General features: G+C 61.4%; 5 protein-coding genes and 1 long non-coding RNA gene across 14 annotated transcripts in view; 3 read left to right on the top strand and 3 right to left on the bottom strand.

The window, feature by feature from the left end:
* LOC139046453 (uncharacterized) overlaps positions 1-2,881 on the bottom strand; it is a 4,881-nt gene extending 2,000 nt beyond the window's left edge. The window contains exon 1 of the long non-coding RNA XR_011506552.1: positions 1,906-2,881. This is a non-coding gene — a long non-coding RNA (uncharacterized lncRNA). The remainder of the gene's footprint in view (positions 1-1,905) is intronic.
* A 15,751-nt stretch (positions 2,882-18,632) lies between these two features.
* Positions 18,633-22,080, top strand: PTGDS (prostaglandin D2 synthase). The gene is made up of 7 exons (XM_014863765.3): positions 18,633-18,956; positions 19,749-19,888; positions 19,994-20,070; positions 20,738-20,863; positions 20,996-21,097; positions 21,570-21,595; positions 21,930-22,080. The coding sequence occupies exons 1-6, from the start codon at positions 18,843-18,845 to the stop codon at positions 21,593-21,595; spliced, it is 585 nt and encodes a 194-aa protein (XP_014719251.1). The 5' UTR covers positions 18,633-18,842; the 3' UTR covers positions 21,930-22,080.
* A 673-nt stretch (positions 22,081-22,753) lies between these two features.
* On the top strand, positions 22,754-25,748 carry LCNL1 (lipocalin like 1). 4 transcript variants are annotated; one of them, XM_070518264.1, is made up of 8 exons: positions 22,754-22,900; positions 23,273-23,371; positions 23,743-23,882; positions 24,383-24,456; positions 24,575-24,685; positions 24,954-25,055; positions 25,329-25,354; positions 25,620-25,748. In XM_070518264.1, the coding sequence occupies exons 2-7, from the start codon at positions 23,273-23,275 to the stop codon at positions 25,352-25,354; spliced, it is 552 nt and encodes a 183-aa protein (XP_070374365.1). In that variant the 5' UTR covers positions 22,754-22,900; the 3' UTR covers positions 25,620-25,748. The 4 variants fall into 4 exon arrangements, with proteins under 4 accessions (XP_070374365.1, XP_070374364.1, XP_014719248.1 ...); XM_070518263.1 differs by lacking the exon at positions 22,754-22,900 and having other exon boundaries at positions 23,130-23,371; XM_014863762.3 differs by lacking the exons at positions 22,754-22,900; positions 23,273-23,371 and having other exon boundaries at positions 23,431-23,882.
* A 10,837-nt stretch (positions 25,749-36,585) lies between these two features.
* PAXX (PAXX non-homologous end joining factor) lies at positions 36,586-38,128 on the top strand. Of its 6 annotated transcripts, none has more exons than XM_014863759.3 (7): positions 36,586-36,720; positions 36,795-36,855; positions 37,101-37,150; positions 37,225-37,415; positions 37,493-37,561; positions 37,731-37,815; positions 37,921-38,128. In XM_014863759.3, exons 1-7 carry the CDS (start codon positions 36,620-36,622, stop codon positions 37,937-37,939), a joined length of 576 nt encoding a protein of 191 aa, XP_014719245.3. In that variant the 5' UTR covers positions 36,586-36,619; the 3' UTR covers positions 37,940-38,128. The 6 variants fall into 6 exon arrangements, with proteins under 6 accessions (XP_014719245.3, XP_014719244.3, XP_014719243.3 ...); XM_014863758.3 differs by having other exon boundaries at positions 37,917-38,128; XM_014863757.3 differs by having other exon boundaries at positions 37,894-38,128.
* On the bottom strand, positions 38,121-40,863 carry CLIC3 (chloride intracellular channel 3). Its single transcript, XM_014863761.3, has 6 exons — positions 40,720-40,863; positions 39,792-39,901; positions 39,580-39,705; positions 39,339-39,445; positions 39,083-39,258; positions 38,121-39,002 (listed from the first exon to the last, which is right to left on the bottom strand). Exons 1-6 carry the CDS (start codon positions 40,753-40,755, stop codon positions 38,844-38,846), a joined length of 714 nt encoding a protein of 237 aa, XP_014719247.2. The 5' UTR covers positions 40,756-40,863; the 3' UTR covers positions 38,121-38,843.
* Positions 40,864-44,829: 3,966 nt separating this feature from the next.
* ABCA2 (ATP binding cassette subfamily A member 2) lies at positions 44,830-65,430 on the bottom strand. The gene is made up of 48 exons (XM_070518260.1): positions 65,242-65,430; positions 61,171-61,264; positions 60,000-60,111; positions 59,752-59,915; positions 59,328-59,455; positions 59,069-59,179; positions 58,544-58,762; positions 57,796-58,169; positions 57,360-57,519; positions 56,393-56,521; positions 56,132-56,299; positions 55,965-56,061; positions 55,530-55,703; positions 55,358-55,460; positions 55,175-55,289; positions 54,808-54,998; positions 54,560-54,710; positions 54,275-54,479; positions 53,992-54,156; positions 53,721-53,901; positions 53,387-53,599; positions 53,098-53,294; positions 52,830-53,012; positions 52,411-52,595; positions 51,923-52,043; positions 51,443-51,679; positions 51,155-51,361; positions 50,766-50,868; positions 50,344-50,663; positions 50,057-50,270; positions 49,860-49,965; positions 49,652-49,763; positions 49,513-49,573; positions 49,260-49,434; positions 48,973-49,088; positions 48,751-48,898; positions 48,467-48,590; positions 48,118-48,250; positions 47,859-47,976; positions 47,481-47,659; positions 47,262-47,403; positions 47,060-47,194; positions 46,837-46,940; positions 46,660-46,752; positions 46,448-46,550; positions 46,236-46,373; positions 45,957-46,163; positions 44,830-45,603 (listed from the first exon to the last, which is right to left on the bottom strand). The coding sequence occupies exons 1-48, from the start codon at positions 65,305-65,307 to the stop codon at positions 45,568-45,570; spliced, it is 7,317 nt and encodes a 2,438-aa protein (XP_070374361.1). The 5' UTR covers positions 65,308-65,430; the 3' UTR covers positions 44,830-45,567.
* Positions 65,431-65,741: the final 311 nt, after the last annotated feature.

Here is a 65,741-nt window from a genome sequence, read left to right as displayed (position 1 = left end):
GCTACAGTGAACCACAGGCAAATACAGAGAACAAAGGAAGCAGCTACTTTTATAGAGATAAAGGAGGAGAGGGCAGGGCTGCTCTAAAGGAAAGTCTACTGGGGAGAGGAACACATCAGGGAGGCAGTGGCTTCGCACTGGCTGAGCTGCAGTGGTTCTGATTGGCTGAGCTGAAGCATTTCTGATTGGCTGGACTGCAGCGTTTCTGATTGGCTGAGCTGTGGCATTTCTGATTGGTAGGGCTGCATCATTTGCAATTAGCTGGGCTGTGGCGTTTCTGATTGGCTGGGCTGCAGTGTTTCTGATTGGCTGGGCTGTGGTGTTTCTCATTGGCTAGGTTGTGGCATTTCTGACTGGCTGGGCCGCAGTGTTTCTGATTGGCTGGGCTGTTGCATTTCTTATTGGCTGGGCTGCAGTGTTTCTGATTGGCTGCGCTGCAGTGTTTCTGATTGGCTGGGCTGCAGTGTTGCTGATTGGCTGAGCTGCAGCATTTCTGATTGGCTCGGCTGTGGCATTTCTGATTGGCTGGGCTGCAGCGTTTCTGATTGGCTGGGCTGTTGCCGGGTGGGAGAGAACTCTTCCCTCAGAGGTAAAGTGGTTGTACTTCCGGTTTGGAGTGACTGAGGATGTGCTGGGGCCGGGGCTGCCCTGCAGGCCTCCCTGCACAGCGTAGTTAGGTTTCTTTAATTTCCACAGTACCAATAGACACCTGGCCCATTGCTGGGCTGTGTCATTTCCTTCTCAAATTCAGTCACCCTCCTGTTGAATATCTTGTTTCCAAAAAATGAAATCGTGGAGTTAATCTCCAACAACTTGTATATAAAACAATACTGGGAAGAAGGAAAAAGAATACACAAACGGCACATGTACAAGTACACACATATTACAAGCAAAGAGAAGATGCCAAGCTACTGCAGTCCCCATTCCTGTAACGTCACAGAGACACAGCTGACACACAGGCTTCCCTTCCTCCACTCACGCTGTTTCCTGCCCTCAGCTGGCTGAGGTCTTACCCGATAGAGCCACCACGTCTTGATTCCCACGGGCGCTGAGTCAACGGCCCTTCCGTTTGGGGCTGTAGTTTCCACCAGCCTTTGCTACAGGCATGGACGCCCTGAGTGGCCTTCCAGGAGTTCCTGCTTCCCCACAGCCCTCGCCCTCATTCTACACAGAAAACCACCCTCCCCTTGCTGACTGGGATCAGTCACTCAAGCCAGTAGAGGAATCCCTTTTTCCACTTGCCACTTCAGTGGCAGAACGGGTGGAAGCCACATTTTCCAATTCAGTTATCGTGTCCCCTGGTGGGGGCAGAGCTGAGAGTTGCCTGGACAGGAAGTGGGTCATTGGATATATTAGTGAGAGAGCCCCTCCCGCAGTGCCCCGTGGCTCCCAGCCCTCTGTCGCTGGCTCTGGGGGAGACAATATTCATATTCATGTACATGTTCTCGGATTGAAAACGTTCTCCATCGTGCCCCACTGTCACTGTAATTAGTCCTCAGAAAGCCAGCCCATGGCTCCGGGGACAGGCACTCGTGAGGATGGGGACTGCCATGCAGGTACTCACTCTGCGTGCTTCCCTTCTATGCAGAATTAGGAGATCAGAGCAAAGCCATGCAGAAGGCCGGGACATCAGTAAAATATCCTGTGGGTCCATGGTGGTGGACGTGCGCCCGCCCTGCACAGCCTGACTGTCAAATGCACGCAGGACCAGGAAAGGGCAGGGAGGCAGTGCCCAGACCAACTCGTCCCCCATGCCTCCCTCCATGCCCTGTGACCAAGCGTGCCGGGCCCTGAGCGTGTGGGGTCACGGGATTGGGGTTCTGGGGGGCACAGGCCAGACTGCAGGCTGAAGGTGGGGGTAGTGTCACAGAGGAGAGGCCCAGGCTGTGGGGATAGGGGACTCACCAAGAAGCCCTGGCCCCGCTCCTCTCCTCTTGGGCCCCACAGGGATGGGGACTGTGGGAAGACTGTGTGGAGTGCAGACCAGGCAGGGCTCGTCCTGGAACGTCGGCCCATGAGGAGTGGCAATGGGACCTGGGAGGGCTGCTGGCTGGAGCTGTGCAGCTGTCCCGCCAACGCCCAGCCCACGCTGAGGCCCTGTGGGCAGCCGTGTCAAGTGTCTTTATCCTGGCCCAAGAGCTCTGTCACCATCTGGGCCTGCTGGGCCCAGGACCAGTCCCCTGGGGCTTCCAGAGCTGACGGCCTGTTTTCTGGAGGAGCAGGGGTGGGAGCACGTGGGCTGGGGTGACTGGGGTACAGGAGGATCTGAGTGGTTGGCTTGTGGACAGGACCTGTGGGTGCAGAGCTGAGCTGGAGCCCTTCCCACCTCCGTCCCTGGCCTGTGCTCTTCCTCCTGGGTCTGGAGGCCTCATCCCCACTGTGGGCCCTGGGAAGGATCTCTTCCCATAGCCCCCACAGTGGGTAACTTGGGGCTGGTTGCCTGGGTCCCCAAAAGTCACCCCATGGCCCCCAAGCACACACACAATGAGGACACAGGGCCCCTGGGAGGATGGTGCCACATGTTTGGGGGACACACATGCTGCCTGGGGCCACCCAGTCACAGGGTGACTGAGGGGTGGAGATCTTTGAGGGAGGTCCCTCTGTTCATCTTTGGGAAGGACCAGGAGATCTGGCCTCCTGGTTTCCAGGCCTTTCCGTGTGTCTGAGACACCTCTGCTCGGAAGAGAGAGGAGCAGAAGCTGTGTTGGGGGGAACTTTGTGAAGCGGCAGCCCAGACCCCAGGTGGGGGCCACAGGGCAGGGTCCTGGGACATGGGCTGGGTAAGGCCTCCGTGGAAGGGACTCCCCCAAGCTGTCCACCTCTACGGCCCTCTGACCTGGCCAGGGAGCCAGGCAGAGGGGCTTAGACCCCAGCATGGAGGGCTCCCCCCAGTATGAGCCGACAGGTCCTTAAGAGCTAGAGGAAGGGGACAGATCCTGGGTGGGTGGAGAGACTTGCCACCAATCTAGCAGGCAGGGCCTTCCCTAGCCCAGCACCCCAGAGCACCCCGGAGCCATCATGCCTCTTCCTTCATTGCTGGTGGGGTCGCTGGAGAAGGCTTCGAGGCCAGGGTGTCCGGTGGCCAGAGCTCAGCCTTCACATCAGGGGTCAGGGTGTCCCGAGCCTGGCAGGGGCAGCTCTGCTGGACTGAGGGGCTTTGGGAAGGAGTCAGGAAGGGGTCTAGCCGAGTGTAAACTGCATCCAGAGCTGGTCCCAGGCCATCTGCAGCCATCTGGCCGCCCCAGGAGGGCAAAGGCCTGGGCCCCGCATGGCTTTTCCTCAGGGCCAGTGAGCTATGGCCAGCCACAGTTCCTGGCCACCCTGAACTGGCCCTTGGCAGGTCCACTGCGTTTGTCCAGCATTCCCCACCACCCATGGCCGACAGTGAGACAGGGGTGCACACGGGGGCTCCCCCTCAGGAGGCCATCCTGGGGACCACCCCTGGTGTCCTCTGGGCAGACTGGACACAGGACTGGGCTCGAGGGGAGGGGCTCAGAGAGGGAGATCGTGGGCTCTGGCCACCGCGGAGCCAGCCTGGGGACAGAGGCCTGGGCATCTGCAGGAGCACAAGGGAGGGTCTGACCCCTCACTTCCCTTCCTGGGCGGGAAAGCTGCAGTTTCGCAGCCGCTGGGAGGACGTGGAAGCGTTGTCTCCACTGTGCACTTGCACGCGTGCACACATGCACAGGGGCGTGCACCACCGTGCCTCTGTTCTGTGACACAGTGGCTTCTGTGTTTCTCTGGGAAGATCCCCACGGCGGGATGCTGGGGCCAGCATCGGGGAGGAATGCGCTGGAGGGAAGCTATTTTGTTTTGAAGGAAGTTATCTTATTTCTTATGTTCGTGGGATTAACCGGGAGTTGGGTTTTTTCCACCGTTATCAGTTGCCAGGACTCTGAGACCCTGGACAGCAGATGTCCCTGAAGCAACTGCGCACTTCAGCGGGCTCCCGCGGCTCGTCCCATGCTGGGGACCCGGGTGCACGGCACAAGCTGCCCTTCGGCTGTTGGCTGGGGGCTGGCGGAAGGCCCGGGGCTGGACGGGCAGGAAGACTCTGCCCTGGGAGGCGGCTCAGGTCGCCTGGTTCCAGGGCAGCCTCAGACCCCACGCTGGGGGGGCGGATACGACTGGCCTTGTCTGGGGTCCCCCCACACACCCACCTTCCCCTCCATCTCTGGGGCCTCCCTCAGTTGTGTACCTGGTCCCACCTCGCCATGCCAGTGAGACCCTCCAGAGCGGCATCTGCAGCTCCCTGTGCCCCCACCCCCACCCCGGCCTGGCGCCGCGGGGGGTGCAGTGGGCAGGGTGGCTCCAGGGCCCCGCCCGAGAGGCCCCCTGCTCCTAGAGCCATTGGGAACAGCTCAGAGCTGCGGGCTGCGGCTCACCGGAGGCGGGGAGGGGCCGGGGCAGCGCGGGCAGGTGGATGCGGCCCTTCTCCTCCCCACCCTCCAGTGTGGTTTTGCAGATAAACGTGCTCAGAAGCCTGACCCTGGCAGATCCGTTTCTTTGTGAGGATGGGAGGGGCACAGTGAAGCAAGGACACCCTCCCTTCCCCCCCCCGCCCCCGCCCCCGCCCCCGCCCCCGCCCCCGGGCTGGGGGAGGAGCCTCGTCATCCTTCAACAGGTTCCCGGATGACAGATGGAGGATGGGGATGGGGATGGCCTGACCAGCCTGATGGGGGAGACAGAGCCTGGGATGGAGGATGGAGGAGAGACGCGGGGACACCGCCGGGGAGCAGGCAAGGGAGACAGACGGCAGCTTCAGGGAGGAGGAGAAGAGGAGGGGCAGGAGGCAGGGAGAGAAAGGGCCCCCAGGCTCTGGAGGGGAAGCGGCTGAGGTGGGGGAGGCGGGGCTCCTCAGGAAGCCCCTGAGTGCCCCCAGACTCAGGCAGCCCTGCACAGTTCTCTGAAAAACAGAGCAGCCATGAGGCGAGCCACGTGTGTGTGCACATAGGTCGGTGTGGAGGTGTGAGCACGTGCATGCGCGCGTGCTCATGGGTGTGTGCATGAGGGTGTGTCCCCAGGAGGGGGGTTCGTGGGCCCCACCTAGGTAGGGATGGCAACTGACCTGACTTGGTTTCAAGCCGGGGAGAAAGGGCAGGTAGGACCAGTCCCTGCAGCCCCCCAGCAGAGATGAGGGTCTCCCTCTGCCTGGGCTCAGAGAGGTACCAGCTCCCAAAGGTGCTGCTGTCACCCTCACACAGAGGCCGTGACCTCAAAGCCATGGTCTGCATTCAGCTTGAAAGTGGTAGAGGACATGGTGGTCTTCCCGTCCGTCTTCCTGTGGGTGCTGCCCCCCAGGCTGAGGACGAACCACTGCCCCTGGAACCGCAGGGGGCTGAGGACGGGCAGGGCCTCCTCCCGCCCTGCCCTGGGTTCCCTGGGCTCAGGAGCCCCCTTCCTGGCAGCAGGGCCCCAGGCTGGACCTGCACTGACGACAGCCCCAGGAGCCGGAGGCTGGGAAGGCTGCCCTGGGTCTGGTGGGGATGAGTGACCTTGGCCACGGCTGGCCTTTCTAGGTGGGGCTCACCCTGCCACTGCAGAGACGGTCAGGTCAGTGCCCTCTGCCCACTGCCACCTGGGGTCCTTCTGGGAGCCTGACACAGACCCTCCCCAGGCCCCCACCTACCCTATCCTTCTCCAGGTCAGGCTGTGGTGGGAGACAGCCCAGGCACTTGTCATGGGCCGAGGTCAGAGTCTGCAGAGCCCCCAGCAAGGCCAGCCCCACCCACAGGGCGCCCAGGGACCCCATTCTCCCGCCTGTGAGGAGGCCCATGAGGCCGCTGCCTTGCAGACCTACTTAAAAGCCATCTGGCAGCTGCCCACCCAGCATGGGCAATTCATCTTCTGCCAAATCCAGGGAGGAACCCAGTGACCCACCCCCTTCACCACCTGGCCAGGCTCTGCCCCGTGTCCAGCCAGGCTCCTGCAGGACGGCCGCCCTGCAGGCCTGTGGCTCTTGGCTCACTGCCTAGTGCCTGTGCCACCTCTTCCCCAGCCCTTCCAGCCGGGGACCCTGGTCCACGGCCCAACTGAGCACAGCCCAGCCTGACCCCCAGGGGTCCTGTGGCTGAGCTGGCTGGAGCTCTAGGCCCACTCTGGGTCCCAGGCCTAGCCTGGGCAGTGAGGCCCCGGCTCCTGCCCACCTCCTGACTTGTCTGACCCCATCTCTGGTCCAGCCTCATTCGGGGCTGAGCAAGTGCCCTAACCTCCCTCCCCCATGGCCAGTCGGAGTCCCAGGCTCGACCATCCCCATGGCTCTAGGACAGCTGGGGGTGGTGACCGAGGTTCTCACACGGGCCTCTGTCTGGGAGTGGGCAGAGCCTGGATCCTGCCAGCCCACAAGCCCTGTTCTGGGCTGTAACCTCTGTGACCTCCCTTGACCTCTGACCCCGGTGGCCAGTCTACCCCTGGGCCCATGCCCCTCTGTGGCTCTGTGACCTCAGCGCCTCAGGTTCCCTCTGGCTTCCTCTCTGCAGCCAACTAAGAGTCTGGTTCCCTGGGTCTAGCCCATGACTCCAGGCACCGCCTCCAGGCACCCTTCCCAGAAGCCCCCTGAGAGGGCACCCCCTCGCCACGTCCTCGGTGCTGGCAGGATGGGGCCAAGCCGCGAACCTGAGGCGGACCTGAGTGACGCCCCCATAGAAGGGTCCATGAGCTGTGAGGCCCCTCACGGGCCCTGGCCACCACCTCTGGACTTTTACGTCAAAGGGAAATAAACTTGCATCTCATCTACGCCACAGTCATGCTGGGTTTTCTGCCAAATCCCAATAGAAGAACATTCTAGAAATCTCGGAGTAGTCCTCCTCAGATCTGCCCAGGTCCTCAAGAACAAGGGAAGTCTGAGAAACTGTCTCAGCCCAGAGGAGCCCAAGGAGACGGGACGGCTGCCATGGGGTCCTGGAGGGGATCCTGCGATGGGAAAGGGCCTCAGGGAAAACTAAGGAAATCTGATAAAGTGTGGACTTTTGCAGATAGTAACGTGTCAGCACTGGGTCACTAGTTGTCACAGATGTACGCAGCCTCGTGAGATGTTCAGAACATGAAACGGTGTGGGCTGTATGCAAACTCTGAACTATCTTCATGGTTTTCTGTAAATTGAAAAATATTCTAAAATTAAAACTTTAGTTTAAAAAATCTTATCATTTGAACACTTTGAATACGTGCAGGTTGTCGCGTGTCAGCTGTACCTGGGTGACCCCACTGGCACCGTGGTCACTCTGGGAAGGTCCCCTAGCCGACGCGCTCCTGCACTGGGACCTCATGGACGCTCCTGCTCGGGTCCAGGGTGCTGGTGCGTGGGAAATACCCCGTTTCTTCGTGGGTGTCGTCTCTGTTATCCTCCCGATGTCTGTGGACGTTCTTTCTTCGTTCCTGCATGTTGATTTGTGCTTTGTATCTTTTTGTCTTGAGAAAGCACCCAAACTTCAAACTATTTAATGGTCTTTTCCCAAAATTTGACGGTGGCTTGGATGTTCCTATTATACTTTTGTTTCTATTTGATGGATTCTTTGTCTGGGGGAGGGATGGCCCTTCAGAGCATCCAAATTGCCCCCTCCCAGCCCACCCTCCCATGGCTGCCTTAGACCCCAGGCTGGGTGCTCCAGGGTCAGAGGTCAGCCCTCCCCCCGTCCCCGCCCCCAGGGTTCTCCATAGTGCGCCCCGTGTGGCCAGCTGTATTAGTCCGAGTTCCCCAGAGAAATGGAACCAATAGGGTATGTAGAGATCTCTGTGTAAGAGAAATCGATTACAGGAATTGCCTCCTGTGGTCACGGAGGCCGAGAAGTCCCTCCCTTGGCCGCCTGCAAGCTGGAGAGCGGGGGTGCGATTCAGGCTGAGGGGGCGCCTGAGAGCCTGGGCCCCATGGAGTAGGTCCCCACCAGCGTCTGAAAGGCCAACAAGCAGGAGGAGGGGATGTCCCAGCTCAGGTGGGGAGGGCGGGTTTCCCCTTCCTCCACCTGTCATTGCCTTTGGGCCCTCGAGGGATCGGATGAGGCCACCCGCCTTGGGGAGGCCGACTGCCACTCGGTCCACCGGGACGCCCTCACGGACACACCAGAAATGAAGTTCTACCGGCCCTCGGGGCGCCCTCAGCCCCGTCAAGGCGCCACGTAACGCCAGCCATCACCTGGGCCGTGGGGGCACACCTCCCTCCCCGGCTCCCCTGGCCCTGGCTCTGGTGGGGGGGGGGGCACCAGGCAGGGCCCTGTCCTCAGAGGGCACAGGTGGTGCTCTTAGGAGCCTGGACGAAGCCTTAGCCACATAAGGGACCCGCGGGTAAAGGAGGAGGAGGTGGAGGAGCCAGTGGGAGAAAGCAAGGTCTCCACAGCCACTCCCACCATCAGCGTGTCCCCTGCCTGGGGCGTGGCCGAGCCCCTCAGCCTGAGGCTGCAGTCCCCACACCGGCCTGGTGGCCAGGGCCCAGGCTCCTGAGATACACCCGGGTTCCCGGGGAGCAGGCCTGGGTGTGGGTGTCCCAGGACGGGGACTCAGGGGTGAGTAGAGACTGAGTGTCTGTGAGAAGCTCTGATTCTGTTAACCCAGGCTAGCTCCAATGGGGTCACTCAGACCCAGATGAGGACAGTGCCCATCAGAAGCCTTAGGGGGCCCAGGGCCCCCCAGCCCAGAGGGAGGTGCCCAGACCCTCCGGCCTGCACCCACCCCACCTGCCCATCACACCTCCATGGACAGGTCCCGTGCTGAGGGCTGGTTCTGCACATCACGGTGGGGGATCTAGGGGTGTGGGTGCTCCCCGCCCTGAGTCCGGGCCACCAAGCCCTGAAACCGAAAACTCCCAAGTGCCCCCAGACCCCAAGAATTGCACTGCCAGGAGACAGCAGCCAGGCCAAGCTCTCTCTGGGGGACCCCTTGCCTGGTCAGCCTCACCCAGGGGCACCAGTCTCAGGACCAGGGCAGTAGGAATTTTGGGCATTGGGTGACGGGAGCAGGGGGAGGGGCCTCTATGGGTGGGGGGTGGGGGGCAGTGGACCACGTCGCATCCAGGAAAGAAGGTTGGCTGCCCAGGTCTGGAGAGGGGTGCAGAGGCTGCAGAACAAGGTGGTGGCAGCGGGTGGCCCTGGCCCAGACTGGACCTGGGGGTGGAGCAGAGTCAGTGCCTGGCCAGCCTCGGCACAGACTGTCCCTCCCTGCCCTCCTTCTCCACCGCCCACTCGCCTGCCCTGGGACCAGAGCACAGCTCAGCCCTCAACCAGGGGGCAGCCAGGCCAAGGCTGTGCCAGACCAGGACAGGAGGGGGTGGGGTGGAGGGCGGCCGCCAGCCGGGCACACAGTGGACCCTTGGCTCGGATGCCTGCTGCTCCACCCAGACCCGGGCAGGGAGCTCTTCTGGCAGGCTCCTGCTTCAGGAGACCCTGATGTCTCAGTCCGGGGTGCAGACCACTCAGGGATGGATGCAGCAGCAGGCAGGGGCACGTGGGAGTCAGGAGGCCAGGCCAGGGGGCCTCCTTGGGAGCTGGTGGTCTCAGCAGGTGCCTGTCCCCACCCCCTGCCTCCCTCCCTGCGCCCCTCGGGACCATGACCCAGAATGGAGCAGGGCAGGCAGAAGGACCCGCTGCCTGATCTTTGTGGGCCAAGTCCAAGGAGGGCCCCCAGCCTCCCCATCTCTCCCCACCTCTCCCCCTGACCCAGATGTGCCCAGGAGACACAGGGACAACTCTCACCCTTCTTGGGTTTAGGGAAAGATGAATCACGAGTCTTGGGGTGAGGGCTGGCAGGTGAACCCATTAACAGGGGCACCCGAAGCCAGCCTGTCACCCAGCCCCCTGTACCCACCACCTGCCAGCTGCTGCCCAGGCCTCCTCCACCCCAGAATGGAGCCCTGGGAACCCATGGGTGGGCGTCATCCTGTGGGGAACGCTGCAGACCAGGCCCAGGACTTCAGCCACCCTTGGCCCAAACTTGCCCTCACAAGGTCTGTCTCAGCACAGCCCCGAGGAAGAGAGGGCAAGGGGTGTCTGGGCAGGGAGGCCCCCCACCGGCCTGGATGGGGGAGGGAGGGTGCGCTCGGCCGGGCCCAGGCCCAACTCCAGCCCTGCTCGAGGCCACAGCGAGCACATTCCCTATGGCCCTGGAGAACCTGTGAGGTGGAAACGTCTCAGTCTGTCTGCACAGTTGGGGAAACAAGGCTCAGGAAGGCCAAGGTCACCTCACCCCTGTCAGCCCCAGGGCAGCCTCTGGCTCCTGCCAGGCATTAGTGCAGAGCCACTGCCCGGTGAGGGGTGCCTGGCTCTGTGATGCCTGGGGCAGGTGGGATGGGGGCTCCTGGGGCCTTGACAGCCCCAGCCCCCCGCGGTTTCAGGGGCAGTAGTGCATCACTGGCCTGTCAGGCAGCATCTTCAGGGAGGTCAAGTCCGATTCAGGATGTCTGTGACAATCTTCAAGGTCAGGGATACCATGACTGTGCCATCACGTCTGCCACTCAGGCAAGGCTGGGCACCTGGAGCCCCTGCCAGGCGGTAGGGCTGCCCAGGGAGGCCCAGGAGACCCCCAGCACAGACACTCAGGCAGGCGGACAGACATGCCAGACTGCCTGGTGCCCATGGCGCAGGGGCTGGGAGGATAGCCCCAGCCTGGAGCCCTGGGCCAGCACGTGCGGGGCCCCTGCTCCCTCCCCAGATGGTTCAGGGTGGGCTGGGGGCGGGGCAGCCAGAGCTTGGCTGGGGGACACTGGGGAGGAAGGTGCCCAGGCCCAGGCTGTGGCAGAGGGGTGGGTCCAGGTGATGCAAGGACTTCAGCTAGGACACCCTAACGTTCAGCATCCACCAGGCTGCCCCTGAGGGATGAGCTGCCTTGGAAAGTGTGTGGGAGCAGGATTCTTCTAGAAGGACCCCAAGCCTCCCTCCCCAAACCACCTACCTTCACCCCATCGCCAAAGCCCCCTCCCACCAGGGGCCTCCTCCCACCTCCCTCCACCCAACGTGTCCCCACAGGGCACCACCCTGCGAGCACTGAGTCCACACCCCGTCCCCAGGCGAGTCCTTCACCCCAGGAAGGGCCCAGAGCTGCCCCCCAGGTCACAGGGCAACCAGGAGAAGTCTTGGGGGCCCCCAGAGAGAGCATGATCAGCAGCCCCCTCCCCAGCAGCAGGAGGGGCTGGGAAGACGACGAGGTGGATGTGGTAGAGACGGATTGTGAGCAGGTCATCTGGCGTGGGGCCATGCTGCCCAGGGAGGAGCAGGTCGCGCACGCCCCGCAGAGGGGCTGGGTGGGGAGGGAGGGTCCTCCTGGGGCTCACCCCACTTCATGGCCACAGGGTGGAGGAAGGAGCTGGATTTTTACCTGAGGGAGAAATTTGTCAAATTTGCCCAGACCTTGGTAGACATCCACGACCACCTTGTCTTCCTGCCCAAAACTGGTCCTGGGAGGTCTGGGGTGGGTGGGGCAGGGGCACCAGAGCCTAAACTTGAGTGAGGAGGTGGGCCCAGGACCCCCCCGAGGGGCTGAGGTGTGGGGTCTCGGGTCCCCCTCCCTCGTCCTGGGCCACGGCCTCCCTTCACTCCCAGAGTGTTTCCCAGCATGCCCTGTGTTTTGTGCCTCTGACCCTTTGCAAGTGCACAACCACATGCACACACTGACAGGCGTGGGCACAGAACATGTGCAGATGTGCACACGCAGACATGCAGGGCTCACATGTGTGCACATACCCACTTACATGTGTGCACAGGGAGAAGTGCACACGGGTGCACACTCACAAGCACGTGCACGCTTGCACTCACCTCACGCTGCTGTGGCTGGTGCCTGGGTCTGCAGTGAGTCTGGGGGCCCTGGGGGCTTCCTGAGGAGACTGGGCGTGCAAACATGCCCTGGGGGCACACGCCTGCTAACCAGTTCTGTCTCCATGAGCAGTGTGACCTTGAGCCCTGAGGGGCTTGAGTGAGGCTGCTGGGGTGCTGTGGGCTTCCTGGGGCCCCTTGCTGGGATCCACCAAGGTGGGGAGGGACAGCCCGAGGCCCTGCCCTCCTCCCTTCTCCCTGCACCCCCAGGGCTCCTTCTCTCCCCTTCCTGCGGGGTCTGCCCCTCGCAGGTCTCCCCCTCCTTCTCTCTCGCTCCAGCCTGTCCCGGTTTCTGCCTCGGCCTTCCCAACTCTCAGATGGCCCATGTTGGCCCCTCTCCTGGTGCAGGTGGACACCCGCTCTTGAGCCCAGCCTGGCCCTTGGCTGACTCCGTCCTCACTGCCCATCAAGCCCTCGCTTATGCCCAGTCCCCGAGGCCACATCTGTCCTCATACCCCTCCCCCACCAGAAATAAACACTTGGTGCCAGGAGGAGCCAGCATGTCCGCCAGATGACCCGTGGGGTGGGCAGGCTAGGCCATGAGCGGCTCCTAGAGCGCCCGGGTTCCAGATCCAGGCAGGAGCCAGGACGTCCTCTCTGACTACATCTCTCCTCACTTAACCATCTGGTGCCCACCCGCTGAGGGCTGGCCCCTCTCCTGGCCTGTCCTGGGCTCTCAGGACCAACAGAGCTGGACCCGTCCTCACACATGGGCCATCTTTGACAGTGTCCAGCAGAGGCCGGCCACAGCCTGGGGAGCAGGGAGCATGAAGTGATCCCAGAGGGCCTCCCAGGGTGCCGGGACAGAGGCTGTGATCCCAGTACCCCCTGCCCAGCTCCCCGGGGCCAGCAGCCCCCCGCCCCTGCTAGGTGCCCACCCTGCTGCAGGCCCTGATCAGAGCTGTGGCCCCCATCCCCCGGGGTCACCTTGGGCCCCGAGTGAAAGGCAGAAACACCACCATCAGAGGCATGCTTAGGCCAAGAACCAAGGACCAAGGACCCTGGGCCCAGGCCCGAGTGGCGGCCTCGCTTCCTCCTGCCAGGACAGGAGATCCTGCAGACCCTGGCCAGCCTGACACGGCCGGTCATGGAGGAGAGCAAACTCCCAGAGTCAGGAGACTCCACTAGGCCCCTGGATGAGCAGCCCCTGCACAAAACTGCCTTTCAGACTTCAGGGTCTTTGTGGGGCTGGGTGCCTAGCCTGGCTGGTGGTGACCCAGGAGGGCCCACCCGTGGATGCCCCCAGGGGACATGGTACGCCTGGGTCCCGCCTTCCCAGAGACCTCCCACCCAGCCCTCCAACAGGTGAGGGGGCACACTTTAGCCCCACCACTCACTGCCAGGCTGGACCCTGCTGAAAGCCGTGTGCCCTGGTCGCCCTAATGCTGAGTGCCACGGCTGTGGCAGGCTGTGGCGTGCAGGAACATGGTGGGACTCAGGCCGCTGCCCCATGCAGCCCTGCCAGACCCCTCCCTCAGGCAGAAATGCTGCATTGCTGCTAGCCCCCTGCCCCTCCAGGAGCAGCCAGATGGCCCGGGCTCTGCCTGACCAAGAGTGGCCTCAGGTTGGCCAGAATCATCCTTGGGCCCCAATCAGGGTCTCGCAACAATGCCTCATCCTATCCTCAGTACCCTGCCCTCTCCTCCACCTCCTGGACCAGCCCGACCTCCAAGGCCCCTCTGGGAAAGAAGGCAGCCTGGTGGAGAGACGGCTGTTGCCAGGCGCCAACAGAGGCAAACCTGAAGCAGAGAGGGGCACGGGGGACAGAGACAGGGCCAGCACAGGGGGAAGAGTGGGCCCTGTGGGGTCTGGGCAGAAACTCAGAGAGAGCCTGGTGTGGGGACACCCTGAGTCAGGGGTGCCTCCTTGAAATGCAGAGCAGCTGTCCCATGGAGAGCCCTGGGTGGGGTGTGGAGAATTTCCAGACCTGGAAGAATGCTGACTGCTCCTCCTGCACCCGGCCCTGGCATCCTCATGCTGCGGAACCAGCACCCCCACCTCCACTTCAGGCCCTGGTGCCCCACCCGGGAGCACAGCCACGCTGCCCCCCGACTCTGCTTCAGCGGGGAGCTGATCACCAAGCAGCAGGTGGGTGGGGCCCATGAGGCCCCGGTGAGTCCCCCATCTGAGGCCAGCGAACAATCTGTCAGCCACAGGTCAGCAAGAGACCACCAGGCATCAGGAGACCCTCGACCCTGGAGGGGCAATCATCTCTGGGGGACACTGCATGGCAGCTGGGACCTGTCACTGCCCCCCAAGGATGAGATCAAGCAAAGCCCTAGGACCCGGGCTTGTCTCCAACCTGCCAGGCCAGAGGCGGGGGAGTGGCCTTGATGACTTCTCAAACAAGGCCAACTCCTTGCATCCCTGTGGCCCAAAGCGACTGGCATCCAGAATGACCCCAGCCCTCACCGGGCAGATGCTGTCCTCCCCTCACGCCCGGGCTCCAGGGTCCGGGGAACTGCAGCCTCAGCGATGCCTGGCTGCTGAGCAGCCACATCAGCAGCTCACATGCCCAGCTTGGGTCCCTGCCCAATGGGCCAGCGGGAGGCCCGGGCCAAGCTGCATCCAGAGCTGTCTGGTGCTGCGATGGGCCCGGAGAAGGGAAGGGGCTAACCTAAGGAGGGGACTCCTGGGTCAGCCTCTTGGGATCTCTCTCTGCGCCAGGGCCTGGCTGGGGCTCCTGAGGGCCAGTGTCTGGCTCACAGGCTCAGAGCAGGCGCCCCCTCCTCCTGGGTCAGGAACGTCCACTCTCAGCTACTCCACCTGCCTCGTCCTCTGAGAACCAGGAGGCAGCACATGGTCTGCCGGGACCGAGCATCTTGGCTTCTGGCAGGTGTCAGGAGGGGCCTTGCCAGCCCCAGCGACCAGCAAATACCCACCCCCTAGGTCAGCCTGAGCAGGGGCCCCTGGAGGCTGGAGATGGCCCAGCCAGGGGTGCTGACCACGCACAGGGTCGAGCTCAGAGTGGAGTGAAGGGGCGGGCAGAGCAGAAAGAGTCATGGTGCTTACCCAGGCATGCGGGGGTGGGGGGAGTGGAGATGCCTCCCAACCCCACCCCAGGCCCCCTTTGCATAGCCCCCAGTGGAGAGAAAGGGGCAGAAATCTGGCAAGTGTCTCTACAGGACTTGCTAGCAAAGGCTGACCCTGCCTGGACCTGGCAAAAGACGAACCACCGGCTCTCAGGGGGGCTGGCACAGGTGTGCCCATAAAAAGGTTCTCAGGGGGCCTCCTCCTCCACCTTCTGGGCTCAGCACCTTCCCTGGCACCCACTTCCTGAGCCCCAAAATTGGGTCCTGGGTCCTCTCTGGCTGGGCTGTGCCCAGACCCCCACCCAATCCCACCTCTGCTTAGGATCCCTGCAGTCCAACTTCCAGGAGGACTGGGGAAGGGGCCAAGGGGCAGCTGAGGGAGGGCCGGAGCAGAGGGGAGGGAGGAGTCCAGGGCCCTGGCCTCAGCCTGACCCTGCCTGCAGGCTGACAGAAGCCCCCCCTTTGCCGCAAAGAGGTTCCTAGACACAAACCTGCCTGGGTCCATACTCTGCCTGATTCCCATGAGTCCCTGAGGGTTGAGAACATGCTCAGTCCCTCTGCACAGATGGGGAGACTGAGGCCCAGAGAGCCCAGCCACAGGCCAGCATCACCCTGTCCCTGACAGACCAGGGTCACCCTGCTGCAGCCTGGTGGCCTCTGGCTTCCGCTGGCAGCATCAGTACAGGCCCAGCCCCAGAGACCCTGCTCCCAGCCGGGCTGCCCAGAGGCGGCAGCAGGGACAGGGCAGGAAGGGGCTTCCTGCACCACCCTGGGCTCTGCCCAGCCCCGGCCTTCCTGCGGGTACAGGGGATGGTCCAGCCCCTGCCTGGCAGGAAATACATTCAGGAAGAAGGACCACAGCCACTGGAAGTTGTAGGACCACCTGCCAGTGGCAGGAGCACCTCTCTTGGGGAGCATGCAGGGGCTGCTCCGCTCACCCCGCTGCTCCGGACTGGATTCCTGTGTGCCTGCGTGTGTACCTGCATCCGTTCGTTCCTTCATCCACCTGTTCATTCATTGCTCTGACCCAGGTGTCCTAGGCTCTCCAGTGCTTTGTGCTTACAGGATGCAGGTGGGAATGGACACCTTTTAAAACCTTGCTTTAAGGTTCTCTTAAAACAAGACGGAGGGGAGAAGCGTCCCGGAGCAGGAGGAGGGACACCAGATCCCCCTGGAACCTCACCTGGGCCTTTACGGAGGGCTTCCAAGAGGTGGCGTCTGGGCTCTGCCTTGGAGGAGCCAACCAGCCTGAAAGGGTGGCATAGGGCGCTGGTGGCAGGAGCCAGAGGGAGCTGCTCCTTCAGCCATCAGCGTGGCGGCCCAGCAGGAGCTGTCGAGAGGTCTGGAGGGGGCAGCAGCCATGCTGGCAGGGTCCTGGGCGGGGAGATGGTGGGGTGCAGGGTGCAAGACCAGTGAACGTGGGGCTTGTCCATCACACAAGTGCAGGTTCTTGGAGAAGGAGTTCAGGGCTTGGAGGGGCCATGGAGAACCCGGCCCGAGGGCTCTGTCTCTGGCCACTGAGTGGAACTGCGATTGCATCAGGTGGGGAGAAAGGAGCAGAGGGAACGCGGGTTTGGGGAGCCCGGCCTGGGGTGTCAGGAGCAGGTGGGAGGGCCAGGGTGTGGGGAGGGTCAGGGTTGGCCCCAGCACAAGGCAAGTTGCTGGCACAGAGCAGACTGGAACCCAGGAGGGTAAGCACCCAGGAGAGGTAGGAGAAGGCAGCAGCAAGACAGGAGGGGTCTCAACGCCTGGGGGCGCAAGGAGGGCCACGGGGGGCATGGGGAAGGCTGTGGGGGGCATGGGGGAAGGCCATGGGGGCACCAGGAAGGAACTGGGGAGGTGGGGGGGGGGAGGCGGGGTGGTACTCCTGCTGTCACGGGCTGGGCTGAGTGGGGCCATCAGAATCCTGGCCCCTCCAGCTGCAGCCCTGGCCCCATCTGGCCTAGGTGGTCTCCCCTCTCATCCACCGTCCTCTCCACCCCACAGGGCGAGCGCTGTGTCCGCTGGAGGGGAAATTTTGTCTCAAGTCTCCTGCCCAGCAGTTTAGCCTGGGCAGCGTGGCAGGTGGGAGCTGAGCAAGGCGGGGGCCCTGGGACGGGGGCAGGAGGCGGGGTCCTCTAGAAGGGCGCACACAGCCCTGCCCCGTTCACAGGTGTGTTTTGTGGGGAGAAGCCAGTGCTTAGCATGGTGAGACTTCGCTGCCACCCTGCAGGTGCCTGGCCTGAGCAGGGACCTCCAGCCCGGCCACTAAGAGCCACTAGCCTCCCCAAGGGCAAGGGGCTGCCAGGGCTCAACCAGAGAACAGGCAGGAGGCCTGGTGCCCACACGGGTGTGCGGCCAGTGCCCCCAAGCCCCCCTCCCACATTCCTCTTCCTGCACTTGTCCCACCCCAAAAGGAACCCCCAGATCTGCTCCTGGGCCAGGGTGCCATCACCAGCAGCCCCTCCCCACAGTCTGCCCCCCCTCCCCAGAGAAGACCTCTCACTCCTGCTTCCACCGGCACCTCCAAGCTCCCAGCCTAGGAGGGGTGCCCAGTCCCACCAGGACACACTTGGGCCCACAGCAGGGGCCCAGCCAGGGCCAGGAGGCCCGTGGGCTAAGGTGCAGGCGCCTCAACCTCACCAGGACCCCAGTGGGCCTGGTGCCCACTCTCCTACCCCCACTGGGTGGGTGGCAGTGTCCATGCTGGTCCCATTCAGGGAGCTGACCTGCACCCACGCCTCCCCCACGAACATTTCCGGACAGCCTTGGGGCCACTCCAAAGCCAGAGGCCAGGGCTGCCAAGAATCCAGCTTCCGGGCAGAAGGTGCCAGGCCCTGGGACAGGAGCTTGAACCCCTGATGGGTTGGGCCTGTGTCTGGGGATGACCAGCCCCTGTCCCCCCAGTGGCACCCCACACAGGAACTGCTTCCCCGGCCTCATCCCCCCTCCCAGGGTCAGAGCCCAGGCTCCCCGCCCCCCATGGATGCTCACACCCACCCCTTCACTGTTGGTCAGAGCTGTTGACCCCACTCAGCCCAGTGCTGAGGCCCTGGCTGGCCTGGAGTGATGTGGGGCAGCAGCAAAGGGATAGGTGACACTAGGCAGATTTGATCAGGGCCCAGGTCCCAGAGACGGCCTGTCAACCCAGGGCAGCTTCTGGAGGGAGGCAGCCCTCTCTGTAAGGTGGGCAGGTGGCCTCACGTCCTCTGCTTGGGGGAGACACCGTGGCTGTGTCCCCACCTCAGCACCCCAGGTAACAGGACAGACCTGAGTGCCACAGGGTGCCACTGGGCCAGGCTCGGGGCAGGGGGCACCAGTGCAGCTGGGGCCACGCACAAGGGATGGGCCGTGCCCGAGGCCAGAGGGGCCCCAGGCTGAGGAGGGCACCCAGGGGCCACCAGCAGAGCACCACCAGCAGGTTGTGGGGAAGCCGTGCCGAGAACGCCCGGCCCTGGGGTCCACATGGGGGCCAGACTGTCCCTTCATCTTCCCATCAGCACCCGGCCCGCTAGGCCTTCAGGACCAAACTCATATGGCAAAACAGGGTCTTTCGTCCCCTCCCAGGGTCACAGGCTTGGAAAGGGAAGGATGGCAGGGTTTGTGAGACCAGGGTCCCAGCCCCAGGTGGGAAGTGACCAGAGGCCCCAGAGGCAAGGCAGCGCCAAGGCCCATGCCCCCTGCCCACATCCAGGCTGCTGGGACGGGCTTCTGGGCCTGGAGAAGGGACCAGCCATGCAGGGGCCTCTGCCTGCTCCCCCACCTCACTCAGTCCCCGGGGGCAGGGCCCAGGCCTGTCCTAGTCAGAGCCTCTTACATAAGCAGCCCTGTGGGGGGCGAGGCTGCAGCTGGGCTGGGCTGCCCCATCCTCCCCTCAGCATCACGAGCCTCCAGTGGGCTGTCCTTGGGCCCTGGGTGGAGGCCAAGCCAGGCCCATAAATAGGGGTCTCCCCACCGGCCTCTGCTCCTCCTGCCTGCCTCCCTCACTCTGCCCACACTGCTGGCACCAGGCCCCAGACGCCTGCTCAGATCCTGCAGAATGGCTGCTTCACACACGCTGTGGATGGGGTTGGTCCTGCTGGGGGTCCTGGGGGTCCTGCAGACCCGAGCCCAGGCCCAGCCCTCCCTGCAGCCCAACTTCCAACAGGACAAGGTGAGGGGCTCCCCTGCCCAGTCCCCAAGGCAGGACAGGGCCCTGTCAGGGGAAGGGGGTGCTCTCTGGGGCCAGCTGTCTCCCTGGGAAGAGAGGAGCTCAGCTGAGTGGAAGGAAGGCTAGGGCCCTGCCGGAGGAGGCTGACCACACGAGGCCCCCTGGGGCGACTGCAATTCGCCACCCAAGAACGCGGAGTCGGGTATCCCCAATCCGTAGGGAAGCAGCTATGTCCTCGAGCGCGCACACGGCACATGCAGACACGCGGGCTACCTGCGTGCCCACGCCATCCAAACACAGTCACCCCTCTAAGCTCAAGACGCCCAGAGGAAGCAGGCACACGTTCTACACCTGGGTCCCAGGACTCATCTCGGTGCACTAGTGCGAAGATGCGGATGGCGCACGGGGGTGGCGCACGCGGGTGCCCACACAAACCCGAGCGCGCGGGTCCGCGCCTCGCACACAGACAGCCGGCGGCGCGCACACCCTCAGGGGCTGTGCGGGGATGCGCCGGAGCAGGTCCTCCCGTCCCGCCCCATCTCAGGTCTCCAGCCCCAGCCCACCCCGCACCCCGTCCCCGAGCGTCGCAGACGCCCCGCAGTCCGCCCAGGGCAGCCAGGCTCGCCCCGACCCCTCCAAGAACTGCCAGGGCGCCCTCTGCCGCCAGTTCCACCGACGGACAGGGCGGGGCGGGGCTGGGCCGGGCCAGGCTGGAGACCCGAGCGGGAGGGGCGGGGGCGGGGGCGGGGGCGCCCACCCCTGTCGGCCCCAGCGGGTCCTGGCCGTTCGCCGCAGTTCCTGGGCCGCTGGTTCACCTCGGGCCTGGCCTCCAACTCGAGCTGGTTCCGGGAGAAGAAGAAGGTGCTGTCCATGTGCACGTCGGTGGTGGCCCCGACCGCAGACGGCGGCTTCAACCTCACCTCTACCTTCCTCAGGTCGGGCGGCGGGCGGGCTTCTGGGGCTGAAAGCTTCCCGTCCCGTGGTCGCGATCTAGGGACACCCTAGGCCTGACCTCTGACCCCGAGGTGACCTGCCCACAGGAAAGACCAGTGTGAGACCCGGACCCTGCTGCTGCAGCCGGCCGGACCCCCAGGCTGCTATAGCTACACGAGTCCCCGTGAGTAGGGGCCCCCTCCCTGGACCCCTGGGTCCAGCCCTGGGTGACACTTGCTAGCGGTGACTCTGGGAGAACCTCCTACCCCAGCAGTACACGAGGTGGGGTGGTAGCTGCCCCACTAGGGTCAGCAGGTCCAAGGCCCGGGTGTGGGGGATCAGGGACCCTCTCTTGGGCACTGGATCCTCTTTGGAGCCCATGTCCTGCCAGGCCCCTTCCTGCCCCAAGATGGGATTTCCCCAGGTCTCTGCTGCCCCTCTCTGCTGGCCAGGCGGAGCCCACGCAGGCAGCCCCCCAGTACCCCTCACAGCTCCCCACAGCTCTCACCTGGGGACCCTGGGGGGAGGCCTCCCCACTCCCCTGGGGATAGCAACCTTTCCTCTTCCCGGTTCTGGCCAAGGGGTTTGTAGCTGCACCATGAACCCCTAATTTTCTGAGCCTGCGTGTTTGCTGGCCCCTCAGGACTTCTGGCTTGGGGACACTGGACCCTGAAACGTTCACAGGCTGTGCAGGCAGGAAGCAGGGAGCTGGCCACCTGTCCAAATGGGGGAAGGGACAGGGAAGGCAGCCTGACAAACGGGGAGGAGCCCGGGCCCCTCCCACAGCCAGCCCCAGAGCGGGCCGGGTTTGGGGGCAGGGTCGACAACCCGGTCCTCTCGTGGATTCCCAGACTGGGGCATGGTCCATGAGGTGTCAGTGGTAGAGACGGACTATGAGGAGTACGCTCTGCTCTACACCCACGCCGAGAGCACCAAAGGCCTGGGCGGCCAGGACTTCCGCATGGCCACCCTCTACAGTACGTGCCCCGCCCCACGGCCTGGCCTCAGGCCCGGCCAGAGAGAGACCCAAGGGGAACCCTGAACCTGGGGAATGGGGGCCAAGCAGAGATCTCCCCACATTGAGGCAGCGGCTTTTCCTCCTGCCCCAGGCCGTGTGCAGAGCCCGAGGCCTGAGGTGAAGGAGAAATTCAGCACCTTCGCCAAAGCCCAGGGCTTCACAGAGGATGCCATTGTCTTCTTGCCACAGACCGGTGAGGGGGGCACTAATCTGATGGGGAGATTAAGGTCAGATTAGAGGCAGACAAGCAGTCTCCTGATTTGGGGGAGGCTGGGGGTGGGGTGCGTCCGGCCAGACCGCCCACTGACTGGCACGGTCCTCTGGTGTGGGGGACAGTCTGTCCTCACCCCATGACCTTGGCTGCAGCCAGTGGGGGGGCACTGGCAGATACTCCAGGAAACCCCCCACGCTGGATTCACCAGCACTTACTGTGTGCCAGACCCTGGCTCAGCCCGCAGGATACAAGGGCCCCCAGCCTGATGGGGGGCGGGCCCTAGAAATGGAACCTGTGGGGTGGGGGTGCCCATGGGGGGCACAGGCTGCAGGAACATGGGGCAGCGGCTACACGGGGGCTCAGGCACAATGTTGGGGGGCGTAGGCAGCCCGGGTGGGCAAGCAGCCCCAGCGTGGGGTGCTGACCACGGCCCCGGCTTCTTTCTCGGCAGATAAGTGCATGGAGGAGCACAATTAGGTGAGTGCGGTGGGCAGAGGGCAGCTTCACCCAGCAGTTGCCATTCATTCGTTCATTCACTCAGTCATTCATTCAACACACATCCAGCAACAGCCAAGGGTGGTCCCAGGCAGACAGGGGCTGGTCCAAGGGGAGAGGGCTCCCATGGGGTTCAGTGAGGTTGCGGGGGGGTAGGAGGAGCTGGAGGCTGGGACAGTAACAGGGTGGGGCAGGCAGGAGGGGAGGTCAGGGCACAAGGTCCTGGGGGGCAGGGGTCACTCCCCTGGGGACCCTGGGGCAAGGAGGGGCGGTGTTACCTGCTCCACTGAACTGATGGTGCTGCTCCCTTGGCCAGGTGACCTCAACCCTCAGGACCTGGCTGTCTTGCCCTGCTCTGCTCTTTCTTCCAAGACCTCTGAGACCCCATCCCTGGCTCCTCCCTCCACCGCCTCTGCCCCCTTGGGCTTTGTCCTGCTCTGAAAATAAACTCCAGAAGCAAGTCAGTAGCCTGGCTCCTGCCTGTCTGTCTTGTGGCCGATGCTCTGGGCCTGGCTCTGGCCTGCTCCCTGGGGACCTGACCCCCTCCCCCACTCACTTTGGGCCTCGGTCTCCCCTCCCACCCCCATGAAATCTCAGAGGCTGGCTCTGTGTGACACCGGAGGGGTGGGCTTGGACCTGCCAGCGTTTGCTCCTGGTGGGGTGGGGCAGGAGTCAGCACAGCTAAGGGAGGTACCATCACGCCCCCGCTCACCCCACTCAGTGTTCTGACCCACCGCGGGCTCCTCCAGCTACACCCCTCAAGTGACAGCTGTTGGGCTCTGGGCCAGTGCCCATCAGCTCCTAATTCCCAGGCCCGCGCCTGCGGCCAGCCTCCCCAGCCCGGGGAGGCCTGAGGCCCAGGGAGCTCCGGGTGCATAGGTTTTTGAAGCTGCGGAATTAGTGCACTCAGATTGGGCAGAGAGAAGGGGGACAAAGAGGAATGTGGCTGGAGTGTCCCTGCCCCAGACTGGGACACACTCACCGATGGGTTGGAGACAAGCCACCCTCACATCGCCTCTAGCTACCTGAGTGCCCCTAGTCCCCTGGGCCTCCAGAGCATACAGCCCACCCGTTCGCCAGGGCCCTGGCACCAGAGCCCGTCTTGCCCAGCCCTGCCCCTCGCCTCCTGCTATCCCCCAGGTTCTTGGCTGGGTGGCCATTTTCAGGGGCCTGTCCTTGGCCCCGTGGCTCACGAGGTGCAGCACCCACTGCAGCTGCTCACCAGGCCCCCACCCCGGCAGACCTCAGCCAGGCCCTCAGGGGCACCAAGGCTTGTGAGACTCAGAGGTGAGCGTGAGCTCTGGGAGGCCTTCCTGGAGGAAGGTCCCTGGGGGCTGTGCCTGAGCTGAGGGCTGGGGGCCGACATCCCAGAGGACCTGCCAGAACCACGCCTCCTCCTGCTGCAGGGCATCTGGCCCCCTCCCCAGGAGGAAACAGGGGATTGGGCGGGTGGGATGGAGGCAGCTAGGCCAGGGCGCTGCAGGGTGCAACTTGATCGGCAGCCTATCACAGTGGGCCCTGGCCCAGGCCTCAGGCCGACTGCCCCGGGGCATCTCAGGGGCATAAAGCCTGAGCTGGAGAGGCCAGCCCAGCACCCCTGCCCTGAGCCAGAGTCCCCGCCGTTGCTGGGACCAACCTCCCTCCACGATGCTGCTGCAGATGCTGCAGATGCTGCTGACTGGCTCCATCCTTGCCCTGCTCTGGGTGTCCTCAGGCCAGGCCCAGGTCCCCATCCAGGCTGACTTTGATGCCAACCAGGTGCGTCCAGGCATCCCCAGGCCAGACCCATCCCCTCCTCCTTATGGACGACTCTCTGGTCCTAGGGGCCTGGCTGCATTATACCCAGGGAGGCTGGAGGGTCAGGGGCAGCCCAGCCCTGCCCACACTCTCCCTGATCCTGGCTCAGCTTGAGTCCGGGGGCCAGGGGAGAGAGCCCCCATCCATCTGCCTCATCCATTTGTCTCATGGGTGGGGTGGACTGGGGCGGTCAGCAGCCCTCCGCCCAGCCTCCAGGTTGTGCCCAGCACCACTCCCCAGGGCCTCGCACTGGGACGAGCTCCAGCTGGCCCCTATCAGGTCGATGTGGATGCAGGATCTGCCCCCCAGCTCTCCCTGCACCTTCCCTGCAGTTCCAGGGCACCTGGTACATGGTTGGGGTGGTGTCGGACGACCAGGGCTTCCTGGACTCCAGGGACAACATGAAGATGCCCGTGGTGTTGGTGACTTCCTTGGCCAATGGCGACCTGGCTCTCAAGTTTGGGTACTCCACGTAAGTGACCCCACGAGCCCCACTTCCGACTGAGCCTTAGACATGGCCAGTGTGAGGCTGGACGTGAGCCAGCGGGAACCACAGGTGTCCCTGACCCATTCGGGAGTCAGACCCAGGCTGGGCTGCAGGGACTCTTAAAACAGTGGCAGCAGCAGGGCTGCTCCCCAAGGGGCCTAGCCCGTGCTGGACGCTGTCCCTGAGACCTGGGTGTGGAGGAGCAGCGTCCCTGTGTCTGTGTGAGTCTGGAGGGGAGACCCACGTCCCCTGGCTGTGTGCCCCTGACCCAGTACGTGCTACCTGCCCCCAGCTGTCTCCTCACCTGTGAGACAGTCATGAGCACCTGTGTCCTCTGAGAAGCGCTGTGAGGGGGGTGAGTGGATGCCGGGCAGGCTGGCACCGCCCCACCCTAAGCAAGGTGGCCGGTCGCGTCGTGGCTGGGCAGCGTCCTCAGGACACACACAGGGGCCACTGCTCAGGGTGCTGTGGCTCCTCCCCCCCAGGCCTGATGGCAGCTGCCAGAAGATGGACATGACCCTCAGCAAGGGTGCCGTGGATGGGCAGTTCAGCAATGCCGGTGAGGGGGGCGTGGCTGAGAGGGCAGTGGGGGTGCTGGGGGCCCCTGGGGGCCGTGCTGGCTGCCTGATTGGTGCCTGGGCTGAGGGCACTGGGCTCAGCGGCTCTCGCTTCCTCAGCCATGGCGCAGACCGACGTCCGAGTCGTGGTCACCGACTACAAGCACTTCGCCGTGCTGTACTTCGAGACGCAGAAGGGGGGCGTTAGGAACGTCTGGCTGCAGCTCTACGGTGGGCGGCGTTCCTGACACCCCCACCCCGTCCCAGGCACAGGCCTCTCCTCTAAGGGGCCGTGGCCGAGCTCCGGTCTGGAGTGTTGCCCATAGGCACTTTCCAGCAAGTTCCGATTCTGTGGCAGGTGGAACCACTGTCTCCAAGGGTCTTCTTGAGACCCCCATGTCTGTGGCAGGGGGAGTCCAGACCCCTCCCCTCCCCATCCCTCTATCCCCCTCTCCTCCGGGCCCTGCCCCCTCTGCTCACTGGCCCTCTCTACCCACAGCCCGAGCCCCAGAGCTGTTTCCCGAAGGTGCTCAGAAGATGCAGCAGTTGGCACCCCAAGTGGGCCTGAACCCCAGCCAGGGCGCCCTGCTCCCCAAGTCGGGTGAGTGCTGACTCCACCCCAGCTCTGGGCTGCTGGAGCCAGGAGACCCCAGACCCCAACTGACAAGGCCAGGCCTGGAGGCTCCCCACACTGACCCGAGACGTGGACAGAAGTACCGGGGCAGCCCTGGCCTGTCTGGGCCAGGGGAGGGTGGAACGATGCCCCCTCAGGAGGGGACCACCGGCCAGGGGGGCTTGGCTGCTGGGGGCAGGGGGGCTCCAGCCCAGGGGAAGGGGCACTGGGTAGTTCCTCAGGCCCCGCTCTCTTCCACAGACCAGTGTGCTGGTGCCTTCTCCTAGGTGAGTACCAGGGGCTGGCCTGGACACCGCCCCCCCCCCACCAGATCATGCAGTGCCCAGCACCCTGCCTACCAATGGAGGCCCCTCCTGGCCAGAGGGCTGCACTGTGGGGTCCTCTGTCTTGGGAGTAGGGATACGGGTGGCACCACAAAAATCAAGACAGGACAGCAGGCAGCGATGGGGAGGGATAGGGTAGGGTCCGGGCCTGGACCCAGAGAGGGCAGCGGACGCCACCCACCCCCCACCCCTGCCCCCTTGTCTGCAGTGAGGGGTCGAGCCCAGGAGTGCCTGCAGGACCTGCCGCTGGGTGCTGCTCCACCTACGGAGCCTCCCCAAAGAGCGCCCTCTTCTCCCCGCCCCTCCCCCAGCATAATAAACAATCTCCCACAGTCAAGCTTGTGCGTTTGGTGTACTGAGAGAAGGGGGGTTGGGGCGCGGTGGTAGGGGCACCCTGGGAGGGGGCCTGCCCCACCCCCTATGGCCTGGACCTCCAGAGAGGAACAGTGCCGAGCTCAGGCTCTGGCCCCGCAGGGTGGGCCTCCACGCCATCACCGGGCAAGGGCCACCCTGGCAGCTGCCGGCCTGGGAGGGGCTGGGGCTCAGCTCTGCACCCCAGGCCTGGCGGAGCTGCGCGCCAGGCTCCCATGGGTCCTCCCAAACCACGGCCAGGATGGGGTATCTGGGCTGCTTCTGTCCTCAGGATCCCCTTCCATCCCCAACATCTCCCCTGACCCCTGCCTGCCAAGTGCCCGCTGTTCACACTCTGAGCCGGGCCCTCCCTGCCCAGAGTGTGGGGAGAGAAAGAATGGGGTGGGGTGGGGTACAAACTCTGTCCTGCCGTTGTGTTTATGTAGGACGGTGTCGCTCTTCTTTAAAGACACGGTCTGAAAAATTTGAGGGTAAAATGGCATGATATCTGTAATGTAAATTGTTTAGGAAGAAAATTCCAGATGTAAATGTGTCAAAATGCTGATAATTGTTCCATCTGGGTGATGGATCATTATACTATTATTTCTGCTTTTCAATTGGTTAGACATCTTTCATTAAAAAAACACAGCCCTGTCCTGCCAGACTGGCTTCCTTGATCCAGGCCCTTCTGAGCAGGGAGGTCAGAGGCATAGCCCCCACTCCCTGGGGCCCCAGATAGCCCTCCACACTTGCACCCAACACCTGGGTGCCCAGCCAGCGCCTCTCCTGCCCCTGGCCTAGATGCCGGCCTGTGGCCCACCTGTGGACACTACAAAGGCAGTTTTCCCCCTGTCCCCAGCCTGACACCAGTCTGGAACTGAAGGCCAGGGGGATGTGGCAAGGCCTAGATAGCCAGCCCCTCCCACATGTGTGATCAGTGAGCTCACCCTCCTGCCCTTTCTGGAGACACTTGGGCCAGGGGCTGTCTGCCTACCTTAGGTGTCTGCTGAGAAGCTGTCTGGGCTCCAGGCCATCAGGCCGTCAGCCCGTGGCTCATCTTGTTCTGCACCACCCTAATCAGGCCACACGGGGGTAGCCCTCAGCCAGATCTCCACCCAGAAACCCAAGGGATGCGTGTGCAAGATCTGTCAGCTCATGCCCTCCTCTGCTGAGAACCGCCCCCAAGGGTCCGGTCCCACCAACAGTAAAGGCCAAAGTCCTCAGGTGGCCAACAGGTCCCCCCTTGATGGACCTTCCTCTGACCCCACCGCCTACTCTCCTTAATTCCAGCCCAGCTGACCTCTTCGTGTCTCTTGAACATACCAGCCCTGTGGCTGCCACAGAGTCTTTGCATATGCTACTCCCCCACCCCCCAGAATGCTCTTCTCCTAGCTCTCTGCTTGGCTCACTGGATCCACTGTGCTGAAATACCACCTGCTTGGTCCTTCCTTAGATTTATGGGACCACCCTACCTGCTCCTTCTCTGTGCTCTTTGCTCCTCTCTGCTGCTCAGCCTACAGTGCTCCGTGCCCTGGTATTAGAGGCCAGCCACTTCTCTTCCCTGCTCTCCTTCACACCCTGATTCGGTGCCCAGGCTGCCTGGAGACCTTCTTAGACCCTCCCCTCGTCTGTGTTTGAGGCCTTACCTACCCTGCACCCACATCCCACATTAAATAGGATTGTTCACGATGGAAAAGCTGAGGCGCTGAAGGCTGGTTGATGAGTTGCATTTTCTAGATAAGTGTGTGATTGTTTTAAATTTAGACACTGCAGCTTTCTTACCATGCTTGGGACTAATCTTTGTTTCAGGCCTTTATCTGTTTCTTGGGGCTGCTGTAACAAATTATCACAAACTCGGAGGCTGAAAACATCCATTTATTCTCTTACAGTTTTGGAGGCCAGAGTCCAGAATCAGTTGTCACTGGGCTGAAATCAAGGTGTCACAGGGCCCTGCTCCCTCCGAAGGCACTGGGGGAGGATACTTCCTTGCCTCTTCCAGCTTCCGGTGGCTGCCGGCACTCCTTGGCTTGTGGCTGCATCACTCCTATCTCTGCCCTCTACGGCCACCTGGATCCTCCTCTTCTTCTTTGGCAAATCTCTCTCTGCCTCTCTCTATAAGGGCGCTTGTGATGGCATTTAGGCTTCATTCCAATAATCCAGGAATCTCTCCCCATCTCAAGATCTTTAACTTATCTGCATCTGCAAAAAGCTCCTTTTCCCTACAAGCTCATAGGCACAGGTTCCAGGGGTCAGGACCTGATATTCTGAAGAGTCCTCGTTCAGCCCACCACGGCCCACACAGAGACATTCTCCTAGGCCCTGAAATGTGCCTGGAGGGACTGATGTTCAAGACAGGCCTCGAGGCTGGCACCTCCACGTTCACGTCTCGGCCTGATTCTTCCTCTAGACTGGAGTCTCTTGCACACATCGGCCTTCACTCCCCTCCGTCAGGCATCCAGCCCATCATGCATCAGGTCACATCACAAACTGCCCCAGCCCAGTCGTCTTGGGAAAGGACATTTCCCCTCTCCCCAAACACAAGGGTCACCGTGACCCCTCCCCTCCACCTCTCTCCACTTGCAGTCTGAGCCCCTGGCCCAGCCTCCATCAGCTCTGCCCTGAGGAACACAGCAGCTCCCTGCTATTCTCCCTGCCCCACCACCCCGCACCTCCACACCTGTAGCCCTTGGGCCTCTTTCCTCCTGGCACCACCGTGGGCTTCACGCACACGCATCAGCTGTGCCCCTCTCCATCCCGCCCCTGCTTAACCCCCTAGCACCTCCCACTTGGCATTCACGCACTCACAGTATTTATTGAATGTCTCTATGTGCCCGGCACTGTTTAAGCACTGAGAATACGGTGGTAAAGACCTCATGGGGGCAATGGGCAATAAACAGGATAAATAAGTGGAGTCACCTACGGCTGAATAACAAATCACCCCAGAATTTTTTTTTTGATTTTTTTTTATTGAGTTATTGATAGGTTACAATCTTGTGAAATTTCAGTTGTACATTAATGTTTGTCAGTCACGTTGTAGGTGCACCACTTCACCCTTTGTGCCCACCCCCCACCCCACCTTTCCCCTGGTATCCACTAAACTGTTCTTAGTCCATAATTTTAAATCCCTCATATGAGTGGAGTCATACACAGATTATCCTTCTCTCGCTGGCTTATTTCACTCAACATAATTCTCTCAAGGTCCCTCCATGTTATTGCAAATGGAATGATTTTGTTCTGTTTTGCAGCTGAGTAGTATTCCATTGTATATATGTACCACATCTTCTTTATCCATTCGTCTGTTGATGGGCACTTAGGTTGCTTCCACGTCTTGGCTATTGTAAATAATGCTGCAATGAACATTGGGGTGCACAGGACTTTTGGGATTGCTGACTTCAGGCTCTTTGGATAAATACCCAGTAGTGGGATGGCTGGATCGTATGGTAGTTCTATTTTTAGTTTTTTGAGGAATCTCCATACTGTTTTCCATAGTGGCTGCACCAGTTTGCATTCCCACCAGCAGTGTATGAGGGTTCCTTTTTCTCCGCAACCTCTCCAACATTTGTTACTATTAGTTTTAGATATTTTTGTTATTCTAACGGGTGTAAGGTGATATCTTAGTGTACTTTTGATTTGTATTTCCCTGATGATCAGCGATGATGAGCATCTTTTCATGTGCCTATTGGCCATCAGTATATCTTCTTTGGAGAAATGTCTGTTCATGTCTCCAGCCCATTTTTTGATTGGGTTGTTTGATGTTTTGTGGTTGACTTGCGAGAGTTCTTTATATATTATGGATATTAAGCCTTTGTCAGATATATGACTTGCAAATATTTTTTCCCAGTTAGTGGGTTGTTTTTTTGTTTCAATCCTGTTTTCATTTGCCTTGAAGAAGCTCTTTAATCTGATGAAGTCCCATTTGTTTATTCTTTCTATTGTTTCCCTTCTCTGAGAAGGCATGGTGTCCGAAAAGATCCTTTTAATACTGATGTCAAAGAGTGTACTGCCTACGTTTTCTTCCAGAAGCCTTATGGTTTCAGGTCTCACCTTTAGGTCTTTGATCCATTTTGAGTTTATTTTGGTGAATGGTGAAAAAGAATGGTCAATTTTCATTCTTTTACATGTGGCTTTCCAGTTTTCCCAGCATCATTTGTTGAAAAGACTTTCTTTTCTCCGTTGTATGGCCTCAGCTCCTTTGTCAAAGATAAGCTGTCCACAGATGTGTGGTTTTATTTCCGGGCTTTCAATTCTGTTCCATTGATCTGTGCACCTGTTTTTGTACCAGTACCACGCTGTTTTGATTACTGTAGCTTTGTAGTATGTTTTGAAGTCAGGGATTGTGATGCCTCCCATTTTGTTCTTTTTTCTCAGGATTGCTTTAGAAATTCGGGGTCTTTTGTTGCCCCATATGAATTTTAGGATTCTTTGTTCTAATTCTGTAAAGAATGTCATTGGGATTCTGATTGGGATGGCGTTGAATCTGTAGATTGCTTTAGGTAGAATGGACATTTGAACTATGTTTATTCTTCCAATCCATGTACATGGAATGTCTTTCCATCTCCTTATGTCGTCATCCAATTCTCTCAGAAAGGCCTTGTAATTTTCATTATATAGGTCCTTCACTTCCTTAGTTAAATTTACCCCAAGGTATTTTATTCTTTTTGTTGCGATTGTGAATGGTATTGTATTCTTGAGTTCTTTTTCTGTTGGTTCATTACTGGAGTATAGAAATGCTACTGATTTATGCAAATTGATTTTATACCCTGCAACTTTGCTGTAGTTGTTGATTACTTCTAAGAGTTTTCCAATGGATTCTTTGGGGTTTTCTATATATAAGATCATGTCGTCTGCAAACAGCGTGAGTTTCACTTCTTCCCTCCCTATTTGGATTCCTTTGATTCCTTTTTCTTGCCTGATTGCTCTGGCCAGGACCTCCAGGACTATGTTAAATAAGAGTGGTGATAGAGGGCATCCTTGTCTCGTTCCTGTTTTCAGGGGGATGGGGTTCAGTTTTTGCCCATTAAGTATGATGTTGGCTATGGGTTTGTCGTATATGGCCTTTATTATGTTGAGGTAGTTTCCTTCTATGCCCATTTTGTTCTGAGTTTTTATCATAAATGGCTGTTGGATCTTGTCAAATGCCTTCTCTGCATCTATTGAGATGATCATGTGGTTTTTATTCCTCAGTTTGTTGATGTGGTGTATCACGTTGATTGATTTGCGGATGTTGAACCATCCCTGTGTCCCTGGTATGAATCCCACCTGATCCTGATGTATGATTCTTTTGATGAATTGCTGAATTCTGGTTGCCAAAACTTTGTTGAGAATTTTTGCATCTATGTTCATCAGTGATATTGGCCTATAGTTCTCTTTTTTCGTGGTGTCCTTGTCAGGTTTTGGTATCAGCGTGATGTTGGCCTCATAGAATGTGTTAGGAAGTGTTCCATTTTCCCTAATTTTTTGGAATAGCTTGAAAAGGATAGGTATTAAATCCTCTCTGAAAGTTTGGTAGAATTCCCCAGGAAAGCCATCTGTTCCTGGGGTTTTATTCTTTGGGAGGTTTTTGATTGCTGTTTCAATCTCTTTCCTTGTGATTGGTCTGTTCAAATTGTCTGCCTCTTCTTGAGTGAGCTTTGGGACATTGTAGGAGTCCAAGAATTTATCCATTTCCTCTAGGTTATCCATTCTGTTGGCATATAGTTTTTTGTAGTATTCTCTTATAATCTGTTGTATTTCTGCAGAGTCTGTTGTTATTTCTCCTCGCTCATTTCTGATTTTGTTTATTTGAGCTTCCTCCCTTTTTTTCTTTGTAAGTCTGGCTAGTGGTTTGTCAATTTTATTTATCTTCTCAAAAAACCAGCTCTTTGTCTCATTGATCCTTTCTACTGCCTTTTTCGTTTCAATAGTATTTATTTCTGCTCTGATTTTTATTATTTCTCTCCTTCTGCTGACTTTGGGCTTCATTTGTTCTTTTTTCTCTAGTTCAGTTAGGTGTGCTTTAAGGTTGCTTATTTGGGATTTTTCTTGTTTGTTAAGATGTGCCTGTATTGCGATGAATTTTCCTCTTAATACAGCTTTTGCTGTATCCCATATGAGATGGTATGGCATGCTATCATTTTCATTTGTTTCCAGGTATTTTTTTATTTCTTCAATGATCCATTGCTTGTTCAGTAGTGTGTTGTTTAGTCTCCACATCTTTGTGCCTTTCTCATCTTTTTTCTTGTAATTAGTTTCTAGCCTTATAGCACTACGATCTGAGAAGATGCTTGTTATTATTTCAATTTTTTTAAATTTGTAGAGGCTTGCCTTGTTTCCCAACATATGCTCTATCCTAGAGAATGCTCCATGTGCACTTGAGAAGAATGTGTATTCAGCTCCTTCAGGGTGGAGTGATCTATATATGTCTATTAAGTCCAATTGTTTTAGTTTTTCATTCAGCTCCACTATTTCCTTGTTGATTTTCTGTCTGGATGATCCGTCCACTGATGTGAGTGGGGTGTTGAGGTCCCCTACTATTATTGTGTTGTTTTTAACATCTTCCTTTAGGTCTGTTAATAGTTGCTTTATGAATCTTGGTGCTCCTGTGTTGGGTGCATAGATATTTATAAGCGTTATTTCTTCTTGATGGAGTGTCCCTTTGATCATTATATATTGTCCCTCTGTGGCTCTCTTTACCTGTCTTATTTTGAAATCCACTTGGTCTGATATAAGAATTGCAACACCTGCCTTTTTTTCCTTGCTATTTGTTTGAAGTATTGTCCTCCACCCCTTCACCCTGAGTCTGTGTTTGTCCTTGGGGCTGAGGTGTGTTTCCTGGAGGCAACAAATTGTTGGATCGTGTTCTTTAATCCATTTTGCCACTCTGTGTCTTTTTATTGGAGAGTTCAATCCGTTCACATTGAGAGTGATTATTGATGCATGTGGACTTAATGCTGTCCATCTGTCGCTCATTATCTTGTTTTCCTGCATTTCTTTTCCTGTGTGCCTTAGACTACCCATTTGATACTGCAATTTCTTATGCTGGGTTTCTTAGATTTTTCCTTATCTATGATTTGTGACTCTGTTCTGTACTTTATTTTAGTGTCTACCTTGAAGTTTGTATTTAGAATCTCGTGTATAATATAGTCTATTCTCTGGTGGTCTCTTACCTACTTGACCAATACTGATTTAGACCCTTTGCTCTTCCCCTCCTAAATAATTATTTTCATTTTTTATTCCAACTCGTCTTATTAATTTGTAGTTAGAGTGCTAAGATCGTCCTTGTTTTGGTAGTTTCCTTATTTTTACCCTAATGCTATAATTGAATATTTGCCATCCTGTTCTGGTTCTATCCATCGGTCTCCCTAGTCTGTGGTTTGTGTCCCCTTTCTCCCTTTTTTCTTTTTTCAGGTATGAGAGCCTTCTTGAGGATTTCTTGTAGTGGAGGGCTTTTAGTTACAAATTCCCTTAACTTTTGTTTGTCTGGAAAAGATTTAATTTCTCCCTCATATCTGAAGGAAATTCTTGCTGGATAGAGTATTCTTGGCTGAAGGTTTTTATCCTTTATATCTTTGAATATATCACTCCATTCTCTCCTAGCTTGTAGGATTTCTGTAGAGAAATCCGCTGACAGTCTGATAGGGGCTCCTTTATAGGTTATTCTCTTTTTTTTCCTTACTTCCCTGAGTATTCTTTCCTTATTATTCCTATTTGCCAACTTTACTACTATGTGCCTTGCGGTAGGTCTTTTTACATTGACAAATCTAGGAGATCTAAAACCCTCCTCTACACACATTTCTCCGTCGATCCCTAGATTTGGGAAGTTCTCTTCAATAATTTCGTTAAGCACACTTTCTGCTCCATTTTCCTTTTCCATATTCTCGGGAATTCCTATGATCCTTATGTTCTTACTCCTCATTGAATCCATTATCTCTTGGAGATTTTCCTCATTTTTTTTAATTCTTAGTTCTCTTTCTTCCTCTGTCTGGCGCCATTCAGCCTGTCTGTCCTCGATTATGCAGATTTACTCCTCTATGTTGTCTACACAGGCATTCAGGTAATCCGTATTCTGTTTTATGTGGTCCATTGTGTTTTTCATCTCAAGTAATTCTGTTTGATTCTTCTTTATGATTTCAATCTCTTTTGTGAAGTAACTCCAGAACTCGGCTTGTTTCTCTATCTTCCTCTCTACCTCATTGAGTTTTTTTGATTATAGCTGCTCTGAATTCATTATCACTTAGTTTACCTAATTCCAAGTCCTCAGGACTTAATTCTGTGTTTTTACTGTTTTCCTTCTGGTCTGGGGCTTTTATAAATTGCTGGATGGTAGAGGAGCGGTTTTTTCTCATGGTGGTAGAATTCAGTTGCAGTTACAGCCTGTCGCCACTAGGTGGGGGTCGAGAGCGGCGTGTTAGCTCTCCGCCTTCGGGGCAAGATGGCTGCGCCCACTGGCTTTGCTGGGGGGGAGGGGCTGTTACTCACACGCGCCGGTCTGGGTTCAAATCACTTCTGTTCTCTGGTCTCCCAAGGCCCTTGATTTATAGGGTCCCCGCAGATGGAAGCTTCCCCCCCCCCCCCCCCCCGCAGGAGTCCCGGATGATCCCCCGGTCGCGCGGCCCCTCCCCCGCTCCTTCCCGACCTGCGCTGCAGCGATCGCAGACTCTAGGGGAGGGAGCGATGTTCTCTCCTACCGTTCCAGCGCCTCCGAAGGTGTAAAGCTAGGTTTATGATCTCCTCCTTCTTGGTATTGTAGGTCTCTAACGAGCTGGCATTATGTTTATTCTCTGAAATTCAGTTCTTCCAATCTTTTGTTGTATTTTGGAGGGGAGGGAATCCTGGGTCAGCTCACCCCGCCATTTTGCTCCGCCTCTCTTTCCCTACCCCAGAATTTTGCCGGTTAAAACAACGAGCCTGTACTATCTCCCAGTTTCTGAGGGTCAGGAATCTGGCCCCAGGTGCTCCGGCCTCGGGCACAAGATCTCTCATGAGGCTGCAGTCAAGCTATGGGCCACAGCTGTGTCCTCATCAGAAGGCTCCGCCGAGGGGGGTCTGTGTCCCAGCTCCCTTGCTGGTTGTTGGCAGGCCTTCATCCTTTGCCACGTGGATGTCTCCACAGTGCTGCCTCATGTCATGGAGAGCAATTCCAGAGGGAGAGGGAAGTGACAGCGCATCCTTCCTGCTGTCCTCTCTTGGCTGGAAGTTACTCAATCTAGCCCACACTCGGGGAGTGCACAAAAGTGTAAACGCAGGAGGGAGGCATGGGTGGGGGCCATCAGCTGCCACAATAGGTAAACCAGAATGTACTTTACATAGTGACAAGTGTGGAAAACAACAAAACAGGAGGGAAGACATGAGATGTTAGGCAATGTGTTGACATTTTATATAAAGCCACTAGAGAAGCCCTCACTGAGAAGGTGACTTTTGAGTAAAGACCTAAAGGAAAGGGGCTGCCCCGTGGGCAAGTGGTTAAGTTTGCGCACTATGCTGCAGGTGGCCCAGTGTTTCGTTGGTTCGAATCCTGGGCGTGGACATAGCACTGCTCATCAAACCATGCTGAGGCAGCATCCCACATGCCACAACTAGAAGGACCCACAACGAAGAATATACAACTATGTACTGGGGGGGCTTTGGGGAGAAAAAGGAAAAAAAATAAAATCTTAAAAAAAAAAAGTTAAAAAAAAAAAAAAGACCTAAAGGAAGTATGTGAGTCTGGGGAAAAGGCGTGCCAGGCAGTGACAACAGCACGTGCAGAGGCCTTGAGGCAGGAGCCTCAGAAGGACTGACAGTTGTGAACCAGGAGAAAGCAGGAAACGAGGTAGGCTTGGCTACAGGCACACTTGAAATACATTTTCAGCATAGCTCAAGAACCCACCAGCCACCCTCCCCACGGCCACCATGTGGTCACCCTAGCCTTCTTGAAAAGCCTTGAGCAGAACTGTTCTGTGCCCACTCTGGGGCCTCTGCAGGGGCTGCCCCTCTTTCTGGGAACCCCCATCCTGGTGTGCTCCATCCTTCTCTCCCCCAAAGTCACGGCTCCAACGGCACCTGCTCCCCATCCGAATTGCGGAAGTGCATAGCTCTTGCACTGCCTGAGAGTGTCATCTTTCGTTGTTAGCTGTTTGTCTCTCCCATTAGATCTCACAAGCGCCAGGGGAATGGAGGCCTCCATCAAAGTGCGCTCAAGGACAGCAGGGGGCACAGAAGAGGCGCTGGGAAATGCCATGGAATGGATGAACGAGGGAGGGAAGCTTTCTGCGCTGGTTACCATAATTTATTCATAAAATACTGTTGTATTTTGACTTCGGTTCGGCGTTAGGAAGCTTTGCGTTTGTATCTGAAGACGACGTGAGAAATATACGGGGGAGGGCGAGACTGGGCGTGGAGGCCAGGGGGAGGCCGCTGGGACCAGCGAGGGTGGCCGGCAGCGGGGCTGGACACGGGGCAGGGACTTCCGCGCAAAGGAAGGAACCCCGGACTCGGCGGGGACGGCGGGCGCGCAGGGCGGGTAACGCCACGCGGGCCCGAGGGCTGGAGCCCGGGGCCCCGCCGCGCAGCGCACGCGCCGCGGGGACAGCGCTCCGCACAGCCCGGCCCGGGAGCTCCGCCCACTGGCGCAGACTCCACCCCATGACTAAGCACCGCCCACTTAACCCCGCCCCAGCCCTAAGCCACACCCACGGGCTCAGGCCACGCCCCACAGGGAAGGCTCCCCTCTGGCTAGGCACCACCCACGTAGCCCCGCCCCTGTGGGCTAAGCCCCGCACCACCCCGAACCCGCCCACTGGAGCAGGCCCCGCCCCCGGAAGCCATCAGCTCGCGCAGGCGCCCTAGTCCCACAGCTGCGTCCGGCCTGGCCCAATCCCCCGCTTCCGGGGTGCCGTGATGCCGCTGCCGCCGCTGTGCACTTTGCCGCTCGGCCCTGGGCCCCCGCGCTTCGTGTGCTACTGCGAGGGGGAGGGGAGCGGAGCCGGCTTCAACCTTTGGTGAGTGGTGGGGTCCGCGGGGCGGTGGAGCGCGGGCCTCCCTGCGCGTCGCGCCTGACCTCCCGTCCCCGCAGTGTGACGGACGCCGCGGAGCTCTGGAGCACCTGCTTCACACCGGACAGCCTGGCGGCCCTCGTGGGTAACGGGGCTCCTGGGGGGCATGGCAGCCCCCGGCACGCCCTGCCTGCAGCCAGACCACCTATGGGGTCGAACGGGCGGTCTGGGATATCCTGGAGGGTCTGGACACCTTCCCCCGGCTCTGTAGCCGTGCTCCTAAGATCGGCCTGGGGTCCCGGCTGGCTCTGGGTCGGGCAGGTTTGGGGTGTCCCCAGTGGTTCTAGGGTCTCGGGCAGCTGGTGACCAGCCCCTATGCCCTGTAGAAAGCCCGTTTTGGCCTGATTGCGGCTGAGGACATCGTCCCCCGGTTCAGGTGAGCCCCTGAGCGGGAGGAGGGGGTGGCCGCGGGGGCTCTGGCCTCAGTACTCAGCACCGCTCCTTTCCCAGGGCAGCCTGCAAGCAGCAAGCTGTGACTTTCACCCTGCAGGAGGACAGAGCATCCCTGACCCTTTCAGGGGGTCCCTCGGCACTGGACTTTGACCTCTCCAAGGTGCCGGGCCCAGAGGCTGCCTCCAGGTTGCAGGCACTGACATTGGGCCTGGCAGAGCGCGTGTGCAGCTTGGAGCGGCAGCTGGCAGGTAGGGTGGGCGGTGGGCACCTGGCACCCTCACTAGGGTCCCCTGCCTGTGCCTCCATTCCTGGCTTTCTTCCCCAGCTGCGGAGGAGACAGCCGCCAGCCCAAGGAAGAGCCCCAGGCTGGTGGGGCCTCAGCTCTTCTTACCAGGTAAAGCCTGTCACCTATGATGGGCTGGGGCTGTCCTCTTTCCTCTGGGACTCAGTTTCCCACGAACAAGCCTCAAGCTCCAGAGAGAGGATCTGTCTTTGTGGAGAGGGGGTTATGGTCCTGGGATCCTGCCAGGTTCAGGACCCCCCTCCCATCCTGTTTCCCCCAGACCCAGATCCTCAGAGAGGGGGCCCTGGACCTGGGGTCAGGAGAAGGTGTCCAGGAGAGTCCCTCATCAACCCTGGCTTCAAGAGGTACCCACCCACCTGCCCCTTCCTCCTGTGCTCAGGGTCCATCCCTGGAGCCCTGCCCTTCCCTCCATACCCCTGTAGTGTCACCCGCTCTTCTCTCCTAGTAAGAAACCAGCCAGTGGTGTAGACTTTGACGACCCCTGAAGCTGCAGCGAAAAGTGTGACCCTGCCAGGAGTCCACCTTTGCAGAGAGGGGCAGCCCCTGGGACCACCACTGGAGACCACACCACCGCCACCTGCCCGTCCTGCTGGCCAGCAGGAAGAGAACTGCTTCTGGAGCCCCTTCCACGTCAAATAAATGGCTTTCTCAGGTGAAGCTCCTTGCCAGGCTCTTACTCGTGGGGGCTGGCTAGGGCAGAGGGATCAGGGATTCCCTGGGGCCTGCGATCTGGGCCTGGGGCCACAGGACAGAAACAGATTTCCTGGCTCCATTCTCTCTTCCTGGTGGAGGAGCCACTGAGCTCTCCCAACCCGCCAGCTGTCCCTGCCTGGCCAGCCCAGGAGTGGAGAGGGTCGTTTGTTTGCAGCAGGGCCAGGGCTTCCCAAGGTTAGAACTCTGTTTCCACCCCCACTGGGCACACCCCTCATTCTTTCAGACCCCACCCAGCAGGGCATAGCCATGAGTACCTTACACGATGTACACAGTAGGTCCTATGGGACAGGAGAGGTGGCCTGCCACCTGGGGCGGAGCGGAGGAATGTCGGCTGGCTGGGAGCCCAGAGGTGTCCAGGCTGTGTGCTCTGCTCCCCACCCTCCTTGGCCATCCTGCAGCCCCGCCCTGGCCTGACTGGTTTGGGAGCCCAATCCAGTCCCTGCCATCCCTGATGAGTAGAGGAATGGGCTGTGCCCCACCCACCATGCTCTCTGCCCCCGTCGTTCTGGGCTGTCATGTGAAGCTGAGCGCCGCACAGTGGGAGTTTGGGGGTGGCAGAAATCTCGGGGCTTCTGGTCTCTCGGATGTCAGGACACGCTTACTGGGGCAGATGCCTTTATGGGGCTGCAGAGAAGTGGTCAGGGTGGCAGCGGGGGCGCTAGCGGGGGTGCACGGCAGGCCGGTAGGCCGCCAGGATCTCGGCGCTGTGAGGACACGTGTACTTGAACTCCTTCTCCTGCAGTGCTCTCTCCAGGTAGTGGCGGACGCCGCGCAGCTCGGCGGGGATGGGCGCCTGGCGGAAGTGCGCGCACACCGTCTGCGGGCGAGGGGCGCAGGCGCGGTCAAGGCCTCCGCCAGGGCCCGCCCCACCGGCCCCCGCGCCCAGCCCGCGCTCACGTCCACGATGTGCAGCTTGGGCAGCAGGCCGCAGTCGGCCAGGGTGAGCTGGTCGCCGTCCAGGAAGCGGCGGCGCGACTCGCGCAGCTGCGGCTCCCGCGCCCTCTCGTGCTCCAGGGGCGCGCGCAGGTAGCTGTCCAGTCGGGCCAGGGCGCGCAGCAGCAGCTGGTACAGGGCTGGGGGCGGGGGTGCGGTGAGGACCCGGCCTGGGCGCAGCTCCTCCCCGCCTCTCGCCACAGCCCCCGACCCTCCTCACCATGGTCCTGCGCGGGCACCGGGTTCTTGATGAACGCGGAGAACTTGTGGAAGACGTCATTGCCCGCCGTGGTGGACTCCCTGTAGCGGGGTGCCAAGCTGGGGAACCTGCGGGCCGGTCGGGCCAGGGGAAGGACTTGGGTCAGACCCTTGTGCCGCCACCCCGCCCCCCGGGCTCCGTCCTGGCGGTGTTCTCCCTGGGGGCCCCATCTCTCGTCCTCCTCCCGCGCCCGGGCCCTCACTCGGGGGGCCCCAGCGTCTCCTCCAGAAACTCCTCAATCTGCATCGTGTCCGTTTTGGCGTCGCCGTCATAGAGGAGGATGGGCAGCTGGGAGCCGGGGGCGAAGTCTTTCAGCACGTCCGGGGACCTGTGGGCAGAGGCGAAGGGGAGGCGGCTGGTCCAAGGGGAGCAGAGGCCAGGGAGGGGTCCCCTGGGCTGGGGTGGGGGGCTCACCTGCGCATGTCCACGGTGGTGAGTGTGAAGGGCACGCCCTTGAGAAGCAGGATCATGAAGAGCCGCTGACAAGAAGGGCAGTGCCCCACGCTCTCGCCGTCCTCACTTGCCTGGGGTGGGTGGAGTAGAGAGGTTTTAAGGGCAGGGAGCAGACCCAGGAATCCTGCCACCAGGCTGGGTGGGACCAGGCCTCCCACTGCCAAGAGCCTGGAGCTGCTCCAGGGCTTGGGCCCGGTTGGGCACGGCCTCGACAAGTGGCCCGTGAGGGCCCTTGACTTGGTCCCTGGGAGGTGGGGAGGGGTGCAGAGCTGCTGGGAGCCTGGAGGCTGGGTGAGGGCACAGGCTCTGAGACCTGGTCCCTTGACCCTTATCTTCAGAGCCTGGGCAGAGGCCAGGCCCCTGGGCCTAGGCCCTGCAAGCTGGTCGCAAGGGTGGGGTGGGCCGAGTGAGCTGTTTTCTGAGTGATTCACCCGCCAAACTGGGCGCCATGGCTGGCAGCACACTCACTGCCCAGCGCCCCAAGGGTCGGCAGGCAGCCATGGCCTGGCAGCCGTGCTCAAGGAGCCACAGACCCGGGCACTGCCGTGAGCACCGATGGTGCTGCCTGGCCCCCTCTCCTGCTGTGTTGACCCCAGGCTCCACTTGGGCCTCGGCCGCTGGCTGTCTGGTTGGCACCTCCCCACCAAGGGGCTTTTTCCTCTAAGAGGGCTGGGCTGGGCCCAGGAGCCAAGGCTGGGAGTTGGAACCCCTACCCCTTTGGGGCAGCTCACTGGGTCCTTGTCCCCCAGGCTGCCCCTGCCTTACTCAGCCAGCACAGGGGAAGGGGCACAGACACTGCCTCAGAGACCCACCCCTTGGCCTGCCCCAGAAAGCGGAACCACAGAACACCCCCTCCCGAGTTCTCCCCCCAGGCCTGCCTGCCCGGCACCTTGACAAACAGCTGGAGCTTGGAGGTTTCAGCCATGGCGGGGAGCTGCAGTGGCAGGGCACAGGTGGGTGGGACCTGGGGAGCTCTTAAAGGCTCCTGGGTGCCCCGCCCTCCGCAACCCAGCGCCCGCCCCTCAGGTCACCTACAGGGGCAGACAAGGTGGACAGGGCTCGCTGTTTGAGCGTGAGGGTGTGACGATGAGGGGACCTGATGCTCAGGACTGGCCTTGGGCCTGTGAGGCTGAGACCAAGCTGCCTGGTGCAGGCTGAGCTCACCATGGACCATGGGAGGGTAGTGATGGGGGCCAAGACCACTGGACCGGGAGGCAGGGAGTGAGGGGCACCAGCCTGGGAGGGGGCGGTTCTGGGTCAAGATCACCCCCATTGTGGACCCCACAGCCCTCCCTGCAGTGAACAGCACTTTGTCTTTTGGGGACCCCAGCCCAGAAAGCCAGGGAGTGGGTAGGAGAGATGAATAGCCTGCCCCCAGCCTCAGTTTCCCCATTGGCATTACCAGGACATTACAGGAGTGATCAGCTCGCCTGGAAGGGATGCCCCCTCCCAAGAACTGAGCTCTGTCATGCAGGTCCGTGTCCCGTCCCCGTCCCCCTGTCTCCCCCCCGCACCCGCCCGGCCCACATTCCAGACGTTCTGCCACTCGTAGGGGATGAGCCTGGCTCAGGTGTCTCTTCCCAGCCCACCCCACACCCCTGTCTCCCAACGCAGGCTTCTCCCCCTCTTAACCTTTCAAAAGAAGCACCAGAAGGCTCTTAGAAGCCACGACCTCCTGACCCATGGGGTCCGCCCACACCACACTAGGCTGGGAGGAAAAACCCAGGGGAGATGGGAAGCCTGCAGCCCTCAGGTGTGCGCCCGCCCTGCCCAGCCCCCTGACTTGACTGGAACCCACAACCCGCTCCACCCGTTGGGTCACCCGCTGCACCTCCCCCACTCCGCCTGGGAGCCAGAATGCTCTGTGCCGCCAGGTGGCCGAGAGCGGGATCTGCCCGGCGCCTGGGCCTCCTTCCCCAGGGCCTCCAGCCTCGTGGCCCCTTCGTGGACCCCACACCAGCATGCCACCCCTGGAGCCTGGGGGCTGACCCTGATACCCTGTGGAGTTCGGGCAGCCCCTTTCTGGGGCCTGGGCCTCCCCTGCACCTGCTGCCACTGCACCACCAGTATTTTGGCTGCTCCTTGACAACGTGGCGGGCGAGCCCACCCCCACTTTCCTGCTTCCGGACCCGCAAACCACCGCCCTGGAGAAGGGCCCGAGGCCCCTCCACACCTGCTCGCGTTCACCAGATGTCTGTGTATTTCTCTGTGTATAAAAATATCCTTACAAATCCATAAGAAAAACGGTGAAACGGATAATGAACAAACAGGTGGTTCAGAGAAAAGGAGATACAGACACGGAGAGAAGATGGGAGGGCGTGTCCCACCGCACACTTAGTCCAAGAAACAAAGCAGAACAAGAGATGGTTCACGGGCTGAAACGTAGTAACCATCTTCTCGGCAAAGACTCGAAGAAACGCTCTGCTGGGGCCGCCAGGTCAGCTGGCAAGATGGCAGCAGCCATTGAGCCGGTTCACCCACCTGGGAATGTCCCCGAAGTGTCCTTGTAAATACATGAGGGACAGATAAGCGGGTGCCTGTGGAGTCCTGGTGCATCCACGGGAGAGGACAGGGGAGTGGGTCTCTCTAGTCTGCAGTTTGGTGGTTCTGTGGCTGAACCGTGCCCCCAAGTTCCTATGTTGAAGTCCTCACCCCCTGCACCTCAGAATGTGACCTTGTTTGGAGATAGGGCCTTTACAGAGGTCGTCAAGTTTAAACGAGGCCATTAGGATGGCCCTACTCAACACGACTCTTTTCCGTAGAAAAAGAGTAGATTTGGACCCAGACGTGCACACACAGAGGGAGAACGCTGTTTGAAGATGGAGGCAGAGGTCAGGGTAGTGATTCTACAAGCCAGGAGTGCCAAAGATGGCCCGCAGACCACCAGCGGCTGGGAGGGAGTGTGGAACAGATCCTCCTTCGTGGCCTGAAGGAGCCAGCCCTGCCCACGCCTTGATCTTGGACTTCCGGCTTCCAGACCTGGGAGAGAATACTCTTGTTGTCGTAAGCCGCCAGTGTGTGGTGCTTTGTTAGGGCAAATCTAGCAAACCGATACAAGTGGGAAGAAATAACCCAGCACATTGAAAAAATCTATGCATCAGTAATTATTGTTCTGAGTCTGTGCTTATATATATGTGAAAAAAAGACGAAAGGACCACATACAGGATAGCCTCTAATGATAGAAACACAGATAGCCAACTTGTGCACTGTTTGAATTTTCTGCCGTGTTTTCATAGTAAATGTTTTTAAAGAAGTGAGACCAGAAACTCATGGTCACCAGCCTTAACCTGACCCACAGCCTACCCAGGCCACCGGGGTTGTCACTCAGCTCTCTCAACACTCCCTCCCACCCCCTGCCCCCTGCCTCATCCACAGAGCAGCCCCGGGGACCTGGGGCCTAAGCTGGTGTCTTTCTCCCTTCATGGTCCCAGGAGTGGCAGTCCCTGCCTCATGGATGAGTTGGAACCTCTTTTCTCCTGAGCCGCTCTCGGTGGGCCCCTCCCAGTGACATTTTAACAGCTCCAGACACAGACTTGTTGGACAATGAAGGGGCGTGGGGGCGTCAGGGTCTTAGTGGGAACTGTATAGGTTTTCCCAGCCCCGCCTGCTGAGGACTGAGAATTGGGGAGCACACACAGAGCCCAGACGGGGAGTTCCAACTACCCCCCCAAAGGAACCAGAGCTCCCCGGGGAAAGGGCTGAGCCTGGGTGTGGGGCAGGGAGTACGGGGGACCTGGGAGCTGCAACAGATCGTAAGGAAGTGCTCCCAAAAATGTACAGGACAAGTGCAAAGGCCACAGAAGTGCCTCGGAGGGGCTCCCGCTGGCCAAATCTGGGGCAGTTTGAGTATAAAGAAGATGACAGAATTGTGCACCTACAAATGGTTAAGCAATAATTATATTTTACCACACAAAAAAATTTTTAAGATAATAATATGTTGATTTTTTTTCTTTTTTGAGAAAGATTAGCCCTAAGCTAACATCTGCTGCCAATCCTCTGCTTTCTGCTGAGGAAGGCCAGCCCTGAGCTAACATCCGTGCCCATCTTCCTCTATTTTATATGTGGGACGCCTGCCACAGCATGGCTTGCTAAGTGGTGCCATGTCCACACCCGGGATCCGAACTGGCAAACCCTGGGCTGCCGAAGTGGAATGTGTGCACTTAACCACTGCGCCACTGATTGTTTAAAAAACCATGAGTCCATAGTGATACATTTCTAAAGTGGAGGAGCTTTGTGAAAGAAAAATGCCAGCCAATAAATGCAGAAAGAATGAAATCATTAGAAAATTGCCATTTTGTAGCCACCATCAGGGGTAAAAGGGTTTTGGGGAACAAGCTGTTCACACGGTCCTCCACCTTCCTGGGGTCTTTATGACCCTTCTATCCCCCTTGAAGTGGTCTAAGGTGGGAGACCGAACACAGCCAAAGCTGGGGGTGGGGGGCGGCGGCCCTGTCTCCAGCCTCTAGCACACTGGGCTCCATCACTGCGGAACCCTCCAGTTCCTGGGAGCCTCCACACCACCTCCAACCTTAGCACGTATGCCTAGCCGGACTTGGGTCTCGCCTAAGAAGTGACCTCCTCCGGGAAGCCCTCCCTCGGCCTGGATGAGATGGAGACTGCCCAGTGCACACCTCTGAAGGGCCCCCCACCACATGGACACCAGGCCCAGGGCCTCGGGAGAAGGTGGAAGGGAGCACAGGCCCGAGGGCACAACACTTGCACAGCAAAGCCCACTCGGGACCTCCCCCCAGGCAAGGGGCCCAGGCTGTGTGGGTGGGGAAGGGGAGACATGGGTGGCCCCTGCTTCAGTCTCCTCACTTGTAGCATCAGGGCATTATAGGGGTGAGGAGCCCCACCTTTCCTACAGGCTGGCCCAGCCGCCTCCCTCCAGCCGGACCCAGTCCTCCAGGACACTGTAGACATGCCCACAGGGTGAGGGCCGTAACCTTAGTGTGGAGCGGCCCGTCTTCACCGAACACCGCACCCCACACACGCAGGCTTGTGAAGGGTTTTTTGTTTATTTATTTAAAACAAACATCTGTGCGCTATGTACAAGTCCGGCTCGTGGGTAGTGGGCGGGCAGGCAGGGGGCCAAGCTGAGTGGGAGAGCAATGGCAGCTGGAGGGAGTGGGGCTGGCTTCTCCATGCCTGCTACAGGGCCCACCGCCCCAAGGCGGCCCCCTCCCTGGCCCACGCCAATGGCTTCCCTCGGTCGTGACTTCCCCGCATGAAAGTGAGTGAGGGAGCCTCTTCCTAAAGCAAAATAAATACGTGCCTGGGGGTGGGACCTAACCCAGCCCCACTCTCACCCTAGGCCTGCAGCTGCTGCCATCTGACTCAGATGTCAGAGAAAAGTGGGTTCAGGAGGCCAGGCCCTGCCAGGAGAGGGTCGGGTGGTTCCTGGCAGCCCATATCACCCCCGTGGTCCTGGGGGTGGTGGGCAGAGCTGGGCAGGGGCAGAGGCGAGGGGCCAGCCAGACCCCAAGGCTTTAAGGCAGAGCAGGGTGGGGGTGTGTGCAGCCCAGGGCCGGGCCAGCCTTTGGCACAATCAGGGGAGGTGGTGTGATGGCCATGAGCAGGGCCAAAGATGGGGGGTGGGGATGGAGGGGGCGTGAAGTCCTTGGTCCTGGACCTCCCACTCCAGGCCTGGCAGGTGGGCACTGGGGTCACGGGGTGGGGCCTTGGCCACCGCCTGACTTCTGTCCCCACAGCGTGTCTTTGAGCCTGCTCCTGGCGGTCAGCAGAGCGTGTCCGTGTTGAAGGAGAGCTGGGCCTAGCAGACAGTGGGTGGGCCGGGCTCAGGAGGCATCGTCCGGCACCCACCACTGCCCCACCTCTATCCCCTCCTCTGAGTTCTTTCTTGCCGGGGCGTTCCTCTTGTGGCCTCCCTGCCGAGTCTGGTTGCCCCTGTATTGACAGCTCTCCCCGTCCCCAGGCTCCGCTCCCATACCTCTATGCCCAGGCCTTCCACGTCCACTCTAGTCCTGAGCATCAGGCAGGTCCCTCTGTTCTCTTCTGCTTGGGACATCAGGGTCCCTGGGGCCACTCTTCCCCCACCCCTGCTTCCTACCCCAAGCCTGAGCCCTCTGGCCAGCTGGCTGCCCTGACTCGGCAGGTCCTGCTCACCCGTTCCTCCTCAAAGCTGATGAGGCCCTCGTCCTCCGTATCCAGGTCCTCAGGCTCGTCGGCCACAAGTGCCCGCAGCTCGGTGGGGGTGGGCCGTGGCCGGAACAGGCTGAGCAGGCGGCCCAAGGGGGACTGCAGGGCTGAGGGCGGCTCTGTCTCCTGCTGCTCCAGGTTGTCGCTCTGCTTCTTGGCGAAGTTCACGAACACCTGGTGGGCAGGGGCAGGTTGGTGGGCAGGGCCCAGCTCAGGCGGCCTGCACCCTTGGCCCGGGGCGCTCACGTTGTCCAGAGTGGTCTGGCTGACCGAGTAGTCCTCGATGCCCAGCACGCCCACCACCTGCTCCATCTTGCTGAACACCTGCGCCAGTGAGATGTGCTCCGACTTGAGCTGGTACTGCACCTTCGTGTGGTGCCGCTCCTGGGGGGGTGCAGAGGTCAGAGGCCACTTGGCCAGGGCCCCCCACCCTTCCCACCCCAGGGGGCCCCACCCACCTTGAGCATGGCCTCTGGAAAGTTCCGGTTGAAGAACCGCACCACGTCTTTCACGTTCTGGCTGCTCTTGGTCCTCACCGTGATCATGTAGCCATCTCCAAACCTGCAGGATAGGCCCGTGGCCTGCAGCCCCGGCCACCCAGGGGAGCCCATCCCCGACTCGCCACAGCCCCACAGCTCCTGCAGCCCCTGCAGCAGCATGCCCAGCTCACCGGTTCTTCAGGTGCTGGATGCTGCCCAGACAGCGCAGGCGCCCGTTCACCATGATGGCCAGCCGCGTGCACAGCGCCTCACACTCCTCCATGCTGGGCAGAGACACACGCGGAGTGGGCTGGCACGCAGTGGGGGGGTGGGGGAAGCACCATGCAGGGACAGGGAGGGGGCCGCACCTGTGCGATGTCAGCACCACTGAGCGCCCTGTCTTGATGAGATCCAGAATGAGGTTCCAGAGGAAGCGCCTGGCCTTGGGGTCCATGCCTGTGGTTGGCTCGTCCTGGGGGTGGTGCCAGGCTCAGCTGCTGCATCCCTGCTCACCCCAACTGGCCCCACTGGCCGCCTCCTGCCCAGGCCCACAGGAAGATGGGACCCAACCCCCCATCCCCCCAGGCTCACCAGGAAGATGAAGGCCGGGTACCCGATGAGGGCGATGGCTGTGGACAGCTTCCGCTTGTTGCCTCCGCTGTATGTGCCAGCCGGCTTGTCGGCATATTTGGTCAGCTCCAGCTTCTCCAGAGCCCACTTCACCACCTGGGGTGACAGCAGATGTCAAGGCCGGCCCTTCACACGGCCCCTCCCCGGCCTGGGCGACCCTCACCCGCGCCTCGTCCTTCCAGGGGATGCCGCGGAGCCGTGTGTACAGCTGCAGGTGCTCCCGGGCCGTGAGCTCGTCGAACAGGGCATCGAACTGCGGGCAGTAGCCCAGGCTCTGCTGCACCTGGAGCAGCTCCTTGAGCACACTGGGGATAAGCGCCATCAGCGCCGTCAGCCCCCAGCAGCGGCCACCTCACCTGCCCCTAGGCGCCCGTGCCCGCACCTGTGCCCGTTGACGAAGGCCTCGCCCCCCGTCGTGCTCTCATCACCCGTCAGCATCTTGAAGGTGCTGGTCTTCCCTGCGCCGTTGACACCCAGGAGGCCGAAGCACTCGCCAGGGCGCACGCCCAGGCACAGGCGGTCCACAGCCAAGATACGGCCAATCTTCCGAGACTTGTACACCTGGCGCAGGCGAGGGGCTGCCCACTCAGCAGGACGACACGCAGACTGCCCCCCTGCCCCCACTGGCCCCGCCCCTTCCTGGAGCCATGCCCCTACCACAAGCCACGTCCACCCCTGCCCGGAGCTACACCCCGACCCTGACCACACTCCTACTGGCGCCACGCCTCCCCCTGGCTCCTCTTGGCACACCCAGGCCCACCTTGGTCAGATTCTCGATCTTGACCATGTCATTGTCAGCATCCCCCCGCAGTACTCGCTGCCGCTCATTGGCCACGTCCACGTCGTCCTCCACGGGCTTGGTAGACACCGGCATGCGCCTGAGGGGACAGGGTGGGCAGTGTCCAGACAGGCCACCCACCATTGCCCAGTGCTCCCCCATTCGCTGTGGCCACACAGGAAGGTGGGCAGTGCCCAAACCAGCCACCTGCACCCACATTGCCCGGCACTTGCCCACTCACTGTGGCTGCCGCAGGAAGTTGTACTGGCACATGATGGTGAGGAAGAAACCCACGAAGCCCTCGACTGTCATGGCCACCAGCCCCCTGGTGACAATGTCCCACTCAAACGGGGACTTCATCTTGTCAAACTGACCTGTGGGGCAGTCAGCTCAGGGCCTGTGCCTGGGGCCTCAGGAGGCCCCTTTCACCCCCCAGGCCTGGAACTCCCCAGTCTCTGGAGCCAGACATGACCACCTCAGCCTCCCCACCCCAGGACACATGCCACCTGCCCACCCTGCCCCCCACCCCAGGGCCCCCACCACCCATCCGCTCCCCACCCCGAGGCTCTGCCACCTGCCTGCCCCCTCACCGATCTTGGCGTAGTACTCGTTGATATACTCGTTGTAGGCCATCTCCATGAGCCCGTGGCCCAGGTTGTAGTTGGGGAAGATAAGAAAGCAGCTTTTCAGATAACTGTTGACCACCTTGAGGTCCTGGAGAGTCAGAGGGGTCACGGGCACAGCCTCAGCCCAGCTGGCCGCCACGCCCTGCCGATCCCCACCCACTGCCCCACCTTGTTGCGCCTGCCTGCCCGCTGCTCCGCCTTGTCGTGCCGGCCATGCCCTGCCAATCCCCGCCCACCCACCACCCCACCTTGTCATGCTCGAAGAGCTGCAGCAGGAAGGTGGCCACGGTGGCCGTGATGCCGATGAAGAGGTTGATCACGATGAGAAACACGTAGGCCGAGCTGGGGACCTCGAACCAGAAGGAGGCTGGATACATGATGGGGGTGATGGACCACCTGTGGGCAGGGGGGTGGTCACCGGACAGCCTGACCCTGCCCTGCGCCCGCTCCCACTGCCTGCTGCCCTTTACCCGTAGAGTAGAAAAAGGGAGAGCACGGCCGGGAAGTTGGTGGGCGATGTGTAGGCCGGCAGGTCGAACACAAACAGGATGATGACGCAGCAGGTGGCCGGAACCAGGTAGTTGAGCTACCAGAGCAGGGGTGACAGGTGAGGGGCTGGGGGCAGGGTGAGGGGCTCAGGGGTCAGAGGTGAGGGGTCCTGGGACAGAACTTGGCAGGCCTGGCAGGGACAGGGTGGTGGGATGGCCAGGGGTCTGGGGGTGAGGGGCCCCCTGCGGCCACATGGGGAGGGGCACACCATGTCCCACACGTAGTTGGCCAGCCAGTAGATGATGGGGTTGCAGCCGCTGACAAACTGCAGGTGCTTGGCCTTGGTGGACTTCTCAGCCACCAGGAAGACCACGAAGCTGGCCGGCACGAAGGACATGGCCACGATGATGAAGATGGCGATGACCACATCCGTGCCCTGCAGCCTGGAGGTGAGGCAGCCCTCAGCCCTGTCCAACACTCAGGCCCGCAGTGGTCCCCTGCCCACGCACGCCCCCACATACAAGTAATCCAGGGAGAGACTGGCACTCGTCTTGTTCATGGGGTGGTTGGTGACGGTGATGCCTGCAACACAGGGGAGGGCAGCCTCAGGGCCTGCTCCATGCCAGCCTGCTCCGTGCCCGCCCCCTCCGCCCTGCTCACCATAGGCTGCCGGGTTGCCCTTGCTCTTGGGCAGGTTGGCACGCAGGATGGCGTTGTTGAGGGTGTTGAGGTAGGTGGGCATGCTGTGGTAACCCTTGTTGTTGTAGAAAACCTGAGGGACACAGAAAGACCCCGAGAGCCCTGTGGGTCCCTGCAGAGCTCCGGTGAGGGCCAGATGCCACAGGGAGTGGGGCCAGGCGGCACTCACCTGGGCTGCCCTGCGCACCGCAATCTTCCGCACCATGGCTGGAGCCCGGGCGCCAAACGAGGCTGGGATGGATTTCTGGATGTTGCCGAAGGTGATGGCCCCATACCTGGGCGGGCAGGTCAAAGGACAGTGAGGCCAGGGCAGTGGGTGGCCACCCCTGGCCCACAGCTGGCATACACCCCTCCCACTCAGCTCACCGGTGCAGCCGGAAACGGTCAGAGGTGAAGAGCAGGTACTCGGAGACATTGTGGCCGGTGATGTCAGTCAGGATGTCACCCGTGACCACCCGCATCTGGGGCGGGTGCCCGCCCACACCACCCGGGCAGGAGAAGCCAGTGCCCTGTGCAGAACAGATGCAGCGGACGGGCTCCCGCACCAGGTGTGGCAGGGAGGGTGCCGATGTCCAGTTCTCTGTGGGCAGAGAAGGCACAGTTAGCCCGGTCCTCACTGCCCCATGACCCCAGGTGGCCCTGCCAGCCAGTACCTGGCCCAGAGGTGGGCAGCAGGGAGGCGTTCCAGGCCTGCAGTGGGTCCTCGTCTGGGGACACAGGGGAGTCGGAAGGGGCGGGCGAGGGTGGGGGCGGCACAAAGTTGGACAGTGGCAGCCCTTGTGTGAAGGACTCCAGGCACATGCTGTCAAAGAACCGTGCAGCCAGCAGGCGCGACTCCCCACTGCTCAGGTTCAGCGTGGGCCCCAGCGAGCCATTTGTGGGAGACTTCAGGACACAGGTGGCGCCCACGCCAGAGGGCAGCCGGAACGTGCTCACAAGCTGTTGGGGGCTGGCGTCAGGTGACAGCCGCAATCTAAGGGAACCCACAAGGTGAGTTGAGTGGGGATGGGTACCCACCCAGCTCAGCTGCCACATCCGGTCCCTGCCCACCCCGGCTCCTGGTGGGTGACCTCACCGGTACTCCCGGCGCTCCTCGTTGGCATAGGGGATGAAGTTGCCACGGGGCTGGGTGTAGTTGTGGTACTGGGAGGGGGACAGGACCAGCGGGGGCAGGTCACCTGGTGGGGTGCGCATGGGAAGCCTGAGCAGGTTCTGACCGCCTGCCAGTGGCCCCCAGACCAGGGTCCCCTCTTCCCAATATCCACAGGGTCCAAGCTTGGGGTCTGGGCCCCCAGGAGACATGACTCCCTGCAGACCCCAGAGTGAGCCTGTCAGCCTCAGGTGTAATGCCCAGACCCAGAATGGGTGTGGGTCTCCCAGTGGCTCAGGAGTGGGGCAGAACCACAGTCCCACTACGGTGTGGTGCTAGCCCTCAGTGCCCCTCAGCCTGGCAGGCGGCCATACCAATCTCCGGGACAGAGAGGGCCACGGTCATGGCCACGCAGACAAAGAAGGCAGGCAGCAGGATCTGGGAGGAGAGTGCCTTGGAGTTGCGACGTGCACAGTGGAAACGCTTCACCAGGAGCCCGTGGAACTGGCGCACCTTCAGCCACCAGCCCTCCAGCTTGCGGCTGCCCTGGCCGACCCGCGTGAGGACCTCCGCCTCCGCCTCTGCACAGGGAGGCGGGCCTGAGCAGTAGCCCCACAACACCTTCCGGGGACCCTCCCCAGCCCCACCCTGCTGCCCCCCACCTTGCAGGCTGACATTGTCGGGGTCCTGCAGGTTGTCGAAGAGAGGACGGTAGTCGCCGTAGACGTCGGCATAGCCAGCTCCCTCCTCACCACGGGCAGAGCCCACTGAGGACGCGGACTGCAGCGATGCCTGCGATTGGGCCAGCTCCGCACACCGGGCCAGGTTGCCGGCCTGAGCCTCCCCGGATGCCAGACCCTCTGCCCCGGGCAGCACATCCTTCCTGGACTCCTTCACATCTGCCACCGCGGCCGGCCGGGGAAGGGGGGAGGGGGCTCAGGACTGCCTGCCACCTCCAGGCCTGCCTGGGACCCCAGCCCCCATGCTCACCCACCTACCCAGGAACCCTGGCCCCCAGAGACGGGGCCAGAGTGAGCAGCCCCAGGCCCAAGTTCACGCCTGGTGTGGAGGAGAGTGGGGTGTGGTGGGGTGGGGTGGGGTGGGGTTGGGCAGAGCTGATCAGCTGCTTCAGGGCCTCTCACCCGCCTCGCTGTTCTCCAAAGACTGGTCCTCCTCCGACACCTTGAGGAACACCTCCTCCAGCGTCGTGTCCATCAGCCCGAAGCTGCTCAGGTGCAGCGCGTCCAGACTGTGCTCCAGGTGCTGCAAAGGGCTGGGTGAGGCCCGTGGCCACATGGGCCACAGTCCAGGCGCTCCCCGCCACTGGACCACGCCCCCATCGCCTCAGGACCCGCCCCACCACTGACAGTCCCACTCCTTGGCCCCAACTGCCACCATGGCCCCACCGAAACCACGCCCCCTCCAGTCCTCAGACCCCACCTCTTCTACCAGCCCCGCCCCCACTGCCCCGCCCATCCACCTCCTCAGGCCCCGCCCCACCACTGACAAGCCAGCTCCTTAGCCCCACCCTTCCTCTACCTCCTGAGGCCCCAACCCCTAAATACACCTCTCCACCTCCTCAGGCCCCGCCCCTGAGCCGCACCCCTGGCCTCCCAGCCCCGCCCCACACCTGGAAGAGGCGCTCAAAAGACCCCTTCCTGGCGGCCTCGCTGGGCAGGATGTAGGAGAGCTCGGTGCTCGTGTCTGAGACCAGCAGGCAGGAGGCCACGTGCTTTCGGATGAACTGAGAAACCTGGGGCTCAGAGCAGCTGCTCAACTGGGCCCGCCCTGGGGGGCTGGCTGTCAGCCCTGGCTCTAGGAGGGTAGGAGAGTAGGGAGAGGCTTCACTCAGGGGCGGGGGGAAAGGGACCCTCTAGGGGAGCCCAGCCAGGTCACGGAGGGGCCTGAGGAGAGGGCAAGCAGGCCTGACCAGCATCCTGGGCCCACTGGGGCAATAGTGGGGGCCCAGTCCCTCAACCACAACAGTCTTGGGGAGGCAGTCCAGGGGAAGGGATGCCCCAAGCCTGCTCAGGCGGCCTCAAAACAGACCTTGGGGGCCTCCTGGCTCGGCAGGCCGCTTGACCAGCGTGAGGCGGTAGCCGTCCCCATAGGCGCCCTTGAGGAAGAGTGGGGAGCCGCAGCACTTGAGCTTCCCGTGGGAGATGATGGCAATGCGATCCCCAAGCAGGTCGGCCTCGTCCATGTGATGGGTGGACAGGAGGATGGTGCGGCCTGGGGGAGGCCAGATTGGGGTCAGGGGGCTGGGCCGGGTGGGCCAGGTGGGGGCTCGCCCACACCCACCCCATGCCCCACTCACCCAGCTTGTACTTCAGGATGAGGTCCCAGATGGCCCGGCGCGCATAGGGGTCTACACCAGCCGTGGGCTCATCCAGGATGATGGCGCGGGAGCCACCCACAAAGGCAATGGCCACGGAGAGCTTGCGTTTCATGCCGCCTGACAGTGTCTGAACCAGCGAGTGCCGCTTGTTGGAGAGCTCCAGGTCTTCGATCATCCTGAGGGTGGGCAGCAGGAGTCAGACCAGGACAGTGGGAGCTGGCCCCACCCCTGCCCCACCCCCACCCCACCCAGGCCATGCCCCACCCACTTGTCCATCTCCTTGCGGATCTCCTCCTGAGCCATGCTCTTGAGCCGGGAGTAGAACCAGAGATGCTCCTCCACCGTGAGCCGGTCAAAGAGCACGTTGTGCTGTGGACACATGCCCAGGTTCTTGCGGATCTCATCCATCTCTGTGCGGATGTCATGTCCGTAAATGGTGGCTGAACCCGACGTGGGCGGGAACAGGCCCGTGAGGATAGACCTGGGTGGGGGAGCAAGGTTATGGCCCCTACCTCCTGCAGGGAGCCCACCCTCATGCCCACTTGGTCAGAGACTCTGGGCCCATCCCCTGGCCGCAGAGTAGGCTCTGCCCTGACACTCACATGGTAGTGGTCTTGCCAGCCCCGTTGTGGCCCAGGAAGGATACCACCTGGTTCTCGTAGAGGTTCAGGCTCAGCTTGTTCAAGGCCAGCTTCTTATCATTCTTGTAGACCTTGGTGAGCTTGTCCACACAGACCACCAGTGGCAGATGAGTGGGCTCTTCCTCCATGCCCCGCATCTCCTCTGCACCAGGACTGTGGGTCAGCACTAAGGCTGCCCTAGGCCCCTGAAACCCAGTGACTGCCCAAGCTGCCACCCTGGCACCTGGCTCACCCAAGCGCCGGCTCTCCATGGCACAGGCCTGGTCCTCCTCCATGACGCTGAGACGAGGGGCACGGGCCCATGGCCAGCTCCACTCCCACGCTTCTGTCCGCCCACTGCCCAGCCAGTAGGACTTCTGCAGCGGGAAGTACCAAGGCCGGGGCAGCCCGTACATGCCTGGGGGTTGGGGAGGGGAGGCTGACCCAGGGCTGGAGTCACTGTACACCCCAGGCCATGTGCCCCACCCAGGGAGCCATGCCCCCCTCCCCTCCTCCTCCAAAGAGTCAGTCTGTACCTGGGTGCACTGCCTCGATGTACCACGTGAGCACACCATAGACAGCTGCATCCACCATCAGCATAGTGACAGCCAGGAGCAGGTTGAAGTCATCTCCTTCCACGGGCGACTGGCTGAACGTGTGCCACTGGATGCCCACGCCCGCCACTTCGTACAGAGCGAAGTACTTGGAGCCCAGGCCAAAGGCTGTTGTGGACATCAGGGACTGAGAAGACAGCAATGTCAGTTGGGGGAGGTGGCTGGACACCCCCCACCCCGGGCCGCCCGCCCGCCCGTGCCCCTCACCGCAATGCACTTCTCAAAGGCGGTGATCTTATCGTGGGCCACCTCCTCGCGGATCGCCACATACATGTAGGGCACATAGCTCAGGAAGTAGATGATGCCGCCGCAGGCTGAGGCCAGCTTGGCCTTGGAGTATAGGACGGACACCAGGAAGCTGGGGGCAGGTGGGGCCACGCCCATCAGCCACACCCAAACCTCAGCAGCATACCCAAAGCCCTCCCTCCCTGCCTGCTGCCAGCCACAGTGCGCACCAGAACATGATGGTGGCCACAGCGTAGACAGCCAGGAAGAGCCAGATGATGAGCACGTGGCTGTGCATGAGGACCTGGCCGTACTTGAGAATGGCGGTGAGCGCCGTCACTGAGATGGAGAGCTGCACAAAGCCTGTGATGAACCAGGCCACCCAGTGCACAGCATTGTTCAGGCCCATGGTCTTCATCACCTGTGGGCAGACCGGCCTTGGGGCAGGGGCGCTGGGAAGGAACACCCTGCCCCTGCCCTGCCAGCTCGGGCCTGGGGATGGAGGGGTGCCCATGGTTGCCCCCCAACCCCTTTCGTCCCCATCCCTCCACATCCATCCCTCCCATCATCCCGTCTCCCTCTCCCCCATCTCCCCACCTCCTTCAGCCGGTGCTCCTTCTCCGCGACAATGTGCTGGATGGTCATGGCCACCGAGTAGACCCAGGAAATCACCATGCAGAGTGGCATCATGTGCTCGATGACAAACAGGAAGCTGGAGGATGCAGGGTGTGAGGGGGTGCTCAGGCTGCAACCCACCCCCCGCCCGGTGCCCACACTCACTCATCCCGAGTGTAGCAGGGGTAGGGAAACATCTGCACGTAGTTGCCTGGCTCCACCACGTCGTGCCCCACAAAGGTGTTGATGATGGCACGCTCCATCATGTCTGCGGGTGGGCATCAGCGTCAGTGTGGGCAGCTGGACCCGTCCCTCCGCCCCCTGGGGCGGCCCTCACCCTGAATCCAGACGAAGCCGTACAGGAAGTAGAAGCGGCCACCAGTGTTGGGTCCTGGCCGCCAGTAGGCCCGGCGGATCTCATTGGTTTTCTCGGTGAAGCTGGAGTTCTGGCGGATCTTGTAGTGCACGTGGGGCGGCAGGGAGCCGTCCTTGCGCGTCTGGAAGATCACGCCTGGGACGGGACGAGGGGCAGGTGGAGGGCCAGCCAGGGCGGGGGCGGGGTGTGCGGGGCAGGGTGAGAGAGCAAGGGAGGGGTGTGCAGGTTGCTGAAAAGGAGCAGGGACTGGGCAAGATGAGGGGCGGAGCTGGGGAGGAAGGAGATGGGGTGGGGATGGGGTAGGGAGAGACCGGAGGAACGAGGGGCAGAGTGGGGCTGGAGGAGGAGAGAGGTGGAAGAGCAGGGGTTGTGGACCAGCGAGGGGGCCTGGCTCACTGGCGAACACGGTGACGTTGTCCTGGTAGGCCTGGTTGAGGGTGTAGTTGACGATGCTCTCCTCATCAGGAAAACCCTTGAAGATATCTACGCTCACCTGTGGGGAGAGGCATCGTTGGAGCCAGCCCTGCATACCAGTGGGGCCCTGCCAGGCTCGCCCACCCTACCTTGGACATGAACTGAATCCAGCCGCAAGCTGCATTGTCAATCGTGTCCAGCTGCTGCAGGAGGGCCGAGCCATTGGGCAGTGAGAAGTTGTCCTGGCGCAGGGCAGGCGGCAGCTCCTCCAGTGACAGGTTCAGTGCTTCGGGGTGCAGCCTCAGCTCCGCCACATACTGAGGGTGGAAGGCAAGCTCAGAGGCCCAGGACAGAGTGGGCTCCCCACCCCCACCTCCCCACCTGGCCCCCACACCTGGCCCCCCCAGCACCTGCTGCAGCCAGTGCAGGTGTTGCTGCAGCCTGCCCTGCTCCAGGAAGCTGCGGATCTCGGCTGAGATGTTGAGCCAGACCCAGGCGTGGTGAGTCACGTTGCCTATAAAGGCAAAGGTCTCGTTGGCCTGCAGAGGATGAGGGCATGGGGCATGGGGCTCATGGAGGGACCCTAGCCAGTGAGGGAGCTCTCCACTCTTGCTTCCCCCCACGGCTGGGCACCAGCCACTGGCTGGTCCCCACCAGCAACCAGTTTTGCTCTGGCCAAACTTTCTCCTGGAAGCTCCAAGCCCTCCCCCTCCCCGCCTACTGCAGCGCCCCCTTCCGTGAAACTCACTCCAGTCGGCAGGCTCCCCGGGCCGCAGGCCACTGGTTCCCCTGTCTCTCCAGCTGTGCCTTCCCAGCTCCTTGTGACCCTCCTCCACAGGTCCCTTGCAGAGCCCTGACACTCGGCTCTCATCCCTGCCACACTCATCCTAGGGCCCCCTCCACAGCCTCTCCTCTCCCTGGACCAGTCCCAGCGCCATTTCTCCTTGTTCCACACCGGACCTCTCCCCTGGGATGGCCACAGACATCTTGCCCTCAGCAAGCTGCAAACCACCTAGCTGCCCTGCTCAAATCTCGCCCACTGGACGCTGCTCTGGAAGGCTTCTGCATGCCGCCCCTCTGCCGTCCTCAACAGCTGCCCAGCCCTGGACACACCCAGCCAGGACAAGACCCTGCACACCAGCACCTCCAGTGCATCCCCAGGAATCAAGTGACCCTACACCTTGAACCCGCGCATGGATCCCCCACCCGCAGAGCCAAGTGGAAGCTCAAGGGCCAGGGCTGCACCTCTCCCATGCCATTTCAACCGACTTCCTCAGCTCAGGGGTCCTCGGCCACAGAACCCTCCGCCCAGCACCTCCAGCTCGCGCCCCAGAGGACACGCGCGGCTTGAATGCCCAGTGCGCCAGAATCACGCACCTTGAGGATGACGCGGTCTGCCTCAGAGCCTGCTGGTGCATACAGGATCTTGGGGTTGCTGGTCATGAGGTGCACGAGGAGGCCCAGGTTGCGCTGCTCCTTGCTCGTGAAGCCCAGGGAGCTCATGTTGCCCCGTCGCAGCGCCTCAGGCTCAATGGTGCTGGGGTTGGGGGGGAGGGCGTTAGGGGCGGAGCTGGGGTCGGGATGGGGCGTCAGGTGTGGGTATGAGATGGGGCGGGGCTCCAGGGGTGGGTGTGGGATAGGGCAGGGCCTCAAGGTTGGGAGCATGGCTGTAGAATGGGGCGCACCAGACAGGGGAAAGACCTCAGGGTTGGGGCAGTACATCGGGTAGAGTGGAGCATGGTGAGGGGTGAGACGCGGAGGGGGGGCAGGCCCCACCCCATCTGTCTTGCACGCCTCCCTGCCCTGCACCTACCGGTTGTTGCCACACAGGATGGGCTGCAGGCCCGCCCAGAGCTGCACGAAGGCTGAGCACTGGCCCTGCAGCGCATCCAAGGAGGCAGGGGCCCCGGCGGACGGGGCACCCTCCTCGGCTGTGGTATTGGAGCCCGTGCCGGCCCAGGCCCCGGGGCCCGTGCTGTTGGCTGCCCCACCAGGGCCGCTGGCCGAAGGCCCGGGAGCACGGCCAGCACAGGCGCCCTGAGGTAGCAGCAGGGCCAGGGCCGAGAGGATGTCCACATCCTGCAGAACCTTTTGGGCATCCAGCAGGTCCTCCAGTAATGCCTGCAGCCGCCGTGGGGGTGGTGGCTGCTGCTGGGTGGACGATCCGTTGGGGGCCTCTATGCCCAGCTGAGGGGAAATGGGGCAGGTGAGGCAAGGCGGGCCCAGGGGAGGGAGCAGGGGCTGGGGGTGGATCTGCAGGCTAGGGGTGGGACAGGGAGGACAGCAGCAGGGGGACACTGGGTGGGAGAAGGGGGATAGAGGGAGAGTCTATAGCCTAGGGAAAAGGGGAGAACCGGCCAGGGACAGGAGACAGACTGGGGTGAGGGCATGGGCCGGGCAGAGGCACAAGGCATGACATTGTTGGGGGTGTGGGACACCCACCACAGGCACAGCCCACACACAGCCTTGGGCTCAGCAGTCCCCTAGGATGCCAAGGAGCCCCATCAGCTCCTCCAGCCCAGGCAGGGGACCTGCAGGCCAGCTGGCAGGCAGGGCCTCACCTGGTGGGCAATCTTGGCCATATCCAGCTGGTTCCGGAGCTCGGCAGCCAGCCCAGAAAAGTGCCGGGCCCGGGCTGCAGCCTGCCCACTGCAGACAGTGTCCCGGTAGCCCTGCAGCGCTGCCTGCTGACCCCAGGGCACCGCGAGGATCCTGCCCAGCATCCCAGAGCCGGGTGTGCACGTGAGTTGCTCCAGGAGGGCAGGGGCCAACAGCAGCTCCTGGGGGCGGGGGGCAGGGCGACAGCTGGGAAGGAGCCCCAACCAAGAGAAAACCAAGGCCCTGGCCTCACCCTGCCCCACCCACCTGAGACTACCCAGGTTCCGTAGTGGGGGGTGGGCCAGGACAGACACACATTACCATCCTGTCTCCCCCTCCCCATGCCAGCCACAAACTCCTGGGGATCCTCTCTCACCCCCAGGAGGAAGTTGGAATTATCAAGGGGGCCCTTTCCTCAACCACCCAGGCAGAAACCCCCACCCAGAGGCAGGCAGCATGCCTTCCGTCCCACCAACAGGCTCCCTCACCTCCATCCGGAAGAGGGGACTACTGCCCAGGCTGCTCCAGGGCTCCTGACCCCCAGGGAGGTCTGACTCCGCATCCAGGGCAGGTGAAGACCCAAACAGCAGGTGATAGACCTGGGTGCGATGGGGGCCGTGGCTCAGGTGGGGGATCCCCCTCACCCCAACCCTGCCATCAGGGGAGGGCAGAGTGGAATGGCCAGGGCTGGGGCTGCCCCGAGAGCAGGCCCACACTCGCTTACTGCTGATGCTTGCCCCACCTCACCTCGGGCAGGTCCACCTGGGCAGCAAGGAGGGCCTGGGCTGTGCTGTTAGGCAGCGACAGATTCTGTGTCAGGAAACGCCAGAGCTCCCGCGGGTCCCTGGCCACCGAGTCCAGAGAGAAGGAGGACACTGGACAGACAGAAGGATGGGGCTGAAAACCAGGTCTGCCTGGGGCTGAGGCACCTGGAACAGGCTCAGAGCCGAGCTTTGGGCACCATGGCTCGGCCGCTGTGGCAGGCAGCTCAGCCGGGCCCGCCAAGCTTGTGTGCTCTGGGAGCTCAGAGCAGCGGTTTAGACTGAGAGCCCAGGGCACAGACGCAGGCCTGGGGTAGGCAGTAACCAAGCCGGGGTTCAAACCCAGCTGACACCAGAGCTGGGGCCTCAGCTCCCTAGTATAGGCACCGCCCAGCCCACCCAGGGCGCACCTGCAGGTCTGTCCAAGTGGCTCTCCCAGGTGTCCGGGCCTGAGCTGAGGGCCTCCAGGTGCTGGCGCAGGGCCTCGAGCTCCGAGCCCAGGCTAGGCCGTGCTGGGTCAAACAGGTTGCCCTCCTCCACCACGCGGTTGAGGCGCTCCAGCAGCTGAGTGACCCTGCACCACCAGTGGACATCACCCGCTGGCCGCCAGGCCCTAGGATTGGGGAGGAGGCTGGGCTCCAGGGGAGGGGGCACTCACGTGGAGTTGGCGTACTGCAGGAAGCCGAACTCATCCCGCTGGCCATCCGGGCACAGCGACTGCATGACAGGCAGGATGCCCGCGGAGGTGAGGGGTGCGGCGGTGTAGAAGGCTGTGGGGGACAGGGTGGGGGAGACAGGAGAACAGGAGAGACCGAGGAATCAAGAAGGAGGAGGGGGACAGAGACGGAGAAGAGAAATTTAGAGAAAGTCAAGAAGGAAAAGCAGCTTCAGGCAGCAGATAGGGGACAGGGCCAAGAATTCTGGTGCCAATGACCCCAGCAGGTCAGAGGTCGAAGAGCATCTTGCCGTCCCTTTCCCATAAATCCCAAAGCATCCCTCTTCCCTCAGCCAACCAAGACCAAAATGCCCTGACGCCTCCCCCAAGAATTTAGTTGTGGTACTGCCCACAGATCCCAGGGGAGCACATGGGGCCCCTACTGGGCAGCGACCTCTGACCTCTCTGGCCAGCTGGTTAGTAGAGTGAATGCAGGAGCCCCCAAGGGTCTGAGGGGAAAGCAGCCAGGTGACCCAGCCCCAGCCCAAGCTAGCCCAGGAGTCCCAGCCCTGCCAGGTGGGGCCAGACGACCCCACAGAAAGAGGGAGACACTCGGGGAGCTTGATGCATGAGCCACTGTGGCCAGGTGGCCCGGCCCTTCACTACCCACTCCCCACCCCCACCGAGAGCCAGCTGTTCCTGACAGTGGGCAGGGGGCTCTGCAGGACCCCGCTGGCCAGGGACAGGCTGTTAATGCAGGCGGGGGCTGGGGTGGGGAGTTGCTCAAGCTGTACCAGGAGGCCCCGCAGGGCCATCCTGTGGCTGCCGCCTGGGGCCAGCAAGAAGAAGGCGGCGGCTCACTTACAGACTGCATGCGGGCCCGGAGGAAGACAAGAGACCATGCGGGGGAGGGGCAAAACAGAACAGAGGAGAGCAGTGAGGAATGGCCACCACAGCCAGCCACGGCCTCCAGCCGGGCCAGGAGGCGTGGCCAGAGACCACGCCAGGAACAGGCCTATGGCCTGTGCTGGGGGTGGGGGGGCGGGGTACCGTGGGAGCTGGGAAACATTCATGTGGTTACGTGCACACGGGACGTGACTGATGTGGTAAGGGTGGCCTGCCCCACCCTGCCCACCCCCCGCCATGCTCTGGGCCCACCTCCGAGGACCCTCACCTTCCTTCACAGAGATGGTCGGTTTCTTCTGCCGAAGGCCCAGCAGGATGAAAAAGAGGACCAGAGGGATGAAGATCTCGAAGGCCAAGACCCACTAGAGAGGGCAGGCTGAGTGAGGCCACCTGTGCAGGGCAGCCTGGCCTCCCATGCCCCCTGCCCAGGGCTGGACAGGACAGACCCAAGACTTCCTCTCCCTGCCAGATAGACAGACACTCCCCCTCACCCCCCCCCCCCGAAGGGCCAGCCCAGCCTGGACCCTGCATGCTCCCCCAGGGGCCAGAGGTCAACACAGGCTCTCCAGGGCCAATGGAGGTTGCAGCTCCCTCCTCCAGGGCCTTTACAAAGGGCGAGAGGGCAAGCGCTGTCTGGCCCAAGCGATCAGGTCTCCAGCCCTGCAGCCCAGATTCTGCTTGCCACACTGAGGGCCAGCAGGGGCAAATCCGCCAGCATGAGTCCACGCTAACCCATGCATCTGCCCAGCTCATCTTCTTCCCCACCTGCAGGACCATCTGGGCAGATCTCGGAGGTGGCCTCTGCCAACCTGCAGCTCCCACACTCCCTGGGGTCAGCCCTCCTCCCCACCATTGCCACGCCACTATGCCCCCACACAAGGGCCTAGGGAGACGCGGCATGGCACTGGGGTGGTCTGGTTCTAGCCCACCTGAGCCTCCAGGAAGACCTGGGCAGGGTTCTGACACCTCCCAGTTCCCCAAGCACCTCCTTCTGCCCTGGCCCCTCTCCCTCACCCCAGATGGCTCAGGTGGGCGTGGCAGCCCTGCCTGCTGGGGGCCTTTGCTCAGTGTTCCCAGGATGGCTCCCACCACCTGGCACCAAGGTGAGCCCTGGTGGGCCCTGCTCTGTATGGGAAAGAAATGCCAGAGCCTCCAGGGGCCCCACTTCCCCTTGTTTCACCTGGAAAAGGGAAGGACTTCATTGTTCTCACTCCCCTACTCCAGCTGGGGTGGGGAGGAGTGGAAGGAGGAGGAGGACCTCAGGCCAGCTGCTCTTTGGGGGAGCACCCTGAGCAGGCGAGGATGTACCCCAACCCCCACCCCGACCAGCTCTTTTCAGATGCCCCAGGTTTCCTTCATCCTCACACTTCCCCGACAAAACAGACTTCAGAGCCCCCACCCCCACGGCACTCTGGCCCGGCCCCCAGTCCCCTGGGGTGGGGCAGCTGCTGCCCTGTTTACTGTGCTTTGACAATAGCGCTCTGTGGTGTGGAACACCCTGCTGTGTGTCCACGCCCCACACCCACCCCGGCCCGTGCCAGCCTCCACCAAACACCCCCTCCGCAAGCCTGGATCTAGCCCAGGGCTGGCCAGGGAGACATCATGGGCACCCATGGGGCTGGGGAGAGGCGCATGCCACACACACACACACAGAGCAAGGGTGGCTGCATGCAAGCGGCGATGTAAGAGGCTGGGGTCACAGCTACGGTGCCAGCCCCACCCACACCCGACCTGCCACCGGGCACCTCCACCGCGTAACTGCAGCAACAGGCCGTGGCTGCCTCCTGGTTGCTATAGCAGCGGCCGCGCACGAGCTGAGCTGCAGGGAGGGAGAGGAGAGGCCTGCTGGGCAGGCGGGCAGCCAGAGGGGCATCTGGTTACAGGCAGGCAACACAGGTTCAGCCCCATCTGGACACCTGACCTAGGCACCCCACCCGGAGCCCTGCAAGGTGGTCCAATCCCTGTCCCTGGTGCCCCAATGAAGTCCCTGGGGCCTGGGTGCCCTGGCCAGGCCTGCATCCCCTCCTGCTTTGTCAAGGGCAGAGCAGATGAGACCTGAGGGGGGAGTTCTGCCTCCCACCCCAGCAACCTAGAGACAGCGACCTGGTCCCCCCACCAGGAGCAGCCTGTGGCCCCACCGTAGACCCACATCCAGCTAACAGGGAGGGGATAGGCCACACTCACAGATGAGAAACTGAGGCACAGAGCTTAGGAAGAGGGAGCAAGCAAGGCACCCAGGCCCTGGGTGCCTCCCCTCCAGACCAGGCAGGCTTTCCGCAGGGCACATCCCCCTCAGCGAGGCCACCAGCATGCAGGCAAAACCTCTGCTGGCCAAGCCCAAGGGTCCAACTCTGAAGCCCAAGACCCTCCTGGGAAAGTGGGGGTCTGGCAGGAACATGCCCAGCATCGGGCCAGCCCCAGCCCCAGCCCCACATTGTGAGCTCGGCAAGCCCTCAGCCACCCTGGAGAAAGAATTTCTGGTTCGCTGTAGCCACAGGCTAAGGATCTCCATGTGCTCTAACCAGCCCCTGCAAACACCATGGGGCAGGGGCACAGGGAGCTTTTGGGGAGGCCCAACCTAACAGGTGGAGGCCACTCCTGGATACAGGACAGTGGGCACCTCTCACCTGCTTGCCGGGTGCCCCACAAGCCACTGCTTCCTGCCCTGAACCTTGGGGTCCCCAGTGGATGCAGGGGCCATCATTCTAGCTCCTGCTCCCAGCCCCAGTGGGTCCTTCTTGCCAAGAGCCCGAGGCTGATACTGATGCATGCCCACATCTCAATGCCCCTCCCCCTGAGCCCCGCCCTGCTGTCCCCAGTGACCCAGAACCTGAGGCAGAAGAAGCTGCACCAGAGGCCGCCTGGGGCTGCAGGCCTGATCCACAGGACCCAGCCAGCCAGCCCCAGGCACGCTGGGCAGGGAGTGTACCTGACCCTGGCTCCCTGCCAGGGCCAGGTGCCCAGGGGAATCCTGCCAGGCCATGGTGATGAAGGCCACCCTGCCCTGTCCGCAGCCCCGGGGTTCCCATTGTGCACTTTGAAGCCCTTCTCAAGGAGGGACCCAGGCAGGAGCTGGTCGGCCCAAAGGGTCCCAGGGCCAGATGAGACAGGAGCCTCCCAGGCCCCAAGTAGGCAAGAGGATGCTTCCTTCTCAGGGTCCTGACCCCAGCCCCTTCTGGGCCCCATCCTGGAAAATCCCCCGGGCTTGTTCAGAAACCCGAGCTGCCCAGGATTCTCTGGTGTGTGTGCTGCTGCTGGCTAGGCAGGCCAGCAGGAGACGCCCCTGCCCTGCCCAGGGCTGAGGCGGTGATGGCCAGCATGATGACATCCATACTGCCCCAGCCCTGCTTCTCACCAGGGCTTCTGTCCCTGACAGTGGCTGTGCCCCGCGCCCTCAGGACCTGGGCTGCCCCAGGCACAGGGCAGAGCTGGGGAACGTGGTGGTCATAGCTCCAAGCAGCAGGACCTGGCCCCTAGAGGAGCCTGGAAGGGAGAATCAGAGAGTGGATCAGCCTCAGGGAAGATAGCCCCAAAGGACAAAAGGGTGCAGGGACTTGGGCTGGCCGGGGGTGGCACAGCAAGGACATTCCCGGTGGTGAGAAAGCACTAGCCAGGGCTAGTGGACGTGATCGCGGGGTGTGGAGGAGGAGGAGGAGGAGGACATGGAGGAGGAGGACGAGGAGGAGGATGTGGAGGAGGAGGAGGATGTGGAGGAGGAGGAGGATGTAGAGGAAGACGAGGATGTGGAGGAGGACGAGGAGGAGGAGGACGAGGAGGAGGAGGAGGACCAGGAGGAGGAGGACCAGGAGGAGGAGGAGGACGAGGAGGAGGAGGAGTGCCTGCCCAAGGGCAGAGGAGTGGTGTAGGGAGGGAAGGGACAGGGTCCCTGCAGGGGTTCCAGGGGGCCTGGGCCCAGAGACCATAGAGCTTCTGAGCTGGATCGAGTCCCCCAAGCCAGCCCTCCGTCCGGGGAAGCAGGGGCTCCCGCGACCCCAGGGTCCCTGGGGCCGCCCCCACCCCCACCCCCGCAGCTGGCCCGGGAGAGCGAAGAGCGCGCTGCGGAGGGCGCCCGTCCCGTGACTCAGCCGAGCACCGTGAATGTCAACGGGCGCGGGCGGCGGACTGGGCTCGGTCGAGTCCCTTCCCCGGAGGCCGCAGCGCGGCAGGGGCGGGCAGGCGGGGCACGGCTGGGAAAGGACGCCCGCCCGCCGCCCGCTCCGTCCGGGGTCTGCGCGCGCCCGGTCCCGCCGGCCGCACGTGCGCGCGGGGAGCGCGCCGCTGGCCACGGTGCGCGCGGCCTCCGACTCCCGACAGGCCCGCGGCGCGCAGGGTCGCTCACCGGGCTCCGGCGCTTCAGCGTCACGTTCTTCCAGAGCAGCAGCTGCAGCTGGTGCAAGAAGCCCATGGCGGGGCCGCGCTTCGGCCGCCTCCGAGACGCGGCCCGCTCCTCTGCGCGCCCCGCCAGCCCCGCCGCTCGCCGCGCCGCTCGGCATCGCCCGCGCGGGGGCGGGGTCTCCGGCGTCGGGACCGGCTCCGCGCTGGCTCCGCCCCGGCGGCCTCGGCGACAGCCACTCGCCGGCGCCTGGCCCGGCCCGGCCCGCGCCGCCCGCGCTTAAAGCCGCGTTGTGACCGCCAGGGGGCGCCCGCCGCCCCGACCCCCCCCCCCCCCCCCCCCCCCCGCCCTGGCCGTTCCTGGAGCTGGACCCCGGCGCCAGGGGCTTCCCGGTCGCCCCCATCTCGCCAGGCGTTGAAGTGACGTGCCCAGGGCCCACATCTAAACAGAGACTCCCGACTCACCCTCTTCCAGGGCGCCCCTTTCCCAGGAGCACCAGGCCTGCG

Source organism: Equus asinus, chromosome 10 (genome assembly GCF_041296235.1).
Source record: "Equus asinus isolate D_3611 breed Donkey chromosome 10, EquAss-T2T_v2, whole genome shotgun sequence".
NCBI classification, from domain to species: domain Eukaryota; kingdom Metazoa; phylum Chordata; class Mammalia; order Perissodactyla; family Equidae; genus Equus; species Equus asinus.
Note: the sequence above shows the minus strand (reverse complement) of the source record. Positions and strands in the feature narration are given on the sequence as shown.

Excerpts from the sequence above, each read along its gene's own strand:
- PTGDS (XM_014863765.3), top strand. The coding sequence starts at position 18,843 with ATGGCTGCTTCACACACGCTGTGGATGGGGTTGGTCCTGCTGGGGGTC. Across the intron at positions 19,889-19,993 it reads CTCACCTCTACCTTCCTCAG|GAAAGACCAGTGTGAGACCC; the intron begins GTCGGGCGGCGG and ends ACCTGCCCACAG. Across the intron at positions 20,071-20,737 it reads CTATAGCTACACGAGTCCCC|ACTGGGGCATGGTCCATGAG; the intron begins GTGAGTAGGGGC and ends GTGGATTCCCAG.
- LCNL1 (XM_014863762.3), top strand. The coding sequence starts at position 23,578 with ATGGGTGGGGTGGACTGGGGCGGTCAGCAGCCCTCCGCCCAGCCTCCA. Across the intron at positions 24,457-24,574 it reads TGGGCAGTTCAGCAATGCCG|CCATGGCGCAGACCGACGTC; the intron begins GTGAGGGGGGCG and ends TCGCTTCCTCAG. Across the intron at positions 24,686-24,953 it reads CGTCTGGCTGCAGCTCTACG|CCCGAGCCCCAGAGCTGTTT; the intron begins GTGGGCGGCGTT and ends CTCTACCCACAG.
- PAXX (XM_014863757.3), top strand. The coding sequence starts at position 36,620 with ATGCCGCTGCCGCCGCTGTGCACTTTGCCGCTCGGCCCTGGGCCCCCG. Across the intron at positions 36,721-36,794 it reads GGAGCCGGCTTCAACCTTTG|TGTGACGGACGCCGCGGAGC; the intron begins GTGAGTGGTGGG and ends CCGTCCCCGCAG. Across the intron at positions 37,416-37,492 it reads CTTGGAGCGGCAGCTGGCAG|CTGCGGAGGAGACAGCCGCC; the intron begins GTAGGGTGGGCG and ends TTTCTTCCCCAG.
- CLIC3 (XM_014863761.3), bottom strand. The coding sequence starts at position 40,755 with ATGGCTGAAACCTCCAAGCTCCAGCTGTTTGTCAAG. Across the intron at positions 39,446-39,579 it reads GAGACGCTGGGGCCCCCCGA|GTTCCCCAGCTTGGCACCCC; the intron begins GTGAGGGCCCGG and ends ACCGGCCCGCAG. Across the intron at positions 39,259-39,338 it reads GGTGCCCGCGCAGGACCATG|CCCTGTACCAGCTGCTGCTG; the intron begins GTGAGGAGGGTC and ends CCCCGCCCCCAG.
- ABCA2 (XM_070518260.1), bottom strand. The coding sequence starts at position 65,307 with ATGGGCTTCTTGCACCAGCTGCAGCTGCTGCTCTGGAAGAACGTGACG. Across the intron at positions 59,456-59,751 it reads CCACTTGGACAGACCTGCAG|TGTCCTCCTTCTCTCTGGAC; the intron begins GTGCGCCCTGGG and ends CTGTCTGTCCAG. Across the intron at positions 51,362-51,442 it reads CGACAATGTCAGCCTGCAAG|AGGCGGAGGCGGAGGTCCTC; the intron begins GTGGGGGGCAGC and ends CTCCCTGTGCAG.